This window comes from Trifolium pratense, linkage group LG7 (genome assembly GCF_020283565.1).
Source record: "Trifolium pratense cultivar HEN17-A07 linkage group LG7, ARS_RC_1.1, whole genome shotgun sequence".
Lineage (NCBI taxonomy): Eukaryota > Viridiplantae > Streptophyta > Magnoliopsida > Fabales > Fabaceae > Trifolium > Trifolium pratense.
In genome coordinates this window covers 24,011,001-24,082,472 of record NC_060065.1, presented here as the reverse complement: position 1 = coordinate 24,082,472, position 71,472 = coordinate 24,011,001, and the positions used below count along the sequence as shown (strand labels likewise).

At 33.4% G+C, this 71,472-nt stretch overlaps 7 protein-coding genes, 1 long non-coding RNA gene and 1 pseudogene across 13 annotated transcripts; 3 read left to right on the top strand and 6 right to left on the bottom strand.

Annotated features, from left to right (window-relative positions):
- Positions 1-1,701: 1,701 nt before the first annotated feature.
- On the bottom strand, positions 1,702-6,392 carry LOC123897604 (protein HGH1 homolog). 2 transcript variants are annotated; one of them, XM_045948311.1, is made up of 9 exons: positions 6,247-6,392; positions 6,032-6,154; positions 4,893-5,090; positions 4,378-4,456; positions 3,829-3,974; positions 3,362-3,475; positions 3,095-3,226; positions 2,111-2,224; positions 1,702-1,978 (listed from the first exon to the last, which is right to left on the bottom strand). In XM_045948311.1, exons 1-9 carry the CDS (start codon positions 6,298-6,300, stop codon positions 1,928-1,930), a joined length of 1,011 nt encoding a protein of 336 aa, XP_045804267.1. In that variant the 5' UTR covers positions 6,301-6,392; the 3' UTR covers positions 1,702-1,927. The 2 variants fall into 2 exon arrangements, with proteins under 2 accessions (XP_045804267.1, XP_045804268.1); XM_045948312.1 differs by having other exon boundaries at positions 4,893-5,087; positions 6,247-6,375.
- A 5,000-nt stretch (positions 6,393-11,392) lies between these two features.
- LOC123897603 (probable hexosyltransferase MUCI70) lies at positions 11,393-17,329 on the top strand. 2 transcript variants are annotated; one of them, XM_045948308.1, is made up of 8 exons: positions 11,393-11,703; positions 12,627-12,889; positions 13,035-13,151; positions 14,633-14,988; positions 15,550-15,761; positions 15,845-16,098; positions 16,199-16,377; positions 16,651-17,329. In XM_045948308.1, the coding sequence occupies exons 2-8, from the start codon at positions 12,655-12,657 to the stop codon at positions 16,720-16,722; spliced, it is 1,425 nt and encodes a 474-aa protein (XP_045804264.1). In that variant the 5' UTR covers positions 11,393-11,703; positions 12,627-12,654; the 3' UTR covers positions 16,723-17,329. The 2 variants fall into 2 exon arrangements, with proteins under 2 accessions (XP_045804264.1, XP_045804265.1); XM_045948309.1 differs by lacking the exon at positions 16,651-17,329 and having other exon boundaries at positions 11,397-11,703; positions 15,845-16,063; positions 16,199-16,338.
- Positions 17,330-17,476: 147 nt separating this feature from the next.
- Positions 17,477-18,439, bottom strand: LOC123897602 (acidic endochitinase-like). The gene has a single exon (XM_045948307.1). The coding sequence runs from the start codon at positions 18,404-18,406 to the stop codon at positions 17,513-17,515; it is 894 nt and encodes a 297-aa protein (XP_045804263.1). The 5' UTR covers positions 18,407-18,439; the 3' UTR covers positions 17,477-17,512.
- A 3,095-nt stretch (positions 18,440-21,534) lies between these two features.
- Positions 21,535-25,422, top strand: LOC123896099. Its single transcript, XM_045946537.1, has 3 exons — positions 21,535-22,306; positions 22,408-23,565; positions 23,660-25,422. The coding sequence occupies exons 1-3, from the start codon at positions 21,535-21,537 to the stop codon at positions 25,420-25,422; spliced, it is 3,693 nt and encodes a 1,230-aa protein (XP_045802493.1).
- A 1,218-nt stretch (positions 25,423-26,640) lies between these two features.
- Positions 26,641-33,597, bottom strand: LOC123897600 (cullin-3A-like). Its single transcript, XM_045948306.1, has 2 exons — positions 33,021-33,597; positions 26,641-28,811 (listed from the first exon to the last, which is right to left on the bottom strand). Exons 1-2 carry the CDS (start codon positions 33,179-33,181, stop codon positions 26,774-26,776), a joined length of 2,199 nt encoding a protein of 732 aa, XP_045804262.1. The 5' UTR covers positions 33,182-33,597; the 3' UTR covers positions 26,641-26,773.
- A 3,973-nt stretch (positions 33,598-37,570) lies between these two features.
- Positions 37,571-40,620, top strand: LOC123897599 (peroxidase 56-like). Of its 4 annotated transcripts, XR_006805095.1 has the most exons (7): positions 37,877-37,919; positions 38,170-38,432; positions 39,009-39,194; positions 39,328-39,549; positions 39,698-39,762; positions 39,849-39,918; positions 40,516-40,620. XR_006805095.1 is itself a non-coding variant. In XM_045948304.1 (5 exons), the coding sequence occupies exons 1-4, from the start codon at positions 37,872-37,874 to the stop codon at positions 39,877-39,879; spliced, it is 330 nt and encodes a 109-aa protein (XP_045804260.1). In that variant the 5' UTR covers positions 37,571-37,871; the 3' UTR covers positions 39,880-39,918; positions 40,516-40,620. The 4 variants fall into 4 exon arrangements, 2 of the variants coding, with proteins under 2 accessions (XP_045804260.1, XP_045804261.1); XR_006805094.1 differs by lacking the exon at positions 38,170-38,432 and having other exon boundaries at positions 37,571-37,919; XM_045948304.1 differs by lacking the exons at positions 38,170-38,432; positions 39,328-39,549 and having other exon boundaries at positions 37,571-37,919.
- A 5,151-nt stretch (positions 40,621-45,771) lies between these two features.
- Positions 45,772-56,821, bottom strand: LOC123896098 (annotated as a pseudogene).
- Positions 56,822-58,028: 1,207 nt separating this feature from the next.
- On the bottom strand, positions 58,029-59,861 carry LOC123897598. Its single transcript, XR_006805093.1, has 2 exons — positions 59,421-59,861; positions 58,029-59,315 (listed from the first exon to the last, which is right to left on the bottom strand). It is a non-coding gene; the product is annotated as an uncharacterized LOC123897598 (long non-coding RNA).
- A 1,724-nt stretch (positions 59,862-61,585) lies between these two features.
- On the bottom strand, positions 61,586-63,936 carry LOC123897597 (delta(8)-fatty-acid desaturase 2-like). The gene has a single exon (XM_045948302.1). It carries the CDS (start codon positions 63,195-63,197, stop codon positions 61,848-61,850), a length of 1,350 nt encoding a protein of 449 aa, XP_045804258.1. The 5' UTR covers positions 63,198-63,936; the 3' UTR covers positions 61,586-61,847.
- Between the last annotated feature and the right edge of the window lie 7,536 nt (positions 63,937-71,472).

Sequence of the window (71,472 nt, the reverse complement as noted above, 5' to 3'; positions counted from 1 at the left end):
GTTTCTGAAGAATATAGTGCCCTTCATCCCTACTCCGATAAGTTGCTCAATGCAAGACAAATGTTTAATATGAAGAGTCTAATCCATGATTATTTGACACCAAATTCACCCAAGATTGATATTTGGAAAGATGCAGACATTTTACGATTGATGTTTTCTCTCCCCACCCCCCACGTTTCTTTTATACCCCCCTTAAATCGCAGTTTGCCCTTCCAAAATGTCCAAATTTTCGGTTAGCAAATTCGGGCTTTACGACTAGAAAAAATAAAAACTTCGAGTTTTAAAAACCACTCGCTTACTTCTTCGGGCTTTACGAATCGAAGTGTGTTTATATAGAAAACAACCTCTCACATTCTTCATCACTTTCAATACTTCATCCCCACACTACCAAAAGAGATCCCAAAATCCAATCCGTTTTTCACTCAAATTGCTGCTTAAAATCAAGTTTGGAACGTTTGCTAAGAAAAACATAGAAAAGATGGAATGTGATAAGAAAAACATGGAATGAGAAAAGAGTGAATGTAAATGCATGGAACTTACTTGATTAAGAATGGTTTGAGGTAGGATGTTGAAGTTTTCCACAAAATTGCACACAAGAGGATGAAGGAGTAGTGTTGTTGGTGTTTAGAAGAAAAAACGTAACTGAAATGAGAAGTTAAACTTCTGTTTCTATATCAGTTAACTTTGGTTAACAAAGCTCGAAGGAAAAAGCGAACGATTTCTATTCCCCGAATTTTTTAAAAGTTCGATTCGTATAACCCGAAACACCGTGCAGGGGCAAAAACGTAAGTAAGGGAGTATAAAAGAAACGTGGGGGGCCTAAAGAGAAAACTTCTTTACGATTAGATATCGTAGCAACCAGCCCATTTAACAATGTTAAAGTAACATCGAAGCCATCATGCTCATCTTCTAAGGCTGAAAGTGTAATCATTTGGATCTCATTGCACAAGTTAAATGAGACCAACTATGTTTTATTGTTGATTTTACCCAACCAATAACACACTCCATTAAATTAAATTTAGGGATGTCAATTTGCATCTGTTAATGGAATTCCTTGTGGGGATTATCTGTTCGGAGCTTCGAAGTCGGGGATTTTCGCGGCGACGGGGATGGAGAGAAAAGTTCCCCCAAAGACATTTCATGGCGGTGATCCGGGAAGTACCCTCCGCCACCACGGATTCCTCAACCATATTATTTAAGTTATATATATATATAACTTTTCATGTTTTTATTTATTTATAAAAAATAGTTAATATCTTAGAAAATCAGAAGTCGTCATTACATTCATTGATCATCTTATTTTCTTGTTTCACAACCGAGTAATCTTAAAAAAGTGCACCAAGTACATACACAATGTAAATACTGTTTACTCCTCTTATTTTCTTTGCTATCGTAGCAAAATGTATTTTTATTTTAAAAAAATTAAAATAAAAAAAAAAACAAAAAACCTCAATTATTAGAGAGATTTGATTGGTTAAAAAAACGTTTCAAATTGGTAAAGGGAATATTTTAAATTCAGATAACATTTATTGTGAGGGAACATTTTTAAAATTTTTGTTTTTATTTTCAAGAATAAAAAACATTTTTTTTAAAAATGATTTAATAAAAAAAAATCTTTTTTGGTCAAGATTACCTCCTCATCTCTCTTCTCCTCCATCTACTTTGAACCAAACAGACCCTAAAAAGTAATTGAAGGACAGATTGGTAAACTCCAAATTCAAAAGTAATTGAAGGACCCTCAAGAGCATTTGCCACTCTGCGGCATGTATAACAATTTTGACAAGCTATTCTACGTCACAAAATTTACATGTTTCATAAAAATGGCAACTCCAAATTCAAAATGGAAAATTTGACTTGGAATGACCTTCACAAACACTACAGTTGTTATGGAGATATGTGTGGAGTACATATAACAAAAATAAAGTAACTACTCTGTCGTTTCAGTGGATGGTTCCTCCATACCGCTGCCGCCAACCAACTGTATAAAAATATCGAGTCAGTAACATGCAGGTGATTAATATTAGAAAATTATTACAAGAGAAAGTCGGGGATCAAGGAGGAGGTTCAAGAAGATTTTTGTTGGTAAAATAAAACATATGGTGTTGTTTACCAAGGATCCCAGTTGCTCAAACGCTCCCATCACTTTTGGATCTTCCTCATCTTCGTAACCAACTTGTACTATTCTAGGCCCGTTTACAGACCAAAAGGCTCTTCGGCCTGCCTCCTGCAACAACAATGGCAGCTCACATCATAAATCTGATGCATCATCAAGAAGGAATAATATATCTGATATCTCTCATCATCAGATTGATAAGATAGCCAGAGCCATGTTACATAAAAGGGCATGTAAATCATGGATTGATATTTTGTTTGAATTTTATTTTGAAAACCTTAAGTTGGGATTTTTGACAGACAATGATTTGAAGTTTCTATTTTATAATGATTAATATTTTGGGAAATTTTATTTTTTGTATTTATGTAGCCTAAATGTATTGTGTCCTATATATTTTAAAGAACAATGTATCGCCGTATCGTATCTGTGCATCATAGTGCTTGGATATGTGCCCAACATTTGTTCGCCTCCTTTGCAGATGGGTTCAGTCGGGATCTTAGAAGTCAAGATACATATGTGGAGTCAGGTCACGTGTCACAGCCAAGGCTTATCCTCTGTTGACTTTGGAACTTTGTCATATAGCTGTTGCATTTTGGTTTTTATAATAAACACCAAACAACTGTCATTTTTGACGTGGGGGAAAATAGCCATTCTGTTGAAGACACATTTTATTGTCCTTGAACTCTGATTCTAGGTGCGTCTACATGAATCTATGTGAATGAGTCTACTCAAGTTTAGACAAATGATTTTGTGCGCAATGTATGTAGTAGGGGCTTTCAAATTTCAAGTCTAAAACAGATGTTCTACAATGGGACAAAATAGTCACTTTTTAATTCAGATTCCAAAAGAGACTATTGTTTTACAGTGTATAATACCCATAAGCACAGATTAGGAGAAAACATTTGTCTTCAATTCTTGATATGTAGCAAAGAAGAAAAGAACCACTTAAGGAGAAAATAGGAATATAATTTTCAAATTTACCTGCAATAAGATCAAATATATGGCTTCCAATACTTGAGTGCGAATTTCAGGATCATTAACTGGTTCACGTTCAATCGATAGTGCAGTCCCAAGTTCAAGTGGCATTTTCTTTCTGTCCTCCTCACTGTAGATCTACATAAAAATCACTTTATCAATGCAATATGTAAACCTTCACAACCATTTTAACCTTACCAAGTGGTGGTTTAAGACCTATTCCTCAATGCAGAAGATTAATGCTTTGAGGTCAGAAAAAGTAAAGCATGTTACCTTGTTGCCGGCTACTGGAAGAAGTAATGCAGGCCATAGAAACTCCGATACTAAAAGCAAATTTTGTAGCTGATTCTCAGCTTCAAAACAACAGTTGCGAATAGTTCCAGAGACCTGATAGCAATATCGCAACAATTTTTAGCTGAGCAAGACCCGAGCTATAAGAACTTAATAAGCTTAGCCCATACAATTATGTCACAAAAATCAATGTTATTTTATGAGGAAACCGGTAATTAACATAGTCATAACTCAAACAAATCCATTAAGTTTAAATTCACCAGGAACAAAACAACAGTCAAGACTTAAGACCATGTATTAGTGGTACATTATAACATCAGTTTAAATAATTCTTTTCAGGGCCACAAAGTTTGACTTTGCCAAGCATCAGACCATCAGCGAGGAAATCTGAGAAAGCAATAAATCATCCGCAACAGAAAGCATCAAGGCCGCAGTTATTTTGCACATACCCCTTTCTTTCTCAACGAACTGTTTGAATCGAACTGTCTAATTATCTGCTTCAAGAGACCCCGTTTTGGGTCGAGTAGAAGCTCCCTCCCTGTCTGGTGCTTTGTGATGTTAACAAGTATGGAACCAACATGTTCAAAAGAATCATCTGGTAAAAAAACAATTCGCTGAATCAGCATGTCAATTAGTAGACAATTATCAACAAAGCTAACAGTAAAAATTAAAATGACATCTCTACTAGTAACACTATTCGCAAAATGTTGAACACCCAAGTCAAATGTTTCCCTACAATCATTATCTATTTATTTCAAACAAATTAGAATGTTAATCTTCTAGTAACAGGTGCCTCAGCTTCTCAGCGTAGAGAAAATTGTTCAGAATTCAACAACAATCAAGAGATCAAACAGGCTACAATCAGCAGACAGCAGTCTATGAACACATGAGGTTTGAAGAGTAGGGAAACAGAAAACTATTAAAAAAAAATAAACAAAGATGTAGAACTTTGACGATGCGAGCGAAACAATTAGTTATATGAGTTCAGAAAGATATACCATCATTCTCATGTGTGGTTCTACAAAATGATCTCACAAGCTTCATAACATATAATCCACGCACCTTCTCATCATCAGTCTGGCAACAAGAAGAGAATAACAAATTGACAGCGAGCAAGGGAAAAGCAACCAAACTTTTTTTCGAACACCACAAATAACATATCCTATCTACATTACTTAACTTTGTAAATTTCCATAGTCTTATTAACTTATTATTGTACCTTCTTTTTAAATTTAGCTCATTTAAAATGAGCAATCCAGTTCAAAGGATAAATTAAGTAATATCAATTGTTGATGAATAAATAAATACTGATATTGCATGTAAAACAAATCATGTATGTAATGAAATACAAAGTGTTGATTTGCTCATTCAATATTGAGATTGCTAACTTTATTCTCCTAACAGAATTGCCCAGTTTAGACGAGCCAAATCCTTTTTTTAATGTTATCGTGACCATTACATGTATTTATCATAACATAAAGTTTCTTTTGACAACTTCCAAAACTTAACATACCTGAAGCAAGGAAACAGTACCAGCATCAAGTTGAGTGAGATTAACCAAAAGCATAACGAGCAAACGGGTAACACAACAACCAGGCTTATACAAAACATCCATTGTCGTTTCAACAAGTCTCAACTGAACCATCTCCTCCGCAAGATTTGAATTTTGCGAAAGATTCACGAGAGCTTCAGCAGCAGCCTCAGAAACCTCCTGAAACAACATGTCATATCATCATCATCAACTCCAAAACAATCAACAATCTATACCAAATATATAAAGTAGATACCATATTTTAGTGTAGCCTTTGTTTTCAAAATTTACCCTTCATTTAAACCATTCGTTCATAATTTTATCCATCAAATAACTAAAGGACTGAACTTAGATACAACAAATAGTACCATTTTCAACGCCCTTTATAAATTGGTAGTAACAGTTATGCTATCTGTTTAGTTTAGAACAGTAGGAGGGAACAGTGTCTATTGCACATTACCTAAGTTTTACCCCATAATCACTAACGGTCTGTTTGGCAGGACACTTTTTTTTAGCTTATAGCATTTATTAGCTTATAAGCTCACATGGCTAAAAAAGATTTGTTTAGTAACTGTCATTTTTTAACGAACTTATACCTTATTTTGATAATAAGCTAATTCAATTAGCTTATAATAGCTTATCAATTTTTTTCTCAATTTTATCCTTGTCATCTTACTTGAAAACAAATTAAATATTAGTAAACATATATTTTTTGTCATTTTATATTTCTAAGTTAGTCAACAGTTAATTTTACCAAACACTACAAATTCAATCAGCTAGGTTATATGCTATGAGCTAACTCATCAGCTATATACTATTGTTTTGCGAAAAAGAGTCTAAACTCTTCTAAATCATCAGCTATATACTATTGCTTTGCAAAACAAAGTCTAAATTCTTCTAAATTTATGTGCTATAAGCTAACTCATCAGCTATATACTATTGTTTTGCGAAACAGAGTCTAAATTCTTCTAAATAATTGGAAAAAAATGGTATTTTTTACCATTTAAGCATTGTTAACTAACTAACTAACTAACGTGCCATGTGCCCGTCGGCGAGCTAGTAAAGTAATAACTGATTAACCCTAATATATGTAAAAGTAATCTGCAGTGATGTATCTTTACCTTGGGTGCGGTTAAGAGACCGGACAGTGCAGGAATCAAGGCTTTTGCTTGATTGGCTAATGAATGCAAACCCTCATCGGAACCGGTTAATCCGCGAACTATATCAACGGCGGCCTTTGTTATCTGCAACGGGGAACAAAACGACAATAAAATGAATTTGAAAAGGGAATAAACGACGAATGATGAGAAAATAGAAGAGAAGTAAGTTTGTTTACCTGTGGTGATGGAGAAGATAGGAAGCTGACGAGTTCTTCGAGCTCCGTCGCCATTACCTCCCTCCACTGGTTTCTCACGCCGTATTTTTCTTTGTTTGGTTTTGTTTTTTACTGCTATTAAGATGGATGAAAAGAATTGGAGAGAAAATTTAAAAAATGTGACGGGTGTATAATTTTTCTTTTTTACGTTTAATTAAAGTGAATAATTGGGATGATGTTAGTTTGAACTCTGAGCCTACATGTATAATATATAATATGTCCTATTTAACTGAGCTAAGTTCATAAAACGAATGTATAACTTTTTTTTTGTTGGTTATTACCACCAGTTTAATCTGGTTCGGGGGTTAGTTCTGGCATCAAGTGGTTCCAGCCCCCTCCCGATCGCAGTTGCGGGGGATCGAACCGCGGTCCTTCCTACCAAGTTCAGCGTCAATCACCACTGAACCAACTAACGATTAGTAAATGTATAACTCTTTTTAGTAGCTCTAACAATAATCTTTTTTTAACTCTCTTTTAACATAAATAAACGTAGATACATCAGTTTTTCAATGAACTTAAAAATTGAATTTTTACTTATAAAAATGAGAGTATATTTATATTATTAGTATGCCGGCCTATTTTTATTTTTTATTTTTTATATTTTAATGGGGACCGTAATTCTACTTATATATTAATATGGTGATCTATTTTTTTTGTTTTTTTAATAATTTATAAGTAAACCTATATTTCGATTCATATGTCAGGACTAGATTTTATTTTTTATTTTTTTTGTAATTTATAGTTGATCCTATTACTATACTCATATTAATACCGTTTTTTTTTACGTTTAATTAAAGTGAATAATTGGGATGATCTTAGTTTGAACTCTGAGCCTACATATATAATATGTCTTATTAACTGAGCTAAGTTCATAGAACGAGTGTATAACTTTTTTTTTGTTGGTTATCACTGCCAGTTTAATCTGGTTCGGGGGTCAGTTCTGGCATCAAGTGGTTCTAGCCCCCTCCCGATCGTAGTTGCGGGGGATTGAACCGCGGTCCTCCCTACCAAGTTCAGCGCCAATCACCACTGAACCAACTAACGATTGGTGAATGTATAACTTTTTTTAGTAGCTCTAACAATAATCTTTTTTTTAACTCTCTTTTAACATAAATAAACGTAGATACATCAGTTTTTCAATGAGCCTAAAAAGTGAATTTTTACTTATAAAAATGAGAGTATATTTATATTATTAGTATGTCGGCCTATTTTTGTTTTTTATATTTTAATGGGGACCATAATTCTACTTATATATTAATATGGTGATCTATTTTTTTTTGTTTTTTTAATAATTTATAAGTAAGCCTATATTTCAATTCATATGTCAGGACTAGGTTTTTTTTTTGTTTGTAATTTATAGTTGATCCTATTACTATACTCATATTAATACCGTTTTTTTTTTTTAAAATTCTACGAAGACATATATTTCTACTCATATATTAATATAAGGCTTATTATTTGTAATTCATACTACACACTATATTTATGTTCATATATTAATACATACGCGGATCAATATTTTAACATTCTCAATTATCTAGTTATAGATGCTTATATTAATATGACTGTCTATTATTGTTTTGTTAAATATATTTAACTAATAAATCATATTGTGTCAAAAGAAAAACTAATAAATTATATAAATTCAACAAAATAAAACCAACTTAAAAATATTCAAACAAAAAAAATCCTTTAATTTGATTTTTTTTGTTACATAATAAATTATATAAATTCAACAATATAAAACTAAATTAACCTGATTTTAATTCTAAAAGTTTGCACAATTGAAATAAAAGGTGAATGTATTATTTAAAATTGACGGAGTATGGTAGGCATCACAAAAAGTTCATAATTTAAATACATCTTTACATATCGTTGATTAAAAAATTTCTATAGAACGAGATAATAACTTAAGTTTTTACATATAATTATTAAAAGAAAATTGAATTCTTACATAAATATTATAAAGCGAGAAAGAATAAAGATTATGTCAATTTCATCAAAGAATTTTAAACCAAATTAATTTATTCTAAATATATCAAATAATATTTAAAACAAAATACATAAATAATATTAAAAAAGGAAATTGTCTCGTGCTCGGACATGACACGTGCTAACATACTAGTATAGTACTCTCTTCGGTCCTTTTTATAATGTACAATTTGGTAAAAAAAAACTGGTCATTTGTATAAGAAACAATCATTAAATTTATTCTTTCAATTTCATTTCTACACTTATTAAATTGTACTCCCTCCGTTTTTTTATGTGTCCATTTAGAATAGAAACATCAAATTAAGAAAGTGTATTTTTGAATTTTATCTTTCTATTATACCCTAATGTTAATCCACCAATAAATTTCTATTTTTTTCACGCACTTTCTCTTTCCAATAAATTTAATATTTTATACCAACATAGTGTGGCACAAGTGGTAGAAACTTGTGTCCCTTAACCATTTGGTCCTGGGTTCGATTCCCGGCCGGTGCGTATGGAAAAACATTTATTGGGAGAGGTCAAACCCCTTAAATGAATCTCAGTTACCTCGAGCTCTCTGCAGTTGCGTACGGATGATACATTTGGTTTACCAAAAAAAAAATTAATATATTATTTTTTTAAAAAAAATTAATATGTTATGTACCAAAAAAATGTAAAAAGAAAAGATTTAGTTTTCCAAATATATAGCATTAATTAGTTTTATTAAAAAAGATAGGAGTAATCGACAAAAGGTACAATTGACCAATTGTCTCTTTAAAACACCAAATGGACAGTTATTTAGAAACGTTAAATATGACAAAACTGGACAGTTAAAAAAAACGGAGGGAGTATCATATTAATCCATTTCAAAGTTATTCATTAATTAAAGTGACATATTCCCTATATTACAATATACAAGGATAAATTAATACACCAAGGTTAGTTTTGGAATAGATTGTAAAATTTTAGAATTTTTAATAAGAAATATAGGGCCCGTTTGGTGCACAGGATAAGAGACAGGATATGATAACTATATCTGTTGGCGTTGTATGATTGGCCTCATTTTGCTAAAACATGTGATCTTTCCTGATGTGGAACTACATGCTTCCACCATCCAGTATAAGCAAGATGTTCGGTACAATGCTTCAACATTGGATACCACATCCAGTAGGCCGGGCCTGTGTATGTTGAGATCTCGCGCCTAAGTTCTAAATATGGAATCCATAATAAATGATCGTTTGTGATAAGGAGCGTTGTCACGCATAATTATTAATGGATCTCGTGATCAAGTTTTGCTTACTAATCAGATCTTCAAGTTAAGGAAACAAAACATTTTAATCGAAGAATATTCCTTGAAGGATCCATTAATCAAGCTATGCCATTGAAGCCTAACTGAAGACCTAGCCTGAGCTCGTGAAGGCTATTTAAAGAAGGTTGAAGCCTTTGTTCAAATAACTGAAACCAGAATTGAGTCTTACAAAGCGTGAGTTTAGGTTTTAGTATTGTGTTCATTGTGTTCTAAGTCTTGTGTTGATTTCCCACTAGACTAGGAACTGTGTGTTTGTGCATTGTAATATCTCTGGAGCTTCTAAGCAAGGAGATAGTGTGTGTATACAATTCCAAAGCTTTTAAGTAAGGGATTGGTGTGTGTTTTATGAAGTGTGTCTTCACCTATTGAATCTAGAAGTGTACGATCACAGTGGCTGTGATCAAGAGGAGGTGAGCGGAGGTTCTCATACCTAGGTGTGTCTTAGGTAGGATATAGCACGGGTGGTGATTAGGTGAGAAGTCATAAACGGGAGGTTTATTGAGGGCTTCAAACTAATACTATCATAGTGGATTCTCTCCTGGATTGGTATCCCCCAGAGTAGGCTTATGCTGAACTGGGTTAACAAATCACTGTGTTAATTTACTTTCAGTTTGTTTAGTTTATTATTCCTTGTGTATGCGCTGTTGGATGTTGGATCATTGATTCACGCATTAAAAGTATACTATAGTGGTGAAGCGTTGAGTACAACATCTTTATACTAGTGTGCCAGAATTTCAATATCATATCTTGTCTCAATCCAGTGTTTGGTGACACAACAAGATATGATAAGTTAATCCCGAAGCTTATCCTATCCTGTTTCTCTAGTTAAAATCCTTATCCTGAATTTGAGCTGGGTTACCAGCAGGATATGATAAGAAAAAAAAAATCGTTGATTTATTCTATAAAATATATTTTAAAATAAAAAATTGAAAATTAATAAAATAATTTGATAGTAAATTAATAATAAAATAATTAATTTTTAAATATGTGATTTTCTCACAAGGGTAATTTTGTAATTTATATAATCTAAAAAATCAAAATTCTCCTAAAATTACAATATTTTAAATTAAAATAATTATTAAAAAATTGCAAAATATGAATATTAATTTAAATTTAATAACAACTTAAATATAATTCTTTTGCAATGGTAGTTTTATTATTTACATATATCATATATTTATTTAGCTTATCTAACATGTATAATTGAGTTATTTATTTGATCATGATTCATATAAAAAACTTAATTTGTTTATTTTCTCATGATTTGTATTTAAAATTTAAAGTTATTTGATTACTTTTTCTTTTTGTACAATTACTTATTTATATTTTTATTTATAAAATTCAAAGTATTACAATATAATTTTTAACAAATAACAATTATTTTACGAGGGTAATTTTGTCATTTAAATATGTTATGTATCTTATCATATTGGTATGAACAAATATGTATTAAAAATATGATATAATAGTTATCATGTTTGTTATCCTGTGTGCACCAAACACAGGATAGGAAAACTGAGGATAACGGTTATCCTGCTGATATCCTATCCTATCACTATCCTGTTGTATATCCTATCTTGTCACTATCCTATCCTGCGCACCAAACGGGCCCTAAGGTTCTTTGGTCTACGTATTTTTTTTCAAATTGTTTCTTATAAAAATTTGTTTAATCGCACGAGTCATTGACTTTAATTCAATATTTAATATTATATTAAGGAAGAATGTACAATTAGCATTTAATAAAAATGGAGAAATGCGATTAACAAGATTAAACTTTCCTCAAAAAAACAAATTAAAAGGTGAAACTTGAAGACAGAATCGTAAACAACAAACCACGTCTGTACAAATTTTGAGCAAATAAATCACCGACGACACAAATAACGCTGCTTTCCACTGTCGGTGTCAGAAAAAAAAAAAGCACCGAAAAAAAAAAAGAACAAGTGTGAAAACCAAACCAAAAAATTAAAACTTTTTATAATTAAAAGTTCGGATCGTGATTTTATTCGATTCAACCAACCTCATTTTATTTTACATCCTCAATCATTTCATCACACCATTGTTGATTCTTCTTCAATTTCTTCTCAAAAGATGATGATGATGATTTTCCATGTTTTACATTGCTCTTTTGGTTAATCCCAGTAAGTTTTTCCATTTCCATCTCTTCATTTTTTTTTTCTCTATATCGTTGTGTTTTTCTCTAATTTGAGGGAATGCATCAATGTAGTTTGATTGTTTTTAATCATGTTTGACATTTTATTTTACAATTTCAATTACATAATCCAATGATTAGTGCAGAATCAATGACAAGTTTTTTGTATTCATGATAAAATTGGATTTTTGCGATAGTTATTGTACAAAAGTTTCATTATTTGATATGTTTTTGCTATGAGTTAGTTAGTGGCATTTCCCATTGATGTTTACAATTTCTTGCCATTGCCATTGCTTGGGGTGGCAACAAAGATGGTTGTTGGTTGAGCAATTTTGAGCTTGATACATGGATTCTAGACTGTGAATCACAGATACAAGCACGACATGGACACTGACATATTGACACCGATAATAATTTGAGAAAATGATATAATTCAATGTAATCATATGTGTGGGTGTCATGTTGGTTGACATCGAGAGATGCCTATTCTAAGGAGTGTTTGTGCTTTGTAGATTGTAGACCTCTCATCCTACGAGTGCTTTTGTAATCTGTAGCTGCTCATAGGCTGTCAAATTTAGTGAATAACTTAATATCTAACTATTTAAGTATACATGGTTTCGTGCATAAGAATTAAGAAGCACCAACACAAACAAGGACACCGAACAAAACTTTGACGCGTAATCACCGGTAATAGCAAAATGATACTGTAGTTGATTGAATGCAATAACATCTGTCACTGTAGTGTTGGACACAGGGCACACCTTATATTTAAAGTGCCAGTTTTACATAGATTTGTTTTGTTGTATGAGCTCAATTTATATTGATCATGAGTTGACAACACGAGGATTGATTGTTTGACGATCATCTTTTTGGTGAAACTGTAAGCTTTTTGGTTGTTTACTTGTTATACAGATACTTTGGTCTATGTCTGAATCTTGGGATGTTCTCTGGCATGGCTCTTTTAAGAAACAACGGTGAATTATTTCCAGAGAGAAGAGTCATCATTGATGCCGCTTTAAATTCTATTTCTAAAAGTGATCATGGCTCTAAAGTTTCTCGTCGTGGTAGAAGGTTTGGAAGGATCACTAAACACCGAATTTTGCGCTGGATTATCCTCGTTTTGGCACTCTTTTCAATATTTTTAACAATTTATGGACTGAAAAAGTTTTTACAAGGTGAGGCCAGAGACATGGGACTTTCTTCCTGATATTTTGTAAGCTTATATACAATAGTTTCCTACTGTGTTAGTTATTTGTTTGAAAAACCCAACTGGCTGAATTTTCACTTGTATTTCTATTTCTTCCATTGGTTTTGTTACAGCTAAACTGGAATCCAGGTTCTCAATGCCACAACAAGATCTTCGGGGAGAGCGTAGCCTAAAAGAGAATAGTTCCTTATACAACGTTGAAAACCCACCTAAAAACAAGCGTCGGAAGCGTAAGAGTCGTGCTTTGCAACTCATATATCATTACAATATGTTTTATGAATTCTCAAGGTTAACCTATATTCGGTGGCTCAAATAAGGAAGATAGGATAGGATAAGTATGGTGTCCTATATCTTCTAGGGTTTGTTGAGCCATTGGAATATGACACGCTTATCATGTTGGCTTATCCTATACTACTCTTCAGTGTAAAGTTTATCTTAAAAAGGTAGCAAGTTAGAATAAACAAGATAGAATAGGGATTTTTCTTTTGCACTTTTATTTGTGATCCTCTGTCTTATCCCATTCCTCATGGCAGCATCTATTGACCAATACCCTTCATCACTGCCTCTGTCTCACTGCCTAACACCTTTCTCGCTCATTGTCATCTGACATCCTACCCCACCACCACCACCACGTCCACGTGATACTCATTATTTTTGACGATTACCCCCACCACATTTGTCGTCACTAGTCACTACTACCACCACCACCAGTACCCACAATTTCTTGACACCCTATATAGCCTCCACCGCCCAACACATTTCCTTGCCACCACTACCAGAAACCCTCCACTGCCACTGTCTTTTGTCATTGCCACCATTGGACTTGGACACCCTCTACCACCACTGCTGCCACCCCATTGTTTTGAACCCTCCACGACCATCATGATTTTCACCGTCATCTTTGTCACCTCTGCCAATACCTTCTGCCTTCACAGAGCACCTTTCGTCACCATCTTTTCCGCCTAATCAAAAGAATAATTTTGTCAGTTCTTTCTTTATAATTTGTTCATTCCCCCTCAAATGTGAATATGATAACATACCTATCTGTGAATCATATGGTGCTCATCAAATATAAGATATGATTAGAGTTTATTCGGATCCAACTCTCTTATCCTATTATGGCCGTCAAATGAGCCTTTAGTCAGTTCTTTCCCCTCCCATGGTTTCTTTCATAAATAAAGATTTGTCGAGGAATCCTTTTTACAAAATACACTTGTGAAAAAAAAATACAGAAATATTGGATAATAGATGAATTATTTGCATTGTTTTCAAAGTCATGATGAGCAGCTATCAGACAGTTGCAACTGTAAACACTAAAACATTGGAAAAATTGCCATTCAGACAGTGGAGCATTTTTAGGATTATGGTAGTTATACTTTAGCCAAGAAAACTTGATTATGCATTTGTCCTTGATATTTTCTGTGAAATCATAATTTTTAGCATTTTGATAATGATGTGTGCTTCTGTATATGTTGATTACTAGTATATCTGTCAAACGAACTGGTGTTTTCAAAATAAAAAAGAACAAGAAAAAACCTGAGATTTTCAACTTCATGGTTGCATCACTTCCGATGCTTGAATTTTGTCGAGTAAATCAACATTGTCTATAATCTATCAGCATCATTTGAATTTATGTTCCTAACTAAGCTGACTCAGTATTAATAACTATATTATTTGCTTCCAATAATTTCATTAAACTCAATTCCTTCAGATTTACCTTGTGACGTTGGACTTCGGCAATCAGTAGGTGCACTTATTGAACCTAAAAATTATATAAACTTCACACAGTTTTCTTTAAACTACATTGACCGTGAGGAAAAAACATCGCAAAAGGACTTCTATGAACCTCGATTTGGAGGGCATCCAACTCTAGAGGAAAGAGAAAATTCATTTTATGTGAAAAACCAGACAATCCATTGTGGTTTTGTCAACGGGCCATCGGGATATCCAAACACTGGATTTGATTTAGATGAAAAAGATAGAGCTTACATGTCCAGCTGTAAGGTTGCAGTTTCTTCATGCATTTTTGGAAGCTCTGATTTTCTTCGGAGGCCTACAAATAGACTGGTAATTCAGCTTTTTTTTACCCTTCTGTTTTTTGCATTCTCCACACTAAAAGCAAAACGTTAATTCAAGGCTTTGTTTGAGATTGAGATGCTGAAATGGAACCAAAAAGTCCTGTTAGTTCAATGTAGTTATAAAACTTCCAATTGTTAAAGTCAGGAAAGTAATATGCATGCAGAAGATACTGAGTCATATTATCTATGTTACAAGAAACTAATAAGAAAGATGAGAATCTTGTAGAATGCAGATTTAAATCTCTTTCAAATGAGTGTTCACTGCAGAAACTTTCCATGTCAATAGATTTTGTTTACATAAAATATATTTGTTTGCAAGTGTTACTATTAAATTTTGATTACATATGATTTACTATATTATTACATGCTAATGTTGCAGTAGATCTTCCTATTAAAAAAAAAAGTGCTGTAGTGGAACTTAATATAAACTTGGATTATGTTATTATAATACTTCATTGAAAGATTAATCATTAATGTGTTACATCTTGAATTTATAAATAATGTGTCTTTTAATTATATATAAAATTTTATTTACGCCTCTTTGTCACAGATCAGTCAATATTCAAAGGACAATGTTTGTTTTGTTATGTTCTTGGATGATCAAACACTAGCCAAACTTTTGGCAGAAGGAAACCATCCTGATGAAAGAGGTTACATTGGCCTGTGGAAAGTAGTTATTGTAGAAAACTTGCCGTATAAGGACATGCGCAGAACCGGAAAGGTGCCGAAGTTTTTATCACACCGTCTCTTCCCAAATTCTAGGTAGATCTCAATTTCTTCTGGCATCCAAGTTTCTTTGATTTTGTTCCAAACTTTAATGTTGTTTGAAAATGCTGGTTTGGTAGGTATTCAATTTGGCTTGACAGCAAGATGCGACTCACATCTGACCCTATGCTGATTATTGAATATTTTTTGTGGCGAAGGAAGGCAGAATATGCCATTTCAAATCATTATGATCGTCACAGTGTCTGGGAGGAGGTACTCCAAAATAAGCGGTTAAATAAGTTCAACCACGCAGCAATTGATGAACAGTTTAACTTTTACGAGTCTGATGGCCTCCCCAGGTTTGAACCATCAAACCATAGTCTTCTTCCGAGCTGTGCGTATCCTTCACGTGTTTAATTATTATGGAATTTTGTTGGCTCTACTTGTGCATAATACGATTGACGATTCCAACCATTGAGTCTTTCATGTTGCAGATGTTCCTGAGGGTTCCTTTATTGTCAGGGCCCATACACCAATGTCAAATTTATTTTCATGTCTTTGGTTCAATGAAGTTGATCGATTTACATCCCGTGATCAATTAAGCTTTGCTTATACGTATTTGAAACTCAGGAGAATGAATCCAGATAGACCATTTCAACTATATATGTTCAAGGTGAATCATACTTCTCTCTCCCTCTCTCTCTCTCTCTCTCTCTCTCTCACTTTCTCTCCCCCTCTCCCTGTGCACGGTATGTGTTATTTTTATGCATGTAGGATGAATCATACTTTTTCTGCATTTCTGTATCTAACGGCCTAGTACTCCTCACTCAAGGGTCTACTGGACAAGGATACAGTTCCTGCTTGAATGCTACTTAACAAAATACCTTAGCACTGAATGAATATATTGGTATTTTACGGGAAAAATGTTCGTATTCAATCTATGCAGGATTGTGAACGTAGAGCATTGGCAAAGCTATTCCGGCACAGGGAAGTTCCATCTCCACCAGGGACTGCTTAGACAGTTCAAAGCTTCTGACTTGACATAACATGATATGTGAAGGGATGCACACTGAAGGCAGGGGTAGTCCATATTTTACATCCCTTTCAGCTTGACTAGTCCCATTTTGATGTATGTTTCAAGCTGGAGCAAAGAGAGGCCAACTCAATTGTAGCAAAGGTTGGATTCTTGATCTTCTTGTACCTGTGGTTAAAATGTGATTGCTGGTGAATTATTGTCATGAGGAATTTAACTCCATTGTGGGGTTCAATGGAAGACCTAGCGAGCAAAGGGCAAGTCGATCAATGTTTTAGTTTGTTCAGCTTCCTTGAGTTAAGTATGGAGGAAGAGGTGACTTTGCTAGCATGTGAGGTTAGTTAATCTTTCCAATTTGTGTAAGATGTAACAGTCCCCCCATTCTTTTCTAGTTAAAAGTAGAGGGTATTGGTTAGTGGCTTAGCACAGGTCGTAAGAACTGTAAATTGCTCTATAAGTTTTTGGTGCATGAGGAATTTTCCTTTTGTAATTTTCCCCATATCAAAGGAATTAACTACTTCGATTCATAGCCATTGAATTAGAGAATGTTAATAACATACTTTTAATAATAATTATTATTGGTTGAGTTTCATACCGGTCCTTTGAAATAATTGTTAAAAGACGACCATCGTCTATTAGTCTAAGTGGCAAAGAACATGGTTCAACTGTAGTGAATTCATTTCAACAAAACATCTTCATATTAAATAGACATAGATATTTGAACATACATCAACCCATATATTACATATACATTACTACCAGATTAATTAGGATTTCAGACATGGCTCTTGATGGAGGAGCTATAACCACTCTGAACATCATCATACCTAGACCACAGCATAACACCGCCATATTTAGCAGAACCCTTGATAGCTGGAAGCACAGTAGAAGTGAGATCAGCTGCAGGAATAAAGCCAGTTCCTGCAGCCGTTGGAGAAGCAGGTAACCCTAAGAATATCTTGTTTGCAGGGATACCTGATATCCACTGCTTCCATGCATCTTCAAAGTTGCTAATTTCACCAGGATTGTATTGACAAGGAGGGTTATTGTAGAATTGTACCCAAACATAATCGAAAAGGCCTGTTGTAAGTGCATTTCCTATCCAAGCATCAGGAAATGGACACTGAGGAGCTGCAGTTATGTAAACTTTCTTGTTAAACCCTTTAAGGTACCTGGCAAGATCACCCCAATGTTGGTTTGATCCTCCTTCGATGTCAAAGTCAATGCCATCAAGAACAGCAGGACCAAGAGGGCGAGACGAAGATTGTCCACCCAAGAAGTTATTCCAAAGGTAAGTTGCTACATTACTTGCATCTTGTGTTGATGCAATTGAGTAGCTTCCAGCACCTCCTCCTATTGACAACAATACTTTGATGCCTTTGGCTTGACATGATTTGATGTCTGAGCTTAAGCCGGTGCATTCATTACTATATGGATCACAATGGCCAGCTAGATTAATCATTGGAGTTTGGCCGTCGCCAAATGTTGGTAAGAAAGCTATGATCACATATTCATAGTTACCGGTGGCGCAAGCCTCAGCTAACGTGCCCTCGTTTCCGTTCTGACCCCAGTAGATTGCAATTTTGCCAGCATTAGAACCATTTGCTAGTGCTAACATGAGTAAGGAGAAGAATGTGAATGAGATTGTTGGTTTCAATGCCATTTTCATGTGTGTTGTTGCTGCCTATATCTATTGAATCTCCACAAGATATATTTCTTAATCAATTTATGTTGCAAATCATAATGGTGGGGGTGGCATTTATAAGGGTGACACTATATAATGCAACAAAAATGTGGTCCTTTTGCTCAAAATCGTTGTTAGGAAGTTACTTTGGCAGGATGTTTTAAACGTAGTCCTTGATGATTACCCATTTGACACCCCTCTTGTCTCTTTCTTTTTGTTTTTGTATCATGCTTTTGTTAAAACAAATATAAGCTACATAAAACAGAGAAATAGTCACAGCTACTATAACGTTTCAAAAAATGAATAAGTCACAGCTTAGCTACTATAATTTTTTTTTTATATATAAATTCAGACTAAATTTTGGCATTATTTTTACTTTTGGCATGATTATTGTTACTTTTTTTTTTTTTTTTTAACGAGCGATTATTGTTACTCTTGGATGCAAATACCACAAAAAATTATTAAAAACAAGCGATTATGAGTTGATTATGTTCCACTATTGAATGTTTCTTCTTGGGTTGATTTTTTTTTTAACTTTGAATTTCAGGTGAGAGAAATATCTATATTTATGTTCGTTCCGGATAAAAAAAAAAGTGATTTTTTTGGGTACATAAAGAGGAAAAAAAAAGTGATTTTGATATTCAATAATTTAAAGATTAGATTTTAGAGATTTATAGAAAAGTAGAATTTATTTTGTGTTTGTTTATTGTAATAAAAATAACTTTTTTAATAACATAATCTTTAGCTTTTTTTTTATAAAGGAAAATAAGAGAAAAACTAAGGCACAACTATAGAGGAACAAATCCCCTTGAGTCTTTATCAAGAAGAATACTATTATAGGTAGGAATTGAATTTAGCATAACATGCATGAAACCAACATCAACACAAGAGGTTGTCTCGCGGTGAATATGATTGACATGGATGGTCCAATCTGAAAGGTGGATAAGAGAGATAACCTCGTGGAGAAGAGGTTGAAGATAAAAGATGGTAGTAAACCAATTGTTGATCATATTGACGACATGAGTTGAATCAGTTTATAGGATAACATGAGTCAAACGCATATCTATAGGCATTTGACAACCAAATAGAATAGCGCATAACTCGGCAAGCAAGACATTCTCTGTTTCGAGATTACGTAAAAAAAAAAAACCTTCACAAAATGACCACAATGACCTCTAATGAGGCCGCCACAAGCTAAATTTCCATTTTTGTAAGAGCCATCAATGTTTATTTTAACAAAGTCAGCATCAAGTCTTATCCAATGAGTATTGCGTTTAGATATATTCTCATCCCAAGATGCAAGAAGGCATTTTATCTATTTCTCGATTTGATAAGCCATATTAACCACCTTGGAAGTAAGATGGTTCCCAAGTCCAGTCTCTCTAGAAAGAACTAGGTTGTTACTATCTTTCCAAAGAATCCAAACTGACACACCAAAGAAAGTAGGCCAATCGGTGTTACTAACTCCAATGTTCTTAGTTGTGATCAGGGGCGGACCCAGACATGAATTATTAGTGGGGCTAAATTTTTTTAACATTATATTGAAAAAAATATCATCATCTCAATAATTCAGTTAAACAATAAATAATATATGAAATTACTGCTAATACAACATATATATATATATATATATATAACAAACACCAACAATCCATAAAATTTTTATTCATAAAAGAGAAGTCAACAAACTAACAAATTATATAAAAAAACCACAAAAATTAGCTTATAACTTATTAATTTTTATTTCAATTTTACCCATATCATCTTATTTGAAAAAATTAAACCTATTGTTTTATTCATTTCATATTTATATGTCAGTTCAATCGTTAATTTTACTTAATACTACAAATTAATTAATTATCCACTATTTTTTGACAAACAAAGTCAAAGTTGATTATTATAAAAATAAAGTATATAACTTAAAATAATATACTATCGTAAAAAAATAACTTAAAATAATACACTACCTATAACCAACAACTTGAAAGTTGAAACCAATAATAATAGACTATACACAAATATTTGCATTAATACTTAAACTAATGTGCACCGAGAGACTTACGGTCATTAATAATAAACTCTAAATTAATATTTACATTAATATTTGTACGAATATATAAAGAATAACTTAAAATTATTTATAAAATTATTATTATTATTTTTAGAAAATATTTGGGCTGGTGTGGCTATAGCTACGCCAAGCCTCACACAGGTCCGCCCCTGGTTGTGATGTTCCATTCGAGCCAAGCATGTATAACAAGGCTAAAGAATTTAGCCCAATAGTTTCAGTGGTGAATTGATTCCAATATTGCTGAAAATCTTCACAATCTCAAAGTATATGCATGATGGTTTCAGGTTGAGATTGACACACAGGACACAAGTCATCGTTTGTCATCTGCTGATGATGATGTCTCACTGCATTAGTAAGTAATGATCCATGAGTCAGCTTCCAAAAATTTGTGTGAACCCAAGTTGGTCATTTCCATTGCCAAACCTGATCAAACAAAGAATGAGTATTAGTAATGTCATCATTCAATCAACTAATAAGATTGGAAGCTGTTTTTAAACTAAAATTTCCATAGGTGGAAACATCCTAGTTAGGCATATCATTGTTTCCATCGGTTGGAGCCTTCAACTTAAAATATGACAATGTTGTTGATTTTCAAAAGTTTTAGTCTAATAAAAAAAATTGTGTTTAGAAACAGTTGTTAAATACAAAATATTTTTGGTTTTAGGTATCGTTTGGCCTGATTTTTTTTTCCTCTTATTTGGAGCTTATGTAATTTTTATATATTATTATAAGTTTGTCAAGGTAGTTTATGATAAAATAGCTTATAAAATTAAGATTTTCACTAGTATGAACTTATAAAATAACATAAAACTTAATTTATATTGTATAAGTTATTTGCATAAGCTTAAAAAAAACTAGGCCAAACGGATCCTTAGTATTGTTTTATTTTTTTTTTACACAAATACCCGCAAAGTTACTAGTAAAATTAAGTATGTGTCCATTAAATTTAGTTATTAAATTAAAAAAAAAAAGAGTAATATTTTTTTTAGGATTGTTTGCTTCAAGTTACATTTGTATAATGATGGGAATAAAATGATAGAAAATGCATTCTCGAGTCTGTTACAAGTTCCTTTCGCCTCAACGGAAATCGTTTGCTCAAGCTCTACAGAATGTTTGTGACGTTCCGGTAGGTAACTTTCCTAAACCGTGCTTAAAAGGAAAGAGGTTATCTATTAAAATACCAGAGGATTCTTACAAAGCGGGTTTGGATAGATGCAAGAACAATCTCCATGGCCGTTTGATCATGGCTAAGGGAGATAAGCCTTTGCGTTTACATGAAATTCGCGAGAAGCTCACCAAAGCTTGGGCTCCGGTAAATAAATGGCAAATCACTCCGTTGGGGAAGGGCTTTTATGAGTTTTATTTTCAAAATTGTGAAGACCTCAATCGGGTTTGGAGCATCGGAACATGGAATCTTAAGCCGGGTTTGTTACGTCTGTCTGCTTGGTCCAGTGACTTTAAACCTGAAAACTTGAAGGTTACTAATGCTCAAATTTGGATTCGTATTTATGGTCTGCCACAAGAATATTGGATGCCTACGACTCTTTTTTCCATTGCATCTGGAATAGGTACACCTCTTTCTTTGGATGAAGCAACTAAACAGCGCACCATGGGTCACTTTGCGCGCATTTTGGTTGATGTGAATCTTGCTGAGGAGCTGCATTATCAGATTCTTGTAGAAAGGGAAGGCTATGCCTTCTTTGTTGACATAGATTATGAAAACTTGCCATATTTTTGTGAACATTGTTGCTGCATTGGCCATTCTATTGACAAGTGTAGAAACGTTAACAACAAGGCAAAGGACCAAAAGAAAAGTGTGGAGAAGGTTGTTCCTAACAAACCTAATCCAAAATTTGTCCCGAAGCAGAAAAATAATTGAAATCTTTGAAACCTATTCTTAAATCTTGGAATAAAGATGTTTTTGGTGATGTGAACACCAAAGTGTCAAATGCTGTTGCTAAGGTTGATTCTATTCAACAAATTATTAATGATTCTGGTTACACGGATGCTTTAGGTGATGAAGAAAAACTTGCTCAAGTTAGTCTGAATGATGCTTTAAGAGTGCAGGAATATTTTTGGAGAGATAAGTCCAGGTCCAAGTGGTTTGTTGAGGGGGATAGAAACACTGGTTATTTTCATAAGCTCACTAAAATAAGGCATATATCAAATAGAATGATTAGACTCAAGGCAGGGGATAATTACATTGAGGACATTAATGATATTGAACATCATGTGTTAAATTTTTACAAAGAATTATTTGCTAGTAACAATAATTGTGCTCCTACTGATATTATTGAGCGCACTATACCTCATCTTATAACTGTTGCAGATAATGATATGATGACCAAAATTCCTTCTTTTGAAGAAGTTAAGCAAGCTGTTTTTAATATGGATGGTTCTTCTTCACCCGGCCCTAATGGTTTTGGGGGATGTTTTTTTCAAAATTATTGGGATATTGTTGGCAGTGATGTTGTGGCCTCGGTCACTCAATTCTTTAGTCATGGTTGGATTTTACCCAATCTGAATTCAAGTCATGTGGCTCTTGTTCCTAAATTTCCAGGTGCGGATACTATTGAAAATTTTAGACCAATCGCGGTGGCAAATTTTCAATTCAAAATTATTACAAAAATTTTGGCGGACAGACTTGCGGTGATTGCTCCTAAAATTGTTTCAGAACATCAAAGAGGGTTTGTACAAGGAAGACATATATATGAATGCATTTGTATTGCCTCTGAGGCCATTAACATGTTGGACAAAAAATCTTTCGGTGGTAATATGGCTATGAAAATAGACATTAAAAAGGTTTTTGATACTTTAGATTGGAGTTTCCTTCTCAAAGTACTACAGGCTTTTGGCTTTAATCATAAATTTTGTTCTTGGATTTCCACTATTCTTCATTCTGCAAAATTGTCTCTCTTGGTTAATGGTAAAACTGTTGGCTTTTTCGGCTGTTCTAGAGGAGTCAGACAAGGGGATCCCTTATCCCCTCTTCTTTTTTGTATTGCAGAAGAAGTGTTGAGCAGACATCTTTCTCTTCTTGTGGATGATAACAAGTTAAGTTGCATTACTTCAGGTAGAACTATTCTTCCTAGCCACTCTTTTTTTGCTGATGACTTGATGATTTTTTGTAAAGCTACTAAAAAGAAACATTCATGATTTGTTGGAAGAATATGGTGCTAACTCGGGCCAGAGGGTTAGTCCTCATAAGAGCAAACTTTATGGAGGCTCTATTAGTCCTACCAGATTAAATACTTTGTCCAATACTCTTGGATTTTCTTTGGGTTCATTACCTTTTGACTATCTTGGAGTTCCTATCTTTAAAGGGAAGCCTAAAAACATTCATCTTCAGGCTTTAGCAGATAGAGTCAAATCTAAACTAGCTTCTTGGAAGGGTCATTCTTTGTCTATGATGGGAAGAGTTCAACTTGTTAATTTTGTGATTCATGGCATGTTGACTTATAGCTTCAAGGTCTATTCCTGGCCTAAAGGTTTGATTAAGCAGATGGATCGTTGTATTAGAAATTTTATTTGGTCTGGTAGTGTAGATAAGAAGAAATTGGTCACTCTATCTTGGGACAAAGTTTGTACTCCTACTTCAGCTGGTGGTCTTGGGTTGAGAAAACTAAAAGACATGAACAAAGCTGGTTGTCTTAAACTTTGTTGGGACTTGATTAAATCTGACAAACAATGTGCTATCACTCTTAAAAGCAGATTTTTTCGTAATTCTAGCCCCATCAATCATGCGATTTCATCATCTATTTGGTCAAGTTTGAAAAATGTTTTACATTTGGTTCGTGATCATAGTATTTGGCAAATTGGTAACAGTTTATCTACTTCATTTTGGAATGATAACTGGCTTGGTTACAAATTAAAAGACTTAATTTTGGAGCCACTTCCTAATCCTATTTCGCATCTGGTGAATGCCAAAGTTGCAGAAGTCGTTCATAATCAAGTTTGGGCTTTACCTGAAATTTTTAAACAACAATTTCCTATTATTACTTGCAATATTCATGCTCTTTCTCTCCCATCCATACCGGAACCAGACGAATTAATTTGGGAAGATTCTATCTCTGGAGAATTGACTTTTAAACTTGCATATTCTTGTGATATGCAGCCCCCTCAATGTATAGGTTGGACCAAGTTCATCTGGAAACTTTTTATTCCTCCTTCTAGATCTTTAGTTGCTTGGAGAATTATGCACAATGTCATTGCCACTGATGATAACTTGATCAAAAGAGGCCTCACGATTGTTTCATGTTGCAGTCTTTGTGGAAGTAGTTACGAAACTGTTACTCATTTGTTCTTGCGCTGCCCCTTTATAATGCAGTATTGGAACTGGTTATCTTCTTTGCTAGGCATGCCTCTTGATCTCTCAAATTTTGATTCCCTTCTTGGCATATGTAACAAAGGTTGGAGTCCTCAATTACATGATCTCATTATTGCAGCCATTGTCAATATTTTGTGGAAGGTCTGGAAATGCAGGAACAATGTCAGATTTAATGATATTTATCCCTATTTTTCTCGTGATATGATCTATGTGAAAAGTCTTATTCATCAAACAGCTCATTATTCCAAAGGTCACATGTACTCATCTATAAAAGAATTTTCTATCCTCAAGCATTTTGGTGTTGATTGTCATCCTCCCCCTCCGCCATCTAATAAACAAGTCAATTGGATCATGCCTCCTAGTTTTTGGGTGAAGTGCAATACTGATGGAGCCTCTAGAGGTTCTCCAGGTATTTCTTCTTGTGGTGGCATCTTTCGAGACCATCTTGGTACTTTTTTAGGTGCATTTTCGGCTAACATTGGTGTTGCAACCTCTCTTTATGCTGAAATTTGCGCTGCAATTTATGCTATTGAATTTGCTTCTGCTAAAGGATGGACCCGTCTTTGGCTTGAAAGTGATCCTCTTAGTTCAAGCTTTCACTAATGTGAATGTGGTCCCTTGGAAGTTGAAGGTTAAATGGAAAAATTGTCTTCGTATCGTTAGAAATTTTCGTTTTAGATTTTCTCATATTTATAGAGAAGGAAATACTTGTGCGGACAAATTAGCTAATGCGGGTTTTTTTGTTGATGGGTTAGTCTGGTGGGATCAATTACCAAGTTGCTCTAGATAGAGTTGGTTTATCTAATTATCGTTTTCGCTAATATTGTTTTGGTGGGTTTGGTTTATGCCCCCCCACCCTTTCTTTTGTTTTTTCATTCTAATAATACTTTTGGTGAGATGGTAGAGGAGTGGTAGTGCATTGAGATGTCAACATAGTTGGGATGTCGATGAATTACTATGATGCCATGCTCTCCATTTTTTTTTTTTTTTTTAAAAAAAAAAGTTTGTTAAAAGCTAAGTTGCACTTTTTTTATTATTATAAATAGCTAACTTGCACTTTTAACCTTCTAATTTTCACAAATTTACAATTTTAACTTTTTAATTTTCATAATAGCACTTTTAGTCTCTAACTTTAGTCTCTTTTGCAAAAAGGTAGCTCTCCAGTGATTTTAACCAAGTCAACACATACACAAGCAGTAACTCACATATGCCACGCCAGCATATCTTGCCACGTAGACAGTGATTCACATGACACACCACTTCAGCATATGATTTAGAGACAAAATAGATGTTAATTTCTTTGGGGTATGTTTGAATATTGGTTATATAAAGTGGAATAAAATATAATGAAATAGTGGAGTCTTCATGACGGAGGAGACCGGAGACTAAAAGCACTCATTGGCATTGGAAAAAAAATCCTTGTTTCATTCTATTTCTAAAAATCCAAACAATGAAATGCTGGTCTCATTATTCAGGCTTTATTCCACCTTATACAACCAATTCAAACATACCCTTCGATCTAAGGATAAAATTGATGCTTTGGGAAGTAGTGTATCAAGAAGCGCAAAGTCTCGTCTCAAAAACGCATGATTATCCAATCTGCATTGAGAAGATTTTCGACCGAAAAGGCCATCAATCCTTCGGAGAAAAAATAATCTAGTTTACTTGATTTGAAAACAAGAATTTTAGAGAAGAGATACCTCCATGTGAAAAGATATCCACACACTGACCTCACAATAGAGGTGGATTGGGGTGTGGGGAGACGAAGACATTAGTTTGCTTGGTGATTCAAAGCATTAGATGAAACATCACAGCAGCAAATAGGAAAACAAATCAATATACATTGAAATCAATGGAGCTACTTAAAAGGCAAATTTTCACCTGTTTCATTATGATACAACACCTGCATCACTATGATTGATTACTGAAAGAAACAAACAAGTTTTACTGAATTCTACGCAAGATATCGGTACAACTTTCTGTCGTTATCATCTCTCTCCAAAAAGTCTCGCTCAATGAGAGACTCAATCCGTTTCTTGACCTCTGTTGGATTCGCTAGGAAACGTGACTGCAACTGCTTTGTGACTTCAGCTATAAGATTGTTATGATCAAGTTGCTTCCTGGATTTCATGATCCTCACTATAGCCGCTTCAATCTGTGGCTTCCTGTCCTCTTCCACTCGCTGCCGAGTTTCCTGTTTCTCAGGTTCGGATTCCTTTTGTGCAACTACAGTTCCTATTTTGACCTTGTATAGTTTACTACTGAACTTGTCATTAACAAAGAAAGCATCATCCTCAACAACATCTTTACTCATTGGCTCCTTTCTAAGGACATTTCTTCCCTTAACTAAAGCCAATGATTGCAGACATCTCTTAAGATCTGGAGCAGGGATCTCAGTTGCTTGCTCAATCTCCTTGTAGCTAAGCTTATCAGCATTATTAAAAAGCATTAGGACACACATTTGGTAGGTAGAGACATTTAACTCGTGCTTCTGACCCTTCCCAAAGGTTGCTTTTAAGTCTGCAAAGCCCATGTTAGTTTGCCACGACAATCTTCTGCCGGTATGTGTGCCAAGGTAATATGACCGAAACTTCTCGCAAAGTGCAGATATTTCAGCTGGAAGGTTGCACGTAATACTAGACTGGGTTGGCCAAGACCCTGTAGTAAGAACCTGGACAGTAAGCGTAGGACCGTCACCTAAGTCAGGGTGGCTGGCATAAAAGCCCTGCATTGTGTCCTGAGAGGTTTTCATGTCTGTAAACATTCCCTCTAATTTAGAAGTAAATTGATAACCACATTCAGTCTTGAGCTTAACAATGAGACTTCTCTCGGCATCATCAGAAACCGTTTTTCCAGACAAAAGCCTCTTTGCCAGATGCTGTTTGTAATACTTTTCAAAAACATCTTTTTCTTGCAAGTATCGGAACAGCATCATCACCTTGTCAAGAGTAACCTCTACATCGTCCTCATTGACCCCTTTCAGACCCTTACGAAGTTTATCATCTACAAACAGTGAAATGAACTCTGGAGAACGGGGGTTCAAGTTAATGAAATATTCAAACGAGGAATTCAAAGCATTTTGGAAAGACTTGTCGTTGTTGAATGGTAGGTTTATAATCTTGTCGTATTTGTCTTTCTCATCTAAGAGCCTCTGCACAAACTCGACTGGATCCTTTAACCTTTCAGGATCAGTAACAAGCTGTTTACCAGACTCCCTTATGTGTGAAGTCATCACTTCTCGTATTTTCAAAAGACCATCAGTAACACGTCGGAACAAGGTATACATCCTACCCAAATCTTCATATTTATCATCACAAAGCATGTTGACTAATCCAGAATTCTCCATATGGATTAACCTAAGCATGTGATTTTCAATCATCTGCTCCTCCACCACTTTATTAATCTTCTTTTCAGTCTCGGGATCCAAGTAATGGCTAACTCTATCCATTTCCTCATTCAGACGCCTCTCAGCTTTCTTAAGATAATCACCACAATCACAACACTCAATGAATCTCTGGGATTCAACCTGATAAAACTCAGCTGAAACATTAGTAAAATGCTTCTCAAATTCATGTTCATAAACAGAAGGACCTAAATCCATTAGCATTTTTGTTATATTTCTCATAATCCCTCTATCAATAACTTCACCAGTGCGTTCACTATGTATTAATTCCAGAAGTGTGTTCAGTAGCCGAGTCCTGATCTGGCTGGAATAAATGACATTTTCTCTCCACAGGTTTAGCCCTAGTTCATGAACAGGAGTCTTGCGGGCACTTGGAACGTAGGTCCTATCCATGTACATCAGTATATCTCTAATCATTTGTAATGCCTTGTTATGATCATTCCATTTCCTGTTCAGTTCTTCCAGAAAAGATCCTCCTTGAGCAGCTTCAATAGATTGAGCTATATCTTTGAGATGTACAGTCATGGTTGCAACTAATCCTGAGTACAGCCTCTCACCAAACTTATGAAGCACCATATTGTATGCATTTCTGAATCCACACAAACAGCAGAGGGGAAATTAGAAATATAAGATGTATTTTCTCTCAGAAATAAAATAAATAAAGCATAAGATCCCCGATGTGCAAACTGCAAATGTCCAAAACGAAACTTCACACAGTAAATTTTTTATATATGCTAGAAACAAGTCAGTAATTTGAGTAAAAGTAGGTCAATCAAGGAGAGATAATAAAGAAAACTTGGCAGCAAACTTCAACATATAGAAATCCAACAAAGTTTACAAATCTATTATTTGAAAATTCTTCTAAATTTGAAAGTACAACAACCACCACCAAGCTTTGTCACACTGATTGTTTGAATCAATCACATAGATCAATTGACATCGTTTGAATCTCCAAAAAGCAAACCTAATGTTCAGCAAAACCATTTTTGAGCAATTTTTTAACTGGTTTTGATGAATATATTTAATTAATGCTGATTAATGTTCCACTAACATAGATTCATTGTACAGAAGTAGTGTGGAATCAATGCATCTTAGGAAATAGAGTCAGTTCTAAAATATTCATCTTGCTAATCGTATACTTCTCCATCATTTCATCTTATACGTCTCTATCATTTCATCCTATACTTCGCTCAAACATCTCAAGTGGTTTCTCACTTTCTATAATTTACACTTCTCATTGGAGCTTTAAAATCCAATGGTAAACAATGGTCTTTCATGGTACACCACTTAGGTGACTTGTGCACATTAAACATAACCTATATTTTATCCAATTTTCTTATTGGCACCTTTGTTCGTCTTTTTTTCACATGATAAAAATATCTCATATTTTTGCAACTCGTTCTGTTTTAAAATGGAAAGTAATTAATGGTGAATGCACAAACTGTCCACCCTAAAAAGGGCTATAGATCATTTTGAGTCACAAAGTAGCCACTACAGTGAAGATAACGGATACAATTAGGACTAAATCTATAAAACATACCTAATCAATAATCGTAATAGTTTTTGAAATGGAAAGTAATTAATGGTGAATGCACAAACTGTCCACCCTAAAAAGGGCTATAGATCATTTTGAGTCACAAAGTAACCGCTACAGTGAAGATAACGGATACAATTAGAACTAAATTTATAAAACATACCTAATCAATAATTGTAATAGTTTTTAAAGATGGTTTACCTGAATGATTGCTAATCATATAAAAAGAAAGACAGTTATTAGAATAAAATAAGACAATGAAGGTAATTGTAAAAAATATAAAGGTTATCAAGAAAATAAAGGACAGTAACAAAGATTAGCAAAAATAATATGTAAAATGGAGAAACAGTAACAAATGGCCTTTCATTTTTGTCATCTAAGTGGCATGCAGTTCCACTATACCTATAAGCAATGAGGGGTATCACTAATGACAAATGGATTCTAGCTGGCAATAGGCCTGAATGAGTTTTGTGCAGATCAGCTGCTATGGCAGTGATGCTGAAAGCTCTCCTGTTAGTCACTACGAGCACAGAGCTCGGCATGGTAGTAACCTTCTGGCCAATATTGACTTCTACTATAGTTGAATTTCATAGACAAATAGGATTGGTTGCACAAATTGATGTAAATTTTGACATACCACTCTTTCTTTTTATATTAAAATTTCTAACAAGATCACTCCTTTTTATACTCTAAAGATTTTAACATCATTAAGCCCAATGGACATTGTAAAATACTGACAACACATTTGTCAGAAGCACATATGCCAACTGTTTCTTCTCAAAGATACTTGTGTTTATTCTTCAGTATATCCTAGTTTGGATTAGCTTCTAGCTTATGGGAGCATTTCAATTAGAATAAGTTAATGGATCTTGATTTTTAAGAAAGTCTTTATGAAATTCTACTAGATGTTTATAGAGAAGCTAAATGGGAGATCTTCTGAAAGATTGAGATACATAAGCTAATTTCAACTTTAAAACTCAGCATTTTTAAATATTTCTTTGAGTTTAATGGAGATGTATTGTCAGTGTAAAATAGTTTTACATCGACATCCAATGATAACTCACGATATGGCGATGCAAATCCAGAGTTTTATTGCAATTTTAAAATATTTGCAAAATGTTTGATTCTCATTGTACTTCAGTGTAAAACTAGTTTACACTGATATTGCACATGACCCTTCCTCTTTCTTTTTCCACAAGTGCTTCATGAGAAGTTTATTTCATAGAACACGTAAAAATTGTAAAATAAAATGCTCTATTATGTATTGAAAAGTTGCAGAAGTTGATTTTGTAAGAAAATGCTTCCATATTTCTCCACCACTCGGAAAGGACCATATTAACTAGGAGCCAAATTTTGATCAATCCTTTGGATTGTTGATTGTTGTTTGTGTGACCTTTAATTTAGAAAAATCCACTCTCCATCATCAAACTCCAGCATTTTCTTGTTCTTCTCTGCATAGTTTTTCATATGTTTTGGAGCCTTTACTAGAAGAGTTCAAGCAAATGTCAGATGGAGAAGCTCCCTTGAAATGGGATCCTTCTAATTGACCACCGTTTGGAATTTGGATTCAATTGCTTGTTGGCCTAGTATTGAACCTACCCATATGGAACCCATGTTCTGAATCACTAATCGCCAAACCCCCTTTGTAGCAACTCCTTCCTATCAAGCTTCTCACATCCGCAACATATCTGTCTCTGCATCACACCCCCAACCTTCGTACCTCTACCGGCGTGCTCTACAAATCAATGTAAGTTTCCGCTATTGTTATCCATCCTACTAGGTCATTAAAGCTAACAAGAGCAGATCCACCTTACTTGCTGTCATTCGAGACTCCAAGTGATCTCTGTTGGGAAACAAAGAACCTCCTCCTGAAATACTACCCCCTACCCACGTCTCCAAGGGTAACGCCTTCTCGACCACTAGGCGGTTGTTCCCCTCATTCAGATGAGTGTTGGTCCAGTAACTTGGGCAGTTCCAATAGAACAGCTTATCAGAATTCCCCCATTGAAAGTTTGACAATATCCTCCAAGAAAGCGAGCTTTTCTTCCAACGAATCCACTATGTCTGTCACCTTAGGTAGCATTATTGAATGCCTGACAATATCTGCCAGGTCCGGCCAATTGATAGAACACAGGAAAATTATAAACTGAAATTCAATAATCTGCATTGAAAAGTCGCAAAAGAGCCCTGGCCCATAGACAAGGAAAACTAGAGCTGTTGCTCTCTGTCCAAATCACTAACGGAAAAATACAATCATGATACCTCCCTTCTCATGCTTCCCCTATAGGTACCCTGCAAGCCGCAACAAACTAGCCACCTTAGCACTTCCTAATTCTCTTTCGCCCTCTAATTATTATTATTATTATTATTATTATTATTATTATTATTATTATTATGGTTATACACCCTCCAAAATATGGACTTTCCTTGATTGAAGCCCACTAATAGGTCTCTCTCATATTCAACATAAGGCCCCTTATAATCAAAAGTAACCTATCATTATCTAAACTGAGTCTAAAAGATAAATTTTCCCATACAGAATTTTAACCAAGCATCACATGATATTGTTCTTAGATGGCATTTTGTAGTGTTACAAAATGAATCATACTCTATGAAGCACGGACACCAGACACGACAATACACCATAGACACTGACACGTAATTTGCAAAAATGACAATAAAATGTAATCACATGTGTTGGTGTCGGACACTGACACGTATCCGACATGGATTACGCCTTCAATCAGAAGTGTCGGTGTTACAGAGATCAGACTAGATTGACCGCACGTTATTTAGAGGAAAGCATACAAAACAAATAAATGCATTATGTAGTACAAGTAATGCAACACCAAAAGATTGAGCAGCAATTCATCTTTCACAACACTAAATGCTGCGATATAATACCAATTCCTCATAAATAAATTCAACAAATTAACCAGTCTAATCACAGATTCAACAAACATTCCAAATACTCACATGCAATAGCATAGAATATACCTTAATCTAGCAACCCACAAAATCAAACCGAGAAAATGTTACAATTCACTTTCTTACACAAATTTAACCAATCCAAAAACCTCAAATCCTATAAGCAACACCTATTCATCATCTCAAAAATAAAATTACAAAAAAAATAAAAAATAAATCCAACAAATAAACTCTAAAACATCCAATATAATAAATCAATCAATCGCCAAAATTTTCCCATAAATGAATCAAATAATTCAAAATAAATAAAAAAAAATAAGAGAAAAAATGATGAACCTGTAAAGCTCTTCAAAACTGAGACCACTAGCGTTATGATTATAAATCTCATGAATCGCATCTTCGAGAATCTTCCATGTCTTATCAGGATATTTGGGATCCATCACCACCTTATGCTTAAACGCCTCTATCTGAAAATGTTTCTTCTTCTGGTTACTCATTTTTTTCCCTCTTTCAATCAAAATCAAAACCCTAAATTGCGAATTTCTTCGAACTCGCGATCCTAAAAAACCTCCGCGTGAGGAAAAACGCAAGATCGATGAGGTTGTAGCAGGGATTTAATTTTACACGAGTTTCACTTTAATTGTTTTTATTTAATATTTCAGAAAAATTTGAAATGAAATTTTGTTTGATTTTAATAATGGTGATTTTTTTTTATTTTTTATTTTGGGTAAGAGAAGATGATGATGAGGATGATACAGAGAGAGTATGTTAGCTTGGAGATTTGGTTTGAAAGAACGAAACGATGCGTTTCGTGTTTGATGATATTTGGGTTTCGCAAATTGAAATATTTCAGCGCGTCTCGCACACATACTGGATGGGTTTTATTGCACCGCCAGCTTACAAATAATTGCTTGACCCTTTTTTTTTCAATAATTTCTTTATTAATTTTTTTAGGCTTAATTAGTTAAATGGTCCCTTAAAGACATTTTAGGTTTCATAATGGTCCCTTAAAGAAAAAAAGGTTCGGATTGGTCCCTTAAAGATATCTCTGTTAATCAAATTGGTCCCTTCCGTTAATTTTTAACCCCAAAATTATAAGGTGGACCAACATTGTAATGGTCCACCATAGACCTCATTAAGTTTTTAATTTTAACCGTTTGATATTTTTGTCTAAATAAAAACCATTGAATCTTATAGGTCTATTGTACTCAATGATGAAGTATCAACACCTAATTTTGTTTTCCTTTTCTTCATCTTTTTCATTCATTTGTTCTTGACGTTCTTCATTATCTTCATGATACAAATCCAAAAAAAAAAAAAACCAGAAAAAAGTTCATCCTCTCAAACCGATTCCTTTAGCTTTCAAGATCTAATTTTATTAAACTCTTCTTACCTATGAACCAGTTAAACAAGATTTTTCTTTCTTTGTTTTTTGGGTCCAGATCTAGAGCAAACACCATTGTTTTAGCCACAGATATTTTGACCGTAAACGACGCCGGCAACAAGGACCTCAGCCCTTGGGTTCTCTGTTTTCTAACCCTTCTTTCTTTTAATGAATCCCATGAGCTTCATATGTAATCAAAATAAAACCCAGCTTGAAAACCAAAAATGGAACCTAACTCAAATTACGCTTAATATACCAAATTAAATTAAAGAGATCGAAAATAATACAAAGGGCATATGATGCAGATTACTCTTAATTTGTATGTTTTTTAATTTATTTTTTTTGGATTGAGGTGTGTTTCTTGGATTTGTTTGGAGATCTGAATTTTTTTGATGAGATGTCCATGAAGAACATCAAGAACAAATAAGTGAAGATGATGAAGAAAAGGGAAAAAAATAGGTGTTGATGATTTATCATTAGATACATAGATCTACAAAATCCAATGGTTCTCATTTAGGCAAAAATATCCAATGGTTCTCATTAAGTCAAATAACTTTTGGTGTTAAAAAAGTTAACGGAAGGGACCAATTTGATTAACGGAGATGTCTTTAAGGGACCAATTCGAACCTTTTTTTCTTTAAGGGACCATTGTGAAACCTAAAATATCTTTAAGGGACCATTTAACTAATTAAACCATTTTTTTAAGTAAAACTAATATTTATTAGTATGTAATTTAAAAAGTATTCAATACTTATATGAAACTTAGCTTAGTTAGTAAGAATATTATCTTATATCTATAATCTATAACAATAATAAAGATAATACTATCAATTTGGTGTAGCCTATTTTCCTTCCCATTTTACCCCTCAATTCAAAAGTACACAACTGCTTTAAAAATCACTAGAGAAAAAGCAACGGTGGTTTTACTTTTTCAAAATTTTCCATTTATGTTTTTAATCCGAGCACCACTATTTGGTACGAGAAGTCAAACAACGAAATGCAAGAATACATGACTTGCACATGTCCTCTGTCCCCACATAATTACTATTAAATGGTTTTTAGATTTTTATAAATAATAAATATATAATATTGCAGTTGTCTTCAAAAATTGGAGACGGCGGTGAAACCATACCCAAAAAAGAGAGAGAAAATCAATAACTCAACCTCTTGTTTTAACAACAACCACCATAACACCTCCATTCACCACCACCATAACTCAAAGTCAAACAACCTGGAAATAAATAATATCGCAGGAACCATCATTACAGCCACATCGATAACACCTGCAACCCACAACCCCCCACTTTGTGTTTAGTATATTGGACGAGTAAATCATCTTTCTCACATATAAAACTCAGCATTATGAATCCTAAGATTGTTTAAAAAATAATGAATTTGGTCACCAAATTCAGCATTATGAATCACTAATTTCAGCATCCTCTTTTACTTTAATGTTCACCAAATTCAGCATTATGAATCACTAATTTCAGCATCCCTCTTTTACTTTAATGTTCAACAATCAAAGTGTCGATTCAGTCTCTGCCGAGAAAAAAGGTAGATCGTGAAGAGTGAAATTCCAGAAAGATGAATTTTTTTTATAAGCCCAGAAAGATGGAATTGATATCTCACAATAATGGAAGTTCTAGAAAGATTGTTCTGATATGTTATTGTGCCTACAGGCAAAGAAGGAGTTACTGTACTTATTTTCCCAAATTTCATGCGTTAAAGAAAATGAAACCTGGCTTAGAAAAAAAGAATGGGGAACCGAAATTTAAGGTAGTGTCAGGTCATTCTCAATTTTCTTGCATTGACCATTCGCACAAACAAGCATTTTCCTTTTAATCCTTAACTTCTAAATGTTTCATGCTCACATGCATCAGAAATTAATAGATTGGTAAAGAGAAGTAGTGATTCCCATTACCACCAAAAACAAAGACATTGAAATGAAAGGAAAAAAAATAAGAGAAACACATGAAATTATATATCCACTCCAATTTTCATTTTTTTTTCCTCTTTGTCTTATTTCGATTCATTTTTTTTGCACTATTAATTCATTTATAACTTTTGTTCAATTTCCGTGCAAATAAGTATATAGTTAATAGATTTCGTAAAAAAAAATATAGTTAATAGATTAAAATTATTTGGGTTTGTTTTTGTTTAAAGTGCCCATTGAAGTCAAGAGTGATCGGGAACAAATACGCACACAAGGGAAATATGAAAAGGATGACCAAACACCTATAAGTTTTGTTGGTTTTCATTATTTGTAATGTGCTTAATTTTTAACGACATGGGTGAAATAATGATGTTTTGGTTGCGTTTCAGTTTTTTAGAAATCATGGAATAGAATAGAATATTTGAATGCTGATATGGTTTGATTGAGAGACTTCATGAAGCGGTACGATGTGACGGTACACATGATTGAAGATCACATGATTAGAGAAGGAGTTATTGCGCTCACCGTGAAACATCACAATTTGGTACATTCTAATTTTTTCTCTCTTCTACATCTCCACTTCACTTGACCTTGAAAATCATGGGTTTTATTCAATTCATATTTTATTATGGTTGATTAATTTTCTTACGTTTTAGTCTTTTCTAATTTTGTGTGTGTGTTTTCTTTCTTTTGTGTAATTTGATGTATACTTTGATTGTTTCACAAATTAATGTTCTCTTGCAAACTTCATCGTATAAAGAGAGTGAGAAGGCGAAAGAATACCGTGTTTTTATATACAAAGTTACAAACAAATGTTACGGTTCTATGCTTCACTTTTAATTTGTTCAAATTCGGAGCATTTTCAATCAGTTATTTAAATGAAATTGAATTCTATTATTGCAATTCTCAAATAGGTTCCAATTTTCTTTTTCATGTCCAGATTTAGCATTCTTATTTATTTTTTCGTTGCAAATGGGTACAAATCATAATTTCTTCTTACTTGGTTTCTCTACTTTCAATAAACACCAAATTCAACATGTTTTCATTACTAATTGTTTCACTCCATTTTTCTTAGAAATTTATAAACGGGTACTACCTTTGAAGGTTGTGATTAGAGGCACAAATGCAATGAAGCATCACATGAAAGGAAAACAATTTTTTGAAACACAAAAATCAATTCAGAATCGAAGGGGGCAAGGAAATGTTATTTTATAGTTTCTTCCAAAGATATGCATACATTAGTAACCACTATAACTTTTCTCCTAATTTGTTAATTATCCTGGTTTTAATATCGTTTTTTCCAAAAATTATTTGAGTTTGTTTCATATGAAAGGAAAGATCATAGAACCACTGCGGCACTGGTATTTAAGGCCATATGGGGTTGGTTTCATCTATAAGGTAATTAATAATACACAATGTTAATATTTATGTGAAAGAACACATTTTAATATGATCTTCACTATTTTGTCATTGTTAACTTTTAGTATAATCTTCACTATTTTGTGTTTTCATCTTCTTTTTTTTTTGTTCATTTGAAATTGGTTAGAAGAGGAATAAAATTTACAGAAATGCTATCCAGACCCAAATCTCTAACAAATATACAACATAGTAGAAAACTGTTCATTTATACTTTGGCTTTATACTCTACCTCACGTGTGACTTCCTTTTCCCTTTTTATATTTTAATTTTTTTTTTCTTCTCTCTTTCACACCACCAAAACACACACAGCTTCTCCCTCTCCGGCGAAAATCTCACCGGTTCTCACCCTCTGCAAATCGTCTTCTCCATCTCAGCTTGAAGCTTCTCCCTTTCTACAAAATTTCTTCTCCCTCTCTGGACAAAACCCTAACACAATCGTCCCCTCTCTTCGATGAAATTAAATCAGTCTACTACGTTGAACTCGTTCATTCGATTCAAGGTTAGTTCATTGGTCCTTTTGATTCTGCTCTTCTCCTTATTCTTCAAAAGATTCTGATTTTAATTTTCCTTTTGCTTATGGTTATTTGATATGCATGATTTAGGGTATAAATTGGGCCTTTTGTGATTTCTGTTGATTTTTGTTTGTTTCACCTCCAAACTATTGCACTAATACACACACAACTTTAAGATAATTAACATTTAACATTTTGATTCATGTACTTAAGTTGATTTCTGTTTTTTTTCCTAAGGTAAATACTGTGTTTCTTTTTTAACGAGTCACATGAAGGTCCTGATGCTAGGGAGAAAGGGGATGGTTTTGAGGGAATGGATGAAGGTTACACTATTGATCATATTGTGGAATATGGAAATTATGGAGATGGCAACGGGCAATTGGAGGCACTAGCAAGTGAACCGCCGCCGCTCTTGTCAATGCCGACGGTTATTGCGGCATTCGTTCAACTGCCTTTGCTGGTTGTAAATTTCGGCGGTTTTAGTGTGTATTGCGGCGACGGTGTGTGTACAACGGCGGGTAGTTTAGGAATGAGTGTTGGTTCAAATTCGTTCACGATTCGATGTTTCCGATTTGGATTCATTTTCACTACATCACTCACGTTTCGATTCACGTTTCCTTCAACCATTCTCAATTCACCTTCAATCACGCTTCAAAATCCACGTTCATTTGGGTCTTTTATTGTTCTTCAATTATGTGGAAATTGAGTGTTTTTGTTTTTGTGTATTTTGCTTCTTAGATCATAAAGTTGATCTTTTTATAATGTGAATTCAAGTGGGTCTTTATTGTTCTTCAATATGTGGAAATGAGTTGTTTTTATTTGTGTCTTTTGCATCCAAGATGATAAATTTAGTGATTTTAGTCTCTTTACTTTCAATTATGCAGAAATGAGATGTTTTAATTTTGTTTGTTTTACATCCAAGATCATATATTTAGTCTTCTTATTTTCTGAATTTAAATGGGTGTTAATTAGTTTTGCTTCCAACAAATGAAACCTTTCCGAGTTATGCAGAAAAGTTCTTACTTTGTTATGATTTTGAGTTTTTGTTCTAATTGCTTGTGGTGTTGCTGAATCAGGGCTGTGATGCTTCACTGCTCTTGGAGGATCGAAACAGTTCGTATGAGAAGCAGGCTATTCCAAATCAGACATTGAAAGGTTTTGATAAAATTGACTTGATTAAGGAGGAAGTAGAACAAGCATGTCCTGGCATTGTGTTTTATGCTGACATTATTGCTCTTGCATCAAGAGATATTGTTCTTTTGGTTTATTCTCAATACCTATTACATATTTCTTCTATTAAAAGATCTGGATGCTTATGCATTTTGGCTTTAAAATGATATTGTATTGTGGCTACTTTGATATTGTTCTTATGGAAGACTTTGATATCTTATATAGGAACCACAAAAGTGGGCAGTTAAGAAGGTGCCTATATTTGGCATTTTATATTCAAATAGAAGATAAGCAGAAGCCATGAAGTAACTTTTTTATGTTCATTGATGTTTAAAGGACAATGAACTATGCAAACCTTCCTTTATTTTCCTTTACATGGAATATTATCAAAGGCACTAAGGTGAATAACCCGGCTAGGAATTGGATAAGCAGAGAGGGGTTTTACAGGTATATGCCATTGGTGGCCATATACATCATATTTCCAGTATACTGCAAATAGTTTGAAAAAGTTTCATTGAGAAACTTTATGGACACTATCATTAGTTTTATTGGTAGTAACTACTAAAGTGTTCCTATTTTTATTGTTTAATCCTAGGAAATAAAGGTATCTGCACAGTCAGACCTGCGGCACCAGGTTTCCCTTGTTGTCCATCCAATCAGGTGAGCTCCACATATATCACATATTGAAAGCTAGCTTAAAGACATAGTAAAGTTCCAATTTTACTAACTCCTTTCTTTCTTTGTAGGAACCTTAAATGTTTATTTTGTTTCATGTGATAAATATTGGGATATGGAGAGAGAGTTACAGAGCCAAAGGTATTGCACTGATGCACACACAACTTTAAGATAATTAACATTGTGATTCTTTTGTAGCATGTGTCTTTTGTGTATGTGAAAAGTATGTTAGTGTTTGTTATCAGTACTCTAAGATTCACATGAATATTTTGCATTTGAGATTTAATATTTGAATCTAAAATCACTTCATTTGTTTTCTTACTCTTTGATGAAATGTCAATTTGATGTATAAAGTAAGATTTGCATTGAAAGTAATGTATAGAGAAAACAACTAAATTTGTAAAATCATTTTCACGTTCTTCACTGTGATTTTCATCATTAACTAATGAAAAGAAGTAACTATATAGTCTTATCAATGTATAGCTTATCAATATATATGAATTCAAATGCAGAATCAAAGGTGATATATTTTTAGTTAGTATTAAAATTACGGAAATCAAAGGTCATTATTACATAACAACACAAAACATTTATTCAGACTTTAGTCACAACAGAGAGTATTTGGAACTTAAAGAAACTGAGATAATGTATATTATATGAGTCAGTGCTTCATAGGTCACGAGTACTACGATAACCATTCTTTTATATCACGCCCTTTACGAAATGGAAATTTTGCAGGTAATTTCATAGGGTGCCATTAGTGCTCCTATGTACTCGATGAAAGGCTCGTCCATGATACAGTCACATTACCCGACTGCATTTCCCCTAAAGCATTAGTAGAAGGCAAGTAAATGAATATTCATGTTTGATACTCAAACATATGAATTAGTTTTTTACTCACATAATCAATGGTGACAGGATCTAAGACTTGCCCTGGGGTTAACGGAGTTTGTTTCCCAACGTATTCTGATTGCAGCAGCTGCTAAAGAGTTATACAAAGTTGCAAAATCACACGGCTATAGTGATGAGGACTTTTCAACAAATATTTTATGTAGATGGTCCTTCTCTAAACCAGTTTTATTTTGATTTGTTCTTGCATACCATACTTCTTACACATTTTGTACGATAAACACTTAATTTGAAATGTAAATGATCTCTCAATTTTACTATGCACATTAATGTACTTTTTATTTATTTATGTAGTTGATAAATAGTTAAAAAAAAAAACAACAGATTTTTATAGCAATTTTTTGTTATTATTAAGTGCTCAATTTAGAGATCGGATTAGTCTCCAATTTATTTTAAATTTTTCTATAATCGGTTATTGATTCAATATCACAAAGCAATCGGTAAACTGATCTCTAAATTGGTAGCTATATCAAACGCGCAAAAATCACAACTTGCAACATGAACAAAAATTACATAAGGCAAAGGATTCATTTTATACCATAATCCAACTTCACGGTCGTTCATTTATAGGTGATAAAATGAAAACAAAGTTAAAAGGTTGCGGATGAGACACTTTTGATTGTTTGTGGATGATAAAGTGAAAACAAAGTTAAAGGTTTTTTTTAAGTTTAAAAGGTTTTAAGTCAGTTAACCAACTATGTGTAGATAACTTGGGAGTTGAGCAATAGATTTGGTTAACTAGCTTAAAATCACCCACCTTTAACTTTGTTTTAACTTTTTTTATCAAAAAACAATCAAAAGTGTGTCTCGTGTCCAATGACACTTGTGAATAAATAGTGAGATTCATTTAAATTATTAGCAGTACAAATGTGGAGTTATGTGTATATAACTGAGGAGTTGAGGAACATATTTGGTTAATTGACTTAAAATATATTCCTTTACATTATTAATAATACATATGTGGGGAGTTATGTGTAGATAACAGGGGAGTTGGGCAACATATTTGGTTAATTGCCTTAAAATCTTCCAAACAAGAAAACCGTTAAAAGTGTGTCTCATATACAATGACATTTATGATCAAACGGTGAGATTCCTTTTGATTATTAATAATACAGATATGGTGAGTCATGTGTAAATAACTAGGGATTTGGAGATCCAATTAAGTTAACTGGCTTAAAATCTACCAAACTTGAAAAAAATCATTCACCTTTATCATTGTTTTAACTTTATCATTTGAAAACAGTCAGAAGTGTAAGTCCCATATACAATGTCACTTGTGAACAAATAGTGAGATTTCTTGAAATTATTACAAATACAAATGTGGAGGAGTCGTGGATAGATATCTGGGGAGTTGGGAAATAAATTTGGTTAACAAGCTTAAAATCTTTCAATCTTAAAATATTATTCACCTTTAACTTTGTTTTAACTTATCATCTACAAATAATCAGAAATGTGTCTCGTGTAAAATTCCACTCTTGAACAAATAATGATATTCCTTGAAATTATTCACAATCTAGGTGAGGGGAGTTATGTGTAGATAAGTGGGGAGTTGGTGTACAAAGTTGGTTAAGAAGTTTAAAATCTTCCAAATTTGAAAAAATCATTCACATATAACTTTGTTTTAACTTTATCATCTACTAACAATCAGAAATGTGTCTCGTATACAATTCCACTCTTGAACAAATAATGATATTCCTTGAAATTATTCACAATCTAGGTGAGGGGAGTTATGTGTAGATAAGTGGGGAGTTGGTGTACAAAGTTGGTTAAGAAGTTTAAAATCTTCCAAATTTGAAAAAATCATTCACATTTAATTTTGTTTTAACTTTATCATCTACTAACAATCAGAAATGTGTCTCGTGTACAATTCCAGTCTTGAAACATGTTGAGAGTAGGATGGATGAATAACAAATTGTAGTAAATTCATGAGATGAGTACCACATCAATGTGCAACTCTATTTCCTGCAAATCAAATATTTAACAACAAATTCTATGCAGATTTTATTTTCACTTCATCTTCTATATAACATAACAAGTTTGCAATTTAAAATTTGAACTCAAAATTTTCGTAAAATCAACAAATTCAACAAATGTTTCGTAAATGTAACATAATAAGCATATAGATTCAACAAATTCATTCAAGCATAAAATCAAAACTAGCGATAAATTGATAAAATTAACTTAATATAACTAAAAACAATTCAACAAACAGATCTTACCTTGTGTATAGGAACTTGAATCCAAAAATTTACCCCAAATCCAGCAATAATCAACAGTTTCAAATCGAATCTGCATCAAATCAAATGATATAATTCGATTAGAACAAGTTGTAGTGGGAGATCGATGGCATCGATGAATGGTGGTGGAGGGAGAATAGGGGTTTGGCAGAGAGGAGAGAAGAGGGGGCGTGAATGGTGAAGAGCAAGTTGTTCTTCTTTCTCTTCCTGCTTGTGGTAAAGAAACATATAAAAAGTAAAAGAAAAGTGACATCATTCATATGTGGGAGGTTTGTTGGAGAGCAAAATGACAAACGTACCCTTGATGTGTTGTATTTTTGTTGGGGGTTTGTGTCCCTATAGCATTTCTGTAAAATTTATACATGTATTACAACTATTCATCCTAATGAACAGATAATTGGATTGATGTTCTGCATTTATGAATTTTGACAATTGATTTATTTTGTAAAATTGATGTATATGAAAAATTGTGATTAATCTTTTACATTTAATTCAAGATTTTTATGTGATTTAATATGTTATTTTCCAAAAGCCAACCATTCATAAAAAAAATTAAAATAGATGTATGAAAATTTAGAATAATCTTCGACATAAATAAGGATAATAGAAATGTGTATCACACAAACGGGCACGGAACTTGCCCGTTTGGCCACTAGTATTTTATAAGTAAAAATTGAGATTCACAAGATACTCCTACTTATGTTATTGAAAAAATTTCTAATCACCGAACTATTTGATAAAAACAAAAAAAATTACTAAGTATAACTAACAATTTAATCTAGTTATAAAAAGCATAAATTTTGTAGTGGAATCCCCTTTCTGCACTAGTGGCAAAAGTAATAAATAGGTTCCACTCCCGTTGGAAGTTAAGTCGAGGAATGTGCATTGTTGGAATGGTGCATCTATTTTAACTTGTACAACATGATTATTAAAAAAATTATGACGTATCGAGGTGTATATACATTAAGGGTTTGTCTAACATGTGTAATATTGTACATGTTAAGATAACTAAAATAGTAACTTTTTATTCAAAAACAATAATTATCTATTGAAATATTAAACATTTAATAAAATTCGCAAATTCCAATACAAATTTACTATTTTAAACTTCTTAACATGTACAATGTTGCAAATGATAGAAAAACTCATACATTAAATATGTTATTACCAAAGTATATAGGTACTCCATCCGTCCCAAAATAAAATATAAGGGAAAATTGGTCAATAAAAGTTAATGTATTTAGTCCAAATTTTCACTTATATTTTGGGACGATGGAGTATACATTAAATATGTAGTAGTTATAGCCAAATTATTAGAGCTGGGTATGCGGGTTGGCCCGCTTCGTTTAACCCGCACCGCATAAGCCCACATATTAAATGGAGCGAACAAGCCCATCAGTAAATGTAAACGAGTTATGATATATAGACTCGAATCCGGTCCCCATAAGCCCGTGGGTTAAACAGTTAACCCGCGGACTATTATAAAAAAAAATTAATAATCACTTTTTATGTTGTTATTATTTTATGTCATTCTTCTTTCTTTTTTTTTTTTTGGTTTTTTCACCACCAGTTTAATCTGGTTCGGGGGTCAGTTCTGGCATCAAGCGGTTCCAGCCCCCTCCCGATCGCAGTTGCGGGGGATCGAACCGTGGTCCTCCCTACCAAGTTCAGCGCCAATCACCACTAAACCAACTAACGATTGGTATGTCATTCTTCTTTATAATTAGGGTTTAGACTAAGTTTTTTTTTTTGTTGAGAAAGTTAGATTTGGACATGGACCAAGGTTATAATATATGACCCGCAGACCTTGGCCCGTATATCCAGCTCTACAAATTATATAGGTTTATCTGCGGTAATTATTTTTATATACTCTCTCTATCTTATATTATAAGAAAAAAATATTGTTTTTTTATCTCGAATTATAAGAAAAAACAAGTCACTTTTATTATTTTTAAAATTTATTTTTACTTAAATCTTTTTTTTTTCAAAAAAGATTTATTTTTACATATTCTCGTGAAATTTTGCTGCAAATTGCATTTAATTTATTTTTTCTCTTCTTTTCTCCATAATCAATAACTAATAAAAATTCTACAAATCGTAAGTTGGTCCAGTGGTGATAGACGCACGTTGAACTTGGTAGGGAGGACCATAATTCGATCCCCCGCAACTGTGATCGGAAGGGGGCTGGTTCACGCTAAAAATGATCCCCGAACCAGATTAGACGATCTAGTGGGCCAGATCCTGGTGTTGAAAACAAAAACAAAAATTAATAAATTTTTTTTACATTTTTCAATGAAACTTATTTCAAGTAAAATACAAAAAATCATACTTTAAATTATTCTATTGTACTTTTTTTTTTATTTACAATGAGCTGAGGAACGAACTTAGAACCTACAACATACTACCAAAACCCCTCATCACTAGAACAATCCTAATGACTTATTGTATTTTTTTTATTTTGGGTACAATCTATTGTACTTTTCATAATAACGGTAAAATATTTTTTATTAGTTATAATATGGAACGGAGGAAGCATATAAAGATAAGGGTCTTGTTAACATGTTAACATATCCCAATATAGAAACTCAACATCTAATGATACAGAAACTTTAATGCTTCAAAAGTTAAAATGTACAAATTAACATTTAATAATTTTTATTTTTGTTTCCTTAACATGTGCCTTAAGGGCACAAGTTAACGTTCTCCTAAAGATAAATGGTCCATTTCTAAATTATCAAACAAAAAAAATGGTTCCATTTCTATACGAAAAAATAGACTCTTATGATCTCATATCATCAATTACAATAGTATCTTCAAAATCTTACGCTGGTTGTTGATGCATTTCTATCTATATACCACGAAACCCCATCTTACGATTAGATTGCTCTCTCTGAATATGAATATGCAACACATGATTCCTCGTAGCCTTTAAATCCTCCAAGTCTTTTGCATTATATTTGTGCATCCACTTATCATGTTTAAGCTACAAAATACGCTTGTGAGTAGCCATAAGATCATCCAAAAAGTTGAATCATCAGAACGTGTGGCTTTCTCTAATTTAAGTTCTGCAAGTTGGTACAATGTTGTGATTAGATCTTCTATGTCTGCAATATTACCCGAATTTAAGTATCGGCTTGGGTCCGGGGAGTGTGCTTCTCTTGAGGTTTGAGGTTCGATTCTCTCTAGTGTCAATTTGAGCGACTAATTTAGCTTATTCAAAAAAAATATTACCTGAATTTACTGACTTCTCCAATTTTTGTTGTGCAATTTTCCTGTATGTGTTGATGCGCCTTTCTAATCCTCCGCTTGTTATTGAGTCCAACTTCTGTAATATATCAAGTGCAATTTGCTCTACTAGTTCGGACTCGATCCTATCCTATTCATTTTAAATATAGAGAATGAAAAAAAAACATTTATGTCACACATCGTATGAAAGGTTAATTGATTGTTTTTTTTAAACAAAAGACTAAAGATTAATTAATGTGTTGATCATTAATACTAATATTAACTAAGAATTTATCTTTAATTGGCCACACTTAAAAGAATTTATCTTGTCCACAAATTATAGTTCAATCAGCAGAAATGTCAAAATTGTTAGGTCTGATGTTATGACCCTGATCTCTCCACTTTGTGTGTGAGTTTTTAATGACTTATCATTTCGTCTATTAACAAAAAAAATTATTTTTAATGGAATATCGTTCAGAAGAATTCAAGTTCAATTCCTAACAAAAACAAATTTTTTTATCAAACTTTATTTCCATTGCAGCTAAACCCTAGATTGTTTACTAGCGTCTCTTCATGTGGAAACCAAAGAATTAATACCGAAATATAAAATTTACCTTAATTTTGTTGCTAGTTGTAATTCTCGTATATAAGTAGATAGAGTTTAATGTAACCAAAAAAATATAAGTAGAGTTTAAAGAACTAGGAATTAAGTAGGAATTGCTATCATAAACTTATATAGTGTGACATGTATTCATCATATATACTAACTAGCTGGACACCCGTGCGTCCGCACGGGAGTCGCGACGTTGCCGCTCCTCACTTACTAACATGAAATAATAATTTACTGGAAAGTAATTCAAAAGATAAAAAAATAAATAAGAAAGGATATAATTTTTGGTAAAAAAAAAAATAGAAAAAGAACAATGGTAAAACCATCACAAAAAAACCTCAGATATCCGTATTAGTATAATATGAAACATCGTCTTGTAAAAATAACCAAAAACTTATGTCTGTGTATTCAATATATGAGTATGAATATAGTCCCGTAAAAATTATTAGAAAATAGGCAACCTTATTAATATGTTAGTGAAAATATAGGTCTCACAAAAATCATCAAAATAATTAGGTCACCGTATTATATATTAAATATGAGTATAACCCGTAAAATTGTAAAAAAAAAAAATAGACAACATAAAAAATAAGTTTCCATGTTAATATATGAGTATAAATATAGGTTCCGCATATATTATAAAAGAACATGCAAGCTTATTAATATGAGTAAAAAACATAGGTCCCACAAACATTACACAAAACATTAAGTCATTGTATTAACATATGAGTATAAATATAGATCTCACAAAAAATAGTAAAAAATTGGAAACTTTATTAATAAGAGTAAAAGCATATAGCCCTGCAGAAATTGTAACACCCTAACCCATACTACCCTTAAAAACGTAATTTTAAAAACTTTTCAACAAGTGTAAAGGCAGAGTGCCACGCGGTAATTAAAACACAAGCATACACACAGAGCGTCATGAAGTTTAACATGAAAAGCAACAGCGGATTCAATCAAACCAAGCATGCATATATATACATATATATACATAAGTCATATTCATCCCTAAGGATGTCACTTATACAAGAACTAGCATAACAAAAAGGTAACACCGATATACGATGAAAGCCAAGCGAAATCCCCGACTCGATGTTACATTACCAGAGCATTTACTATTTACAAACTCTAACCAAAAGCTAGTACTAACAGGAGAAATCTATGCTAAGTCTCCTCACCAAAAGGTACTTCAACACCAAGCTAAAACAGCAGTCTAAACGTCGGCACAGTCCTCAGCCTGAATATCTGAACCCCCAAAGGTCCAGCAAATAACACAAAGCAGAGAGTTAGAAAACATAATCGCATAACATACGAGCATAAGAAAGGCCTTACACTTTCGAACTATCATACATATTCTAACTCACTCCATACAATTACAGTATTAAATACATAGGAATTTACCTAGTATGCTACTTACAGCAAACGCGTCAAAACCAGTCAAGTAATGTCACATAACGATTACCAAGTAAATGTGCATATACCCTAATGCAATCTAATGCCAATCAATTCACTGTCATGCCATCCCTAGACATGACTAAATGCATGTGGTACCAAGGTGTCTCACCAACGGTGGACCAAGAACAGTTTTATATCTTGCTGGATATGTCGGAACTTACCGAACCATCTTATCTCCCTTGGATAAGCCAACACAGTTTTATATCCTGTTGGATAGCAACTCCGGACTCATGGATTCATCTAATCCGATCCTCGGCTTCATTATGGACACATAATCCATTTTCGTTATTGGAACCCAAGTTTCCAATGTTCACATACAATCATGAATGCATGTATGTATGCACATATCAACCATATGATATTCTTTAGCTCGAAGCTACTCTTTTATGAATGCGGGAACACAATCCTAACACATTCACTTAACATTACAAATTAATGCCAAAACATCACATTGCTCACTTTAAGCTACAACTTATTGCATACACGTTTATCAATCATATAACGATTAACAATAAGCATTAACAGTATCAACATGTATCAACAATCATGTAAGGATACCCTTAAACCATGTTACAAGTGCCTAATCACACTTACAAACATCAACAAAAATTGTTGTCACAGAGGCCTTCGCTGAGCGAAGGCTCAGCGAGACATGGCGAACCTCACCAGGAAGTCACCTGCTCATGGCGAGCATTGGCGAGCTTCAGCGAACTATTCGCTGAGCGAAGGCTTAGCGAGCCTAAGCGAACCTCACTAGGGGATCACCTGCTCAGGGCGAACAGATAGCGAGCTTGTGGCGAACATGTTCGCTATAGCGAACTCCTGGTCGCTTAGCGAACTACACCAGAAAAGAATATCTGTTCTTGAGTTTTCTAAGGCGGTTTAACATTGAATCAGCTCAAAAATTCATTCAAACATGTTATAAATTCTTATAAACAGCAATTCCAAGCATATATGATATCAAGGAACATTAATCATCCCTTCCAAACATCCAAATACCTCAAACAATCAAAATCATGCCAATTTCTTGGGTTTTAAGCAACTTTCATAAACTTTTCAAACATGATTCAAACACATACATATTTTTCATGAAATCAAGCTAGTGATTAACACATACAAAGTGATGATGAAGAACATCACACTCACATACAAAAGCTTAATCAAAAGTCTAAAAGAAATTGAGTGGGAGAGTTCGGGAATGGAGACATAGACAATCTCCCCTCTCCTTGCCACTCAAGAATCATGAATTCTAATCTCTTACCTTAGCAAAGATGATGATCCAAGCCTTTCCTCTTCTCTCTTTCTCGTGATTCTCCTAGCCAAAACCCTAGCTTAGCTTTTCTCTTGCTCTTGCTCACTCAAAGAAATTAAGTTATGATACTATTCATGGGTTTGACTTGCTACTTATACTACTTTCTATTGTCATGAACCAAGCCCAATTGGCTTAGGCCCAAATGGCCTCTCACGCCCATTAAGCCCAAAACAAAGGTTCTCGCGTCTAATAACTTACGCTTGGCTAAATAATTATTCGTCGCTCACTAAAATAATAAAAGCCAATTAATAAATAAAATAACATTTAATAAAATATACGAATACGAAAAATGGGTCGTTACAATCCTACCCCCCTTAAAAGAATTTCGCCCTCGAAATTACCTAGAAACAGATCGGGATAAGAATCTCTCATCTTGCTTTCCAGCTCCCACGTTGCATTCTCACCAGCCGGTCCTCCCCACACGACTTTCACGGATGCAATCTCTTTGTTTCTCAACCTCTTCACTTCTCTTCCTTCGATTCTCAAAGGCACAGTCTCGATGGTCAAGTCATCCCTCACTTGAACATCGTCCGATTCAATCACGTGTGTCGGATCAGACACATACTTGCGCAACTGTGATACATGGAAAACATCGTGCAAATTCGCCAATGATGGCGGTAATGCAATCTTATACGCAACTTTCCCAACTCGCTTCAAAATCTCAAATGGCCCAATAAACCTCGATGTTAACTTCCTTGACTTCAACGCACGTCCTACTCCAGTAGTCGATGTAACTCGTAGGAATACATGATCCCCCTCTTGGAATTCAATGTCCTTCCTCCTCTTATCATGATAACTCTTCTGTCGACTCTGAGACGCTTTCATCTTCTCTCGAATCATCCGAATCTTCTCCGTTGTTTCTTGTACAATCTCTGGTCCAAGAATTGCACCTTCTCCAGTTTCATACCAACACAGAGGTGTCCCACACCTTCTCCCATACAAAGCCTCAAACGGTGCCATTCCGATACTAGAATGGTAACTGTTGTTGTATGTAAACTCTACCAACGGCAAACAAGAATCCCAATTCACGTTTTGCTCCAAAACACAAGCTCTCAACAAATCCTCTAAGGATTGTATCGTCCTCTCCGACTGACCATCTGTCTGAGGATGATACGCTGAACTCAACCTCAACTTCGTTCCTAAAGCTTCTTGCAAGCTTTCCCAAAATCTGGAAGTAAATCTCGGATCTCTATCCGAAATAATACTTGTTGGAATACCATGTAGCTTCACAATCTGCTCCACATAAATCTCGGCCAACTTAGGCACCAAAGTACCTTTCCTGATAGCAATGAAGTGAGCACACTTCGTCAGACGATCTACCACTACCCAAATCACCTCGTTACCTTTCTTGGTCTTCGGTAAACCTCCCACAAAATCCATTGCAATGCTATCCCATTTCCATTCTGGTATAAACATTGGTTGCAACAAACCAAACGGCTTCTGATGTTCAATCTTCAATTTCTGACAAGTTAAGCAGGAATAAACAAATTCAGAAATTTGCCTCTTCATTCTCGGCCACCAAAATAACTTCCTCAAATCCTGATACATGTTGGTTACTCCAGGATGAATACTCAAACCACTTCTGTGACCTTCTTCCATGATCATTCTTTTCAATTCGGGTACATCCGGTACACAAACTCTTCCGTGAAATCTCATGACTCCACCTTCGTCAATCTTGATATTGGTCTCCTTGCCTTCATTGATGAGTACCATCTTCTCCATCAATTTCTTATCCGATTTCTGACGTTCTTTAATATCTTCCAGAAAAGGATTCGTCAATCTTAACATTCCAAGCTTCACACTTGAAGAAGTAACCTCACACACAAGACTCAAGTCTCGGAATTCTTCAATCAACTCTAACTCTTTCACCATCAATGATGACATATGCAAAGTTTTCCTACTTAATGCATCGGCCACCACATTGGCTTTTCCGGGGTGATAACTCAAATCAAAATCGTAGTCCTTTAAGAATTCGAGCCATCTTCGTTGCCTCATATTCAACTCCTTCTGTTCGAATAAGTATTTCAGACTCTTGTGATCACTAAACACTTCAAACCTCGATCCATACAAGTAGTGTCTCCACACTTTCAAAGCAAACACCACTGCGGCTAACTCCAAATCATGCGTTGGATAGTTCCTCTCGTGAACCTTCAGTTGCCTTGAAGCATATGCTACCACATTACCCCCTTGCATAAGCACTCCGCCAAGTCCTAACTTCGAAGCATCGCAATACACGACGAACGACTCTTTGGCATCGGGTAAAATCAACACGGGTGCAGTAGTCAATCTTCTCTTGAGCTCCTGGAAGCTCTTCTCACAAATACCATCCCAAACAAATGCTTGATCTTTCCTCGTCAACTTGGTTAACGGTAAAGCCAACTTCGAAAAACCTTCGATGAACCTTCTATAATAACCGGCTAAACCAAGGAAACTTCTAATCTCTGAAATAGATTCCGGCGTTCCCCACTGTGACACAGCGTCAACCTTCGCAGGATCTACCGCGATTTCTCCACTTGAAATTATATGCCCTAGGAAACTCACCTCTTTCATCCAAAATTCACACTTCGACAACTTGGCATACAACTTCTTCTCCTTCAAGACTTGCAAAACAATCCTCAAGTGCTCTTCGTGCTCTTCCTCGGATTTCGAGTAAATCAAAATGTCGTCGATGAACACCACTACGAATTTATCCAAAAATGAATGGAAAATTCGGTTCATATACTCCATGAAAACTCCGCGTGCATTGGTCACACCAAACGGCATAACTGAATACTCGTAGTGCCCATACCTCGTCCTGAATGCAGTCTTAGGTATGTCTTCCGTCTTCACTCTAATCTGATGGTATCCGGATCTCAAATCGATCTTACTAAACACGCAAGCTCCAACTAGTTGATCCATCAAATCATCTATCCTCGGAAGTGGATATTTATTCTTGATCGTCACTTTGTTCAACTGACGATAGTCTATACATAATCTCATGCTTCCATCTTTCTTCTTCACAAGCAATACCGGCGCTCCCCATGGCGAAACACTCGGTCGAACAAACCTCTTCTCAAGCAGCTCTTCAAGTTGCTTCTTCAATTCATTCAACTCAGACGCTGACATTCGATACGGCGCCATCGATATCGGACTAGTTCCAGGTACTAGGTCGATAGAAAACTCTACCTCTCGCTTTGGAGGCACGTCAGATATATCATCCGGAAACACATCTGGGAATTCACAAATGATCGGTAACTCTTCTATCTTAACTCCTCCTTCGAGTTTCAATGATGCAAACATCATGAACATCTCGACATGTTCTTTCAACGATTCCGATACTTCTTTCCCGTTCATCAATTGCAAGTTCTCCTCCGGCTTCGGAAAAACAACGGCCTTCTCACGACGGTTGATATGAATTCGGTTGAAGATTAACCAATTCATACCAAAAATTACATCCATACCACTAAGTGGAATACACACTAAATCCATACCAAAGTGCCTATCAAAAATGGTTACGGGGCAGTTACGACATACTTGTCGGGTAATCACTGAACCATTAGCAGGAGTTTCTATTTCCATCCTACCCGTCATATTCGTTAAAGGAATACTAAGACGCTTCGCACAATCCAAAGAAATAAAAGAATGCATCGCTCCCGTATCTATAATCGCAATTAAAGGAGTGTTATAGATGAAACACGTACCTCTAATGAGATTGTCCTCTTGGCTAGCATCCTCTCCACTCAAAGCAAACACCTTGCCCATCACCTTCTTGGGCTTCTTACAAGTCGGACTCTTGTGGCCTTCTTCACCACAATTGAAACACACCACTTTTACTCTGCAAGCTTCGGTCTTGTGGCCCAGCTTTCCACAATTCTTACACCTATCTCCCTTCTTCGGGCAATCATAAGACATATGACCCCGTTCTCCACAGTTGTAACAATTCCCATTCACCGGCTTCTTACCACCACTTGTATTCCCTTTACCGCGGTTGTCATAAGGTTTTCCGCGCTCTTGTCCTTTCCCTTTTCGGTCGTTCACAGCTTTGTAGTAGTTCACATTTGCCCTACCATCTTCATCACAGATCCTACTCTTGTTCACAAGGGTCGCAAAATCCCTTATCTGTGAAAATCCAATCATATGCTTGATGTCTGGACGTAGACCACTTTCAAACTTCACGCACTTGTCGTCCTCCGCTTCAAAAGTGTTGTAATGCGGACTAAACACACACAAAGTCTCAAACTTGACGGCATAGTCAGCTACCGTCATATTTCCCTGTTTCAGTTCCATGAATTCCACCACTTTCTTGTTCTTCACATCAACAGGAAAATACTTAACCAAAAATTCCCTTTTAAACATTGCCCATGGTATAGCCATACCACCGGGTCCTAGCCTCAACTTGGCGTTCTTCCACTAATATTTTATTCTTTTTAAGTAATTAGTATTGTCGGCTTATTGATGAAAACTTTTCATATAAAACTTTTCAAAAAATAAAAAAACGGAAACATAAAATAAAAGGACAACTATTTTTGTTTTAAGTAAGATTAAAAAAAATATGTGTAGACAAATATAGCATTAATATTTTATTTTTTTACGTAATTAAAAAAATGGATTTGTAGATAAAAAGAAAAAAAAAATATGGGAGAAGAGGTAATTTGGATTAAAAAATAAATAAAAATAAAGTGATGTAATTTAATTTGGGTTACATACAAAAAATTGGATTTGTAGGTAAAAAGAAAAAAAAGTGTAATCTACCTATATTAACAAAAACGTGGCAAGATGGTCGATGCCCATTTAATAAATATGTATAGGATATATCGATGCCCAGTTAATAATTGATTTTTATTTACTAAAAAATTGAATTTGTATAAAGTGAGGTAATTGAATTTGGGTTACATACAAAAAATTGAATTTTTAGATAAAAAGAAAAAAAGCGTTAAAGAAGTAACAAATAAAGTGGAGTTTTGTGATTATAATTGGCCATTTAACTCATATTGATTATATGTTGGTTCCAAAAATATAACAAATTAATTTATATGGCTTAGTGATAAATGTAATAAGAAGTGTAACTAAAAGGTTAAGGGTTCGAATCCTACGAAAAAAAATTTTAGCAGTTTTCTACTAACTTTTTTTTATAAAGACAAAAATTAGCCCTGAATTGATTATGTGTCAAAAAATGAATAAGAGGTAAATTGGGAATTTCATTAGTATCTTCTTTTCTTATATAGTAGATTGCACATGAACTATTCAATATACACAAATTCAAATAGGAATTGGTATAAAATAAAAATAAAAACAAATAGGAATTTGATACTAATTAATGCAAAATTTGTGTGATTAAGTTTAATATTAAATTATCAATTACCTTGTGCCCAAGCAATCCAATTATCCAAGCCAGAGAAATTGGCTGCTTCTGCCAAAGCTAGCCGCCATGTTTGGACCTTATTCATGTCTTTACATTTTTCATGCTCTGCCAAAGCAAGCCCGTAGGCCGTAGCTACCTGTCTGATTTCTCACATGCGTTGGGTTAGAAAATTGGTACTAAAATTTGTCCATTATTTTTCTTACATTCCAGAATTTTTATAAGTTCGTCCAAACACCAACTAGAAGAAGCATAATTCTCCGAGAAAATAATTACAGATAATTTTGCATCATTGATTGCCTTTAGAAGTGAGGGTGATATTTCATCTCCTTTCAAGCTCTTTGTCAATGTAAGTTTTCACTTGAACTTGAGTTAATGCGGCATAAAGATGGCTCGTGAAATTATTGTGAGTATCGTGACCTCTAAAGCTGAGGAAAACGTTGTGGATTTGTTGAGTAGTCTTTGTTGTAGAAGAAAGAGGAGGAATAGGGTCGGTCTCGACTATTTGGAGACCCGACTTAAATTGTAAAAGTGAATCCTAATAAATATATTAAAAAAAAACAAAAATAATAATCTTCATTGAAGTTAAAACAGATTTATAAACAATGTTGAAGTTGACCCGACAAAAAATTAAATTAAGAGATAATTAGCAATTTCTAAATACAAGACAAATTAGCAAAGTAGAAGAATAAATTAGCAATTTGATAAAAAAAAAAAACCCAGAAAAACTGAATAATTATCAGGGTCGTTCTAATTAAATTAGAGGCTCGACTTTCATCGTAAAAATGGATCCTTAATAAAAAAAATGTAAATTGTTATAACTTCTATTTAAATTGTAAATAAATATATAAAAAAATAATTTAACTAAGGGGTGCAAACAACAATAATTAAGTGTAGTCTGAGGGTGTAAACAACAAGTCATCGTTCTAATTGAGTGAGCTAGGCTTGTTAAAGTAGATTGATGACTTGCTATTTGCACTGCAAGACTACACTGACTTACTATTTGCACCCCTGGAAAAAAAATTATTAAAAAAAATCGAGGCTCCAAATATTTGGAGGCCCACTCTATCTATAGAGCTGTTTGCACCTCCCTAGAGTCTCCCCTAAGGAGGAACAATGAATTCCATGAGTGTTTCAGAGCTAGTTTATTGAATGAAAGTACATATAGGAGTATGTTGTTTTAAGCTTTTAATGTTCACATGTATGAAGAAAAAAACTTATATGAAGGTATTTAAATAATGAAAATATGATAAAAATGTGAAACCCTTACGAGGGTATGAATTTCAAGGCTTCTTCCTTGGACAAATATGAAAATCACTTGGTAGGGTTAAATATGTTTTTAGTTTCTATAAAATTATTAATTTTTTTTTTGGTCACTATAATGAAAGTGACATATTTTAGTCATACAAATTTTTTAAGGTGCAGGTTTAGTCCCTGTTAATTTTCAAAATTATAAAAATTGATTAATTATCCTTAAAATTTTAATTTTAAAATTTCAAAATTTCAAAAGATAAACACAAAAGTGACAAAAATTTCGACTTAGAAATCAAATTTTGAGTTTTTTTTTCGAGAAACTTTTTATAATGTTCTAAACATGTATGAAAATAATCATTCAAAAATATGCATTGGTTTAACATTAGGGACCAAAACATGCCATTTTTTTTTTGTATAGGGACTAAAATCCAAATTTGGTAATATTGTAGGGACCAAAAATATATTTAACCCTTATCTTAATTATCATATATTCTATGAAGCACAAACACCTTTATGATTAGGCGTGTTGCAGTGTCCGACACTCGTATGACATTCGTGTTAGATAATAAGTTAGCGGGCTTATGCTATTGGGCCTTTTAAGTTTCTTAGTTACTAGTCTAGTCATCAGGTTTTATAGTATATATTGTCTTGTAACCCTTTTGAGTTGTTAAGATATATAGGTATGAAACCCTAGCATCCATTATCACTCTCTTTTTTGTATCTCTGATTCTAACAACTCATACGACACATGTTGGATAGTTCAGACATGTGTCTAAAAAAAATATTTTTTTCCTTAACTCGACACTCCTTAGGTCGGTATGTATCTGAAACCTTTAAGACACTCGTACAACACATGTCAGACATATTTACAAGGAGGTGAACACTCTGGTACACATCTTATTTGAATATGTACTGGTACATCGCTGGAGTGGAAATTTCTAATATTTACATAAATAGTATTTAATATAAAAAAAATTAATAAACACTATTTGTGAATCTATCAAAATTGTACACATCAACAATGTACCAGTACATATTTAAATAAGATGTGTACTGAAGAATTCACCTTATATGGATTAGTGATGTGTCGAAACAATAATGTTGATCAATGAGTGATTAAAGAGAATAATACATTTTGATTATAATATTTTTAGATTTTCGATTTTTAATGGATAAATAAAGGTCTAATACTATCGTATATTATTTTGAAACATGTTAATGAAGTAACTTGTTTAACTTAAATGCACATGTATATATATTTTGATCCTCAATTTACACATTTTATAAATATATAGTGATGTCGATGTCATAAGGTTTTACATTAGCAGTGTTAACGCGTCTGTATCGTGTCAAGTGATCGTGTCGGGATCTGTGAGACAATAACAAATGAAATTTTCGTAGAACGAATATTAAAAATAGGGTTAAATATGTTTTTAGTCCCTACATTTTGCCCTATAGTTAAGAATAGTCCTTACATTTTTTTTTATGGTGAAAACAAATCCTACATTTTTTTCGGTTATCAAAATTAGTCCCTGCCGTTAATTTTGTTTAACAGAATGCTTATGTGGCGTAGCTAGCCAATAACGTGATGACATGTGTCTTCTTCCACCATAATTATTGTTAATTTTTTTTTAACAGAATGCGTATGTGGCGTACCATAGAAGAAAAAATGAGTTGGTGGAGGAAGAGAGATAGGGAAAGATTTGGTGAGAAAATGTGCACAATAATTATGGTTGAAGAAAACACGTGTCATCACCTTATTGACTAGCTACACCACGTAAGCATTCTGTTAAAGAAAATTAACGACAGGAACCAATTCGAATAATTTTGTCTTTGATAAAAATAAAATTAAAATTAATCTTTGATGTTTTTATATTTTTTTTAACAAGCAAAAAGGAAAGATATATATTAATTAAAATAATCTTCTCAGTACAAGGTGTGCGGAAAAAACTACAGAAGATTACAAAATGTCAATACGAACAAACAACAAAAATACTAATCAATCCCAAAACAAGTAAACGGGCTCAACCACCAACTATGGTAGTTTGAAGCTAGACTAATGTTTATTGTCTTCAACCAATGATAGGAATACAGTTTGACCTTGTCTAATACTTGAGGTAGGGTACACTCCGAGTTTCTGAAAAGTCTCTGATTTCATCCACTCCACACAACCCACACACATAAGAGTCAAATGAGTTGTATGAAAGATCGTTGCGCACGAAGACCACCTGATGGAAAAGTGAAATGAATAAAATGGCGAGACAAGTATTGTGAGTCCACCGACGAGAAACCAATCCATGACCATACTGACGACCAAAGAGAACCAAAAAAGATGCAAGAGAGGAATAAGTGATGAGCTAATTCAACACCGCCACAGGAAACACAAAAATGAGCTTCTGGAGTGATGATGCCGCAGGATACGAAGTTAAATTTTGTTGGTAACCTGTCTCACAATAGTCTCCACGCGAAGATAGAAACCTTCAAGGGAACCTGTTTGTGCCAAATAAGTTGATCAACTGCCTCCAAAGTAATAGTGTGCTGAGAAGTCAATAGCTGATATGCATCACTAACTGAGTTACCGCGAACCGGATTAGGCTGCCACTGCCACAAATCAGGAACCTAGGCCTGCAAAGAGAGATCGTGAAGTAAATTCTGACACTCCCCCAACATCTCCTCTTCCCACACCTACAATTGTCTCGGTCACACCCACGCTGCCCCTCCCGCCTCCCACCCTAAAGCATACATTTCAGCCACTGTACTCGACTTATTCTCCGCCAAATCAAATAAGCGCCTAAATCTCTCACACAAGGGAAATCCCGCCCAACCAAGGATCGGTCCAGAAAAAGATATCCAAACTAAATTGTCAATATAAATGGCCAAGGGAAACAATCGCACCACCTCTATGCACAGCTACATCACGACGGGTTCGGTGTGAGAGGAGGCGCGACTGGTTGGACGGCGACGGCGGTGGCGGCGGCTAGGGTTGCTCCAAGAAGAGGATGGTTTGCGCCCGTCAAAAGAACTATTCAAAAACAACCACAAAAAAAACTAATATATAATGCAATAAGTCACTAATTTAACTGTAACTATTTCACATGCACACACATAGATTATCAGGGGCACAAATCGCTTTCATAGGATGTGTACACAAACCTTGATGACACCAAACGTTTTCAGAACAATAATAACCACGACCTGTAATGAAAAACAAAAATCATAAGATTGTTTATCATGAGGGATGAAATATATTGTGTATAAGGTAAAGAAGAAAATTTGAAAAGGACGAGCAAAAGTTTTTACCGGCGCTTACGTCCAGTACAACAAAAAATAGAGAAATAAAGACGATCATAGCATAAAGAGGCTTAAAGATTTGTAACATATTTTTTTCTCTCTATTCATGCAACAAACATTAATTTTTTCCTCAATGTCTAATGAGTTTTTTTCACCGGTTATAAAGACGCAAGAAAGATATTAAAAAATTAGTGATTATTAAAGTTGTTTAGATATGTCAGTGTATAGTTTACAACCCCATTTCTTAACACCTTTTCCAATCCTTAAAAGGGTGGTGTAAGGCCCATAATAAAAAAAGAGGGTGGTGTAAGATTAACTTAGGAAAAGATACGAAAATGACATTTCATTTTATACACTCAAAGCGGTAGTTCACTAGTTCATAAACAATAAAGATGACTCTAGAGATTTAGTAAATATCATTTCACATTAGAGTATGGAAAATTCTTTAATAGCACAAAACTAAATATGAAATATTAGATACATTCACATAAACAAGCAAAAATTAAAGAGAAAAGAAATAAAAGATGTTGATTGATGTTTTGATTTAAATTTTTGATTTAGTGTGTGGCGCCCAAATAAAATATTATTTGGGTTTGTACCTATACAAGTCTTTCTCTTAGAGTATACTTAGTGGCTAGACGGGCACCGTTCCGATTTGTGTGATCAAATTTTTCTATTATGTTAAGTTGTGTAAAAGATTATATTTTAGTTTTTTTTTATATATCTCTATTTTTATAAATTTTGTTGAAGAAATTCGGAGAAAATACGTAAACTAAAATAAACGGAGGAGTTCGGGAAATGAACACCCAAAAAGGATTCGGAATACTCTTTTAGTGCAGGGGCCCAAAACAGATGTCAACATTTAAAAGAAACTGAATTGCTAAAAAAGCCATAAAGAAAGTGAGATAGTAGAATAAAAGATAAAAAAGCTAAATAAAAAGAAAGTATGTTTTGTGAAAAAAAGATAAAAAGAATAGGCATGCAAGTAAAAGCTTCAATGCCACCTTGCCTAAATAAAATTATGGAACCTGCACATTATTATAGCAAAGATTTGGAGGAATCGCATTAATTTTGTTTTATTATCATGATACTGACAGTGGGATTCAACATGAAGATTTTTGTGATATTGCAACCTTGAGTGTACAACACTACAACGTTACAATTAAATAGGGTGATATTTATAGAAAATATGATAAAATTAGTAAAGGATGGTTACGAAGTTAGTTAGTGTTGGTTGAGATTAGTTAGATAAATAATGAAGGAAAACTCTGAATATGTGTACAAAAATTCATCAAGGTGGCGTAATTACATTTTTTTTTACCTTCAAAGTATTGTAATTTAACAATTTTGATCTTTCGCATTTAAAACAAGCAAATTGAGTCTAAAAAAAAAAAAAAAAATCAACGTCATTTCCTTTTTACAAGTCGTAGTCAACTTTGACTCGATCAATGCACTGTCCTACGTGGACAAACAGAGCTAAACACCAAAGGTCCTCCCAAGTTCGCCATTAGCTTGTGGCTGCACCGACTATCAATGCAGAGGTGTTGTGATGTTGGTGGTATGAGAGAATGGATCCTCTCATATCAGATGAAGAATCATTAAAATCCCCATCTTTCATTACAAATAAAAGAGAAAGAAAATTTGCAAAAAAGAAGATTTAAGAATGAGATTGTTACTTTGGGGGCAGCAGATGGTAAGTTCTGGGCGATACAAGGGAACACAATTTGTTCGATGTAAAAGTGGAGGGCCAAAATTGCTAAATCACGATATTTGAAGGCTAAAAAGTTCAACTAACTTTTGCATTTTCTATTTCTATTCAATTTACAATACTATGAAACAGAGGAAATGATTTTCATTCAAGATGAAGTCAAAATGAAATATTCTTCCAAATAACTGCCAATTGGAAGAAAAAGAATACACACTACAAATTTTGAAGGAGTTTCTATGATTTTTTAACACCTCTTGGTCCACCAAGAACTTCTTCTATCTTTCAATAAATAATATGAAACATGATACAAGTTTGAGAAGTTAGTTAACTGGAGTTGGTAGGGAGGATTACGATTCAATCCCCTTGCAACTGCGATAGGGAGAAGTTGTAACCAGTTTAGGTGGCTCAGTGGGCCAGATACCAAAAAAGATAAAAATGACAACCTTATATTCTTGAAACTCAATCATAAAAAGAAAAGAGGTATAATAAGAATATGCAAATATAACCTGAATATTTTTCTGTTCAGATGGTAGAACACATAAACAGTGATCATAACATCATCAATTATTACAACACAACACCTAATAAAAAAAGAGAGAAATTGAATTCAAAACATACTTTAACATCCTGACAATAACATGATGTTTGATAATAATAAAAAGAAAAAAACTTGATCATAACATAATCTTCTCTTCATTACTCAAAATCCATATGCTATCATCTGAAGCTCAACCATGAGTATTAAAAGCTTCCCATAACAAGTTCTGTGGAGAAGAGTTGGTGATTTCCCTAGCTTGCAAAGCAGCAGTCCTAAGAGTCTTAAGAGTCCAAAGATTTGCTTCAACAAATGTCAAACTTCTATAAGGCAAATTATGCTTCTTGCAAAGATCAATCACCAATGGTGAAACTTTCCTCAATTGAGCCCTTGGAAGCCTTGGAAACAAATGATGTTCAAGCTGAAATTGCAACCCACCAAAGAACCAATCCATCCATTTTGAACAAGAGATATCCAATGTTCCAGCTGTTTGTTTCTCAAACCAATCATTTCCACTCGGGGGACCGACATACACGTTTGCAGCGAAATGGTTCAAACAGAATTGAAGATGTTGGATGGAACAAACAACAAAGCAAGCAAGAACATACATGAGCCTTTCTGACCAACTTGGGAGGCATGACAATAAAAGAGGGAACCAAGTCCAAAACACAAGGATTCCCATGATGTTGTAAAGTCTGTCGGGAACATTTCGCCTTGTCGAGAACAAGAGCAAAAATGTTTGAAGGTACAAGTTAAGCCTTGCAAAACACAAGACAGGGTAAAAAGTAATATGCTGATAACTGATAAGAAACCTTGACAAAGCATCAAACTTTAACTGTCTATCATAGAAATAAGATTTGATTGAACCAAATAATCGCGATGAGACAGCGAAAACAGGTATATGCTGCAAATCAGGATCATAATCAAGACTATTACAGGCAATATGATGAGCATTATGAGTCCATTTCCACCAAGCAATGCTTATACCAGTTAAACAATTACCACAAATGATTTGTGCTAATTTGTTATAACCTGGACTGGACATAACCTCGTAGTGACCAGAATCATGACCAACATAAGTACTTTGCATCCAAAGCAAACCCAACAACATACCAGAAGCTAAATGAGCCCAAATACTTGTGCAACCAACAACACCATAAACAACAAGAGAAAACATAATAGCAACAGATGTTAATGTGAATAAAGCAACATGTTCTTTCTTTTCAAACAAACCCATTTTGACAAACTCAGAAACAAGTCTCCTATAATCTTTAGAAACCTCAGATACCTTAAAATCTTCAAGATAATAGCCAGTGAAAAACTGATCAAGATGTTTCCATGCTGTACCAGGATGATATGCAATGAATGCATCAGTTACATCCTGACCAGCAAGATTCAACAAAACAACTTCTCCACCAGGATGATCTTTACCCCAATCTGAAACATTATAAACCTTACCCTGAATTGAGATCCATAGATCCCCTTTTTTGTCATGCTTTTTCAGTTCATCAGATGTTATGTATTTCTTCTTATCAACCTCCATGGTAATGCCAACACCGACAAAAAAAAAAACGAAAACCCAAATGAAAATAAGATGAGAAAAATACAAAACTCACAAAAGGGTATCTGAATCTGTAATCAAAATCAGATCCTGCAACAATGTAAACAAATTTATGAAAACAAGGAAATCCCTTTAATGGTTGTTATGAAAGACTAACAACCAAAAAGGGTCCTTGAAAAATGCCTTTGTTTTGCAGAGATCTAATGAAATGAAATGAAATGACCCTTTTATTTTTAATTTTCTCTCTCTATAATGTGTCTTTTGGTTATAGATTTTGAATGAATGAATGAATGGAAGACTTATAATAAGCAAACAAAAATATATATAAAAATAAAAGTATCGATTTTTAGACTTAACAACGAAGCCACGGTGTTAAACAGCGGCAATTTCGTGGCTATAAGGAAGAGAAAATGAAATATGATTGGTTGAAATGAAATAATACAAAATTTGGGTTTAGCGGTGAAAATGGGGTGTGGATGCAGGTTAGTGATAATAGGGTTGCGATGCAGGGTGTTATAGCTTTGGATAGAATCGAAACTGAAGGAAGATATTTTTAGAGAGAACGCGTTAAGTAATGTGAGTGACGCCGCTTAACATGTGGGTTTGTGGAGAGAGAGAGAGTGTTGTTGCGGTCTCCGCTGTTTAGATTTTGATTTTATTAGGAGGGAGGGAAGGGAGAGAGAAAGCATCGTTAATATATTAATTAAATTTTTTTTCCTTTTGTTTTATTCAAATTCAAAATAATATTCTCTCTATACTTATCTATTACTGATATTTTTTTTAAAAAAAAACCAAAATGAAATAAATATATAAAAATCTCTTAAACACAAGATGTGCTAAAAGAGACTAAATAATGTTACATGAGTCCTATTACTGATATATTAAAATTGATTGCCACCAAAGTTACTAATTTATTCCTATTATTTTTAACCACGTTACAAATTTCCTATTACTAATATATTAAAATTGATTACCACAAAAGTGACTAATTTATCTTATTATTTTCGATCACATTACAAATTGTATATCATTCATTGTAATTTCACTAAAAAAAAAGTATATAGGAATAATGTAAGATAAATAAAAAAAAGATGATATAATTAAAAATAAAAACAAAACAAGTTATAGATTGGAACAAAATAGAACAATCTATAATCATAAAAATAGCAACAAAACAGAAATTATAGAAAGAAAAAAAAATCAATATGCATAAATTAAATTAGGAATATAGAAATATAAATATAAACATTATTTTTCATAAAAAAATAAATAAACAATATACTACAGTATTAACTATTAATTTGCTTAGTAAAAAAAAACTATTAATAATAATAATCTCATTAAAAAAAACTATTAATAATAATAATACAATAAATTTAATTACTATCAAATTTACTAAATTATCCTAAATATTCATAATCAAATTTCTAATTTTTTTTATTAAAAAATATACACGGAACTATTATTTGTGACTAGAGTTGTCAAAGGACCGGCCCAGCCCGGCCCGTCAACTTCATGGTCCGGCCCGATAAGCAAAAGCCTACATGGTCCGATGGGCCGGCCCACTAATTTTCATAGTATTTTTTTTTGAAAAAAAAAACATTCTACTAAATTTATGTTATATTTCTCATCTAAATCTTCATGAAGGTAATTCGTATCCTATATTTTCTCACATAATCTCCCAAACAACAATATATTCCTCTTTATCCTCATCAAACAAACACACAAATTTCGAAACAATAATCTCATTCTAATCCAATAAGTTTTTTGTCATATTATTATTATTACTGCCAAAAAAAAAAATTCAAGTTTTATATATATATTTTTTTTTTGAAAACTTGGTATCCGGCCTTAGGACCGACTAATCCAAGGGGACCAATCCCACCGCCCACTTGCGGGGGCCCCATTTAAAGCCAGAGTTTTTTTGCTCTGTATGGACTTAGCCCACCGAAATTGGCACCAGTGGGAATCGAACCTGAGACCTTGAGAGGTGCATACTCCAATGGCCCAAGCCAACACCACTCGACCAACCCCAAGTGGGTTTCAAGATTTATATCTTTCATTCATCCATTGTAATTTAAGTAAAAAAAAAAGAATATAGAAATAATATAAAATAAATACAATAAAAAGATGATGGGCTTAAAATAACCATATTCCAAGTTTCATATCCTTCGTTGTAATTTTACAAAAAAAAAAAGTAAAAAAAAAAAATATAAAAAGATGATATGCTTAAAAATAGGAATAAAACAGATTATAAATAACAACAAACCACAAATAATAATAATAAAACAACAAAAATAATAAAAAAAATTATATATGAATTTATGCATAAAAATAAGACCAAAATATAACAATAAAAAGATTATAGAATTTTTTTAAATAATTTTTTTAATTCTTTAAGGGGCTGGCCCAAAAGCATGTGGGCCGCCCCATGACGGCCCATGAAAAAGCCTGACCCGATAAGGTCTAGTCCGATAAGGTCCGACCCCTTTTTATGAAGCCCGGCCCATGTAAAAGGATAGGGTTAATGGGCCGGCCTGATAGCCCGGCCCTTTTTGACAGCTCTATTTGTGGCGGATACATAAAAAATTCGATAATTAATGATTGATAATTATAATTAAATTTATTCATTTAATTAGCGAGCCAGACAGACGTGTTTCGCGCCTGCCATGTGTCTAACTTATGTAAAAAAAAAATGTCTTATGTTATGGTGAATTTTTTAATAAAAGATTTTGTTGCTAAAAAAATGTGACTTATGTTATGGTGAGTTTGCTATTAAAAGATTTTTGTTGCTACTAAAAAAAATCAAGGGTATTTTCTGTATTATGAAAAGTCGACACTAAAACTTTTGTATCTTTTATATATATAGGTATAGATAAGTTTTACAAAAAAATAGTACAATAGTCTTACTTATATCTTAACAATATTATATAACAAATTTTTAAATATTTCATTCGAAATAAATTTTCTATCATAATATAATGACAAACTTAAATATCGAATAAAAGTCAATGATTCATGCAAATGCACGAATTTTTAAATTAGTTTATAAGAAAAATTCTACTTTTTATATTCATTCAATAAGATGTATTTGGTCTATAATATAGAGCAGATAAATTAGTTATTTAATAAATCTGAAAAGTTGATTTTTTTTATAATTAAAAACGAAGAAGTACAATCATTAAATAACAACGGTTAGTAGTAGGACAGGGATTCATTAGAAATTTAGAATGATTAGAAAGATTAGAGCGTATTTTAGTCATTAGATTACAAAAACAGTAGTAGTATTGTGGAAATTAATCCATTCATCCTGAACCACACACATGTAAAGTTCTTTTATTTTATTTTTTTCATTGAAAACACATGTAAAGTTGCAAAACATCTTTTATACGTGGCTTTTTTAGTAAACCGTCAAATACTCATCTGAAATTTTAAAATTCGTTAAATATCCCTCTGAAATTTGGAAATAGGCAAATATTCCTTTGAAATTTTAAAAAGTCAACCAAATTGCCCCCTGTCGTGGACTCTGACTGGTAGTGTCAGGGGACAATTTGATTAACTTTTTAAAATTTCAGGGGTGTATTTACCTATTTTAAAATTTCAGGGGGTATTTGACAGTTTACTTTGTGACTTTTATCATCAATTTATAGAATAGGGATGTCAATTTCAACCGTAAATGAGGATTCTCACATGGATTGCCTCGTTTGGGGATTTGAAGATGGGAGTTTTTTCTGTGGCGATGGAGGAGAAAGTTTCCCCGAAAGAGGTTTGGGGATGGGAACAAGATTTTATCCCCCGCCCCGCGGAGACTCCGTCCACAAAATTTTTATTAAAATAACATTTATAATGTGTATTTAAGTACTTGATAATTTTTTTTTAATTATATTGTTACACGATATGTGTATACATTTGTTTATATATATATATATATATAGGGGAGGGATTAAATTACACCGGTGTAACATTTGAGTAATGTTACACCGCTCAATAACGCTTTAACGAATACAAATTTTACGAAATTCACCGTTGGATTGAAAACTTATATCGTATAGATCATCCATGTTCAATTTTACAAAAATCTAAAATCGTTTGATATGTTTTTGAGACCAATCAAGATTAATGGTTTATGCGTTTTTATTGAATACCGTTAATCTTGATAAATCTCAATAACATATCAAACGATTTTAGATTTTTATAGAATTGAACATGAATGATCTATACGATATAAACTTTCAATCCAACAGTGGATTTTGTAAAATTTGTATTCGTTAAAGCGTTATTGAGCGGTGTAACATTACTCAAATGTTACACCGGTGTAATTTGATCCTTTCCCATATATATATATATATTAATTTTTTATTTATTTTATAATTAAACTTTATTAATTTTTTTTACAACTATTGATTGAAAATAATAGAAATTTGATACTTTTTAAAGGTTGATAGATCTCCGCGAAAAGTGTGGGGATCCGCGGGGATGGGGATGGAGGAAAAATATTCCCCAAAGCGGAGAATGGTGGAGCAAAGAGTGGTATAACAAATTCTTGACAGTATTAAAATTACAAATAAATTCACAAATGTGTATTTTATTAGTCACATCATTTATAAACGTCTGTCAAAAAAATCGTTTATGAAGTTTACTCCTAAATTGTTTAAAAATATCAGCATTATTAGTTGAGATAGACTTGACAGATGATTAGAAAATATTATTGTAAAAATAGTTTGAATCTTTATAGAAACATTTTTTTTTCCATATTTAAATTTGGTAAATAATCTTTTTTTTTTAACAAATAGGGTTCTGACTTCTGATAGAACTGCAACACCCTAAAGGGATTCATTGACGGAGTTGCAAGCCTGCTGACCTTTAATCTTTGGTTTTTTCATCCTTAAAGAAAATGTTAACGACCAAAATGGCCATTATATACACGATTTTAATTTTTTTGACATTCAATTTCCACTTATCCTTCATTACGGAAGCATTCCCTTTGTCATAAAAATAATGCTTAGCCAATAAGTCATCAAAATAAGCATAAATTAGACACTTTTCCACTTGTTCATGCATTTAGACCTATAAATGCAAAACAAAGGAAATGAAACTTGACTGATAAACAAAATTTATTAAGTAAAATTATTATTAAAATTATGCATATTTTAGAGGTGTCAATTGAGCGTAGCCCTAAGATTAAATGGTGAACCGATATAAAATCTTTTGAGTCTATCTTTCTCTATCCATTTTATACTTGGTCTTTTTTACCTGCTGTTTTTAACTTAAAAAGATTTTGAAAAAAAAAAATTCAAATTCTTTTTCTTGTGTCAATCATGTTCATACTAACCTAAGCACTTGTAGTTGTAGTAGTGTTGCCTAGTGGAGCAGGGTCCTTTCTATAAATTGATGTTTATGATCATGAATGATACACTCGTCAACATTGAAAAATAAATACAAAACAAGAGTCGTTGCTAACATGTTTACTATAAAAAAGGTATCTTATTTGGGCTAATGTTACGGTGGACCACCTTCACAAGTGGTCCACTGTGGACAAATGATCTACCGAATATGAATTTTACGAAATTTACTGTTGGACTGAAAGTTTATATTGTATAGATCATCCATAAATTTTTTAAAATTTTTTGAAAATCATTTGATATGTTATTGAGACCCATCAAGATTTATGTTATTTAATAAACCGTTAATTTTGATGTGTCTCAATAACATATCAAATTATTTTCAATTTTTCTATGGTTGATCTATATGATATAAACTTTCAATCCAACGGTGAATTTTGTAAAATTTGTATTCGTTATAATGTTATTCATGATTGGTCCACCATAAACCACTTGATGAAGTGGTCCATATTAGAATTTACCTTATTTATGGTATCAAGTTATACTTCACGGAAAAGCCAACACCTATATGCAAATACAATTTTATTTTATTTTTTCTTTTACCACCAGTTAAATCTGGTTCGAAGTCAGTTCTGACATCAAAAGTTGTTTCAGCCCCTTCCAATTGCAGTTGCGGGGAATCAAAATGTATTTCTCCTACCGAATTTAGCGTCAATCACCACTAAACTAACTAACGATCGGTGAAATACAATCTATTTTAAAAATAAAATATTACCCAATGAAATTATTATTTACTAAGCAGGTGTTAAAAGTGGGAGTGGGCTGTGATCAGAAAATTCGCTTTTGGTAGTTAAGAAAAATAAGGACAAGAGTACATTCCATTTGGAAAGAATTTTCACTTATTATATTTTGAAGGTATTACTCCATCCTCAAAAGGTGTATACCAATATTGTTCCCCTTGGAAAGAATTGAAAGTTAAGAAGAAATAATTGGATTACACGTTCTCGTCGACAAAGTCTCCTATATATGCACCTCAACTTCCAGCATTTTTTGCTTTATGGGTCCCCTTAATCCAGCTGATTTGTCTATAAAATTCAATTCATGATTCATCTTTTGGTGGATAAATAATAATAATAATAATAACGGTACAATGACAGCGCTCAATATAAATTACTATATTTACAAATTTATTAAGTCGTGTTCAACTATGTCCAAAAAAAAATATAGAAAAAGTTGAGTTGAAAGACAACACACCAACAAATTAATCTTTTTTCGTAAAAAAAAAAAAACAAATTAATCTTTTATATAATCATCTATTTATTATTTGCTAAGGAGGTGTGTCAGGAAGTGATGATTGCGGAGATTGAAAAATAGTTCTGAAGGCCCAATTTGGAATTGGGAATGACATGATATTTTGAGATTTCAGGAAGGGCAACAATTGTCAAAGCTACATGTACTATTAACTGATGTTTGTTTGAATTCGAACAGTGCTAATAGACAATTTGAATGAAATTAATTTTTCTGTCAATTTTTGTTATAATGTTCTATTAAAGCAAGCTAGACAATTTAGATGTTATTCATTCGAATGTTTTGGCGGCTGTTAAGAAACTTTAGAAGAATAATATTAAGTAGAAAGCAGATATTTTTGGGTGGAGATTATAATTAGAGAAATTACTGACGAGGACAACATTAGCTTCTAGAGGTATTTTGTCTAATTCGCGTGATTTTTCTTGTGTATACAGAAGATTGTTTCCATTAGTTTTTCAATTGCTCTGCCATTAGAGTTGTGTAGGAAGTAATATATAATTTTTTTTACATAATTAAAATAAATTTATAAATAATAAAAACTTATTTATTATAAATATATTATATATTATATATCATATATCGCCTGACGTTCCAAGCCAAAAACAAGTGGTATTTAAGTCCTTATCAATGGTCTCGCCTCTTTTAATTTCTTAGCCGCAGCTCAAAAAATCCTAATTTTTCTTGCTCATTTTCTTGTCCATCCATTAGAGAAGGGTGGTTTATGATCAATTTTGATCCAAAATCACCCCTATTGATCCTTTTTTAAATTACGTTTTTACTTAAATACATAGTGTTTGTTTTGAGTCTTGTCTTGTACGGTGTTTTTTTGAGTCTCATCTTTGTACGGTGTTTCTTTTGTTTAGATTTGCAGATTTGTTTCGATCTATATCCAATATAGATTCAGTGACTCAAGCGTCTTCAACGTTGCAGATCCGGGGGCATGACTACTCCGAACATTTGTATTTCGTCATATCAATTGTAGGCTTAAAGCTAAAGTCATTTTATGCTATTAACTTGGATGTTGTGAGCTTGTTCGCATATTCATCTTTTTTAGTTTTTAGCGATTTTGAATATGTAATGATTTTGATTGATGTAATCTAACAATTTGAATGAATGAATATTGTTTTTATTTGTAAAAAAAAAAGTCCTTATCAACGGTGAGATCCCAACTCCCCTTATAGCATATGTACAACGTCAAGTGAAGGATATTGTATGTACATACCATCTCTCCTTTTTTTTGGTTTGATAAGCATACCATCTCTCCTTAATCTCCTTAAAAGGGTCAAAAGAAGTTGCTCTAGATATTTATATTGTTATCAATTAATGTGGTAAATTAGTTTCATATAATAAGACTTTTCTTATGTATTATTGGTCGATATTATTCTTGCACGACAAATTTTCGTTGGCTTTAAACAATATTTATATAACGATATGATTATAACACATGAGGGAAAAAGATATGATTATAGAATGTTAATTGTTCTGACCATGAAGCCATCGTTATAGAGTTTTTCTAAATTTGTTTTATATTATTATTTAAACAACACAATTAGTTGTTTTTTTTCCTTTAATTCTTGTACAAAACCAAGACAGCTAGTAAATAATAT

Bases quoted from the DNA above. Each gene is read 5' to 3' on its own strand.
- LOC123897604 (XM_045948311.1), bottom strand. From the start codon at position 6,300: ATGGCGACGGAGCTCGAAGAACTCGTCAGCTTCCTATCTTCTCCATCA. The intron at 5,091-6,031 runs GTAAAGATACAT...ATGTTGTTTCAG, and splicing joins GTCTCTTAACCGCACCCAAG to GAGGTTTCTGAGGCTGCTGC. The intron at 2,225-3,094 runs GTAAATTTGAAA...TTGTTGTTGCAG, and splicing joins TATATTTGATCTTATTGCAG to GAGGCAGGCCGAAGAGCCTT.
- LOC123897603 (XM_045948308.1), top strand. From the start codon at position 12,655: ATGTTCTCTGGCATGGCTCTTTTAAGAAACAACGGTGAATTATTTCCA. The intron at 14,989-15,549 runs GTAATTCAGCTT...TCTTTGTCACAG, and splicing joins GGAGGCCTACAAATAGACTG to ATCAGTCAATATTCAAAGGA. The intron at 16,099-16,198 runs GTGCGTATCCTT...TTCATGTTGCAG, and splicing joins CCATAGTCTTCTTCCGAGCT to ATGTTCCTGAGGGTTCCTTT.
- LOC123897602 (XM_045948307.1), bottom strand. From the start codon at position 18,406: ATGAAAATGGCATTGAAACCAACAATCTCATTCACATTCTTCTCCTTA.
- LOC123896099 (XM_045946537.1), top strand. From the start codon at position 21,535: ATGCATTCTCGAGTCTGTTACAAGTTCCTTTCGCCTCAACGGAAATCG. The intron at 22,307-22,407 runs GTGTGGAGAAGG...CTTGGAATAAAG, and splicing joins GGCAAAGGACCAAAAGAAAA to ATGTTTTTGGTGATGTGAAC. The intron at 23,566-23,659 runs GTAGAACTATTC...ATTTGTTGGAAG, and splicing joins GTTAAGTTGCATTACTTCAG to AATATGGTGCTAACTCGGGC.
- LOC123897600 (XM_045948306.1), bottom strand. From the start codon at position 33,181: ATGAGTAACCAGAAGAAGAAACATTTTCAGATAGAGGCGTTTAAGCAT. The intron at 28,812-33,020 runs GTTCATCATTTT...GTGTGGATTCAG, and splicing joins AGTTTTGAAGAGCTTTACAG to AAATGCATACAATATGGTGC.
- LOC123897599 (XM_045948304.1), top strand. From the start codon at position 37,872: ATGAAATTAAATCAGTCTACTACGTTGAACTCGTTCATTCGATTCAAG. The intron at 37,920-39,008 runs GTTAGTTCATTG...TTGCTGAATCAG, and splicing joins ACTCGTTCATTCGATTCAAG to GGCTGTGATGCTTCACTGCT. The intron at 39,763-39,848 runs GTGAGCTCCACA...CTTTCTTTGTAG, and splicing joins CTTGTTGTCCATCCAATCAG to GAACCTTAAATGTTTATTTT.
- LOC123897597 (XM_045948302.1), bottom strand. From the start codon at position 63,197: ATGGAGGTTGATAAGAAGAAATACATAACATCTGATGAACTGAAAAAG.